Genomic DNA, 60,769 nt, shown 5'->3' with positions numbered 1-60,769 from the left:
GCACCCGCACGTCACGTATCCATGTTGAGGAAGTGTGTGGGAGACCTATCGTTGGTTGTTCCTACTGGAACTATCACGGTTAAGGATGGCCTAACTTATGAAGAGATTCTTATGGCTATTCTTGATCGCCAAGTTTGTAAATTAGGGTCTAAGGAAGTTGCTTCAGTAAAAGTACTATGGAGAAGTCAAAATTCGAAAAGGCTACATGGAGAGCTGAAAAGGACATGAAGTCAAAATATTTGTATTTGTTTGATGACCTAGTAGTGAACCTGCAAGGTAAACTATCTCTGCACTCATGTTTCATGCCCTAACAGTTATGTTTCCACGTACATATGTTTCATGTCATAATACCCATATTTCCATGTTAACCGTGACTGCGATTTCTTTCCAAGTCCTACATATAGAATTCATGTACGCTTTCACCATGATAGATGAGACTGGTATTCACGCAAGGTTCATGTCAAGCGAGTTAAGTTTGACTATGAGAACCATGAGTCATCATTTGAGGACGAATGATCCCAAGGGGTATATAATGTAACATCCCGTACATTCGAGCTAAGGTTTGATACGTAATATGTGAGTATAATGAACCCAACATGAGGAGTGTAAGAAGGTTTTTAAAATCTAATCAAGGCATAAGAAGAGTCTTAGGACAAAGTAAATTCGGAAGCTACTCTACGGAGCATGATTTCAAGTGAGTTTTCACTGGGCCTCACTTCAAGCTAGAATAACCCCCTTACTAATTGGTAACTTGGGAAAACTCTCTCAATGAAAGTTGTAGCCCTTTGAAATACATTTTCATCGATATAAGATGCAGGTCAAATGGATGTTTGTACAAAAAGTTATGATCGTTTTACTAAAGGGTCGCGGAGCAGTCCGCTGAACACAGGTATACGACGCCAAACGCTTTCTGCGATGGATTTCCCAATGTATTTTGGGCCAAATTTTCGTCTCGAAGTTCATTTTTTTGCGCGGAGTGCCCTTCTTTTGGGGTGGTCTTTAAATTTTGCCCCTCATATTTGTGGTCTTTAAATTATGCCCCTCATATTGCTGGTCTTTAAATTTTGCCCTTCGCATTGCAACTTTGAGCTTTCGCGCCGAAATCATGAGGTTCTGAGTTCGAACCCCCGCTCAAGCATAAATTAAAAAAAAAAAAATCGCAAGACAAGGTTTGGTTCGCGTGTATGCCGGACCCGGCATACTTGTTAAGGAATTACAAATTTTATGCCGGACCCGGCATACTCATGCCTTATGGGCAGACTTGGCATAAGTATGCCGGGTGATACGCTCAAATTACACCTATTAATGGTATAACGCGGACGTTGTCAAATATAGTAACCCAACAAGGTTGGGGTCGAATCCCACAGAGAACAATATGTAGGCAATTGAAGCAGGTTAGGAATTATCACTAACAATAGCTAGACCGAACGCATCAATGGTGGTTTTTGATAAGGTTTTGAGAAAATATGGAAATATAAATTTTAATCTAGAAAACAAGTAAATTGATCAATGGCCACAAGTAAGGAATTAAGGAATCTATTTCTCAAGTAACGATCCAATCTATTTCACGAATTATAAATAATAGCAAGTTTATGTTAATTAGCCTCGGATAATGACTCTAAATTAACTTCTCCCGAAGATTAACTAGACTACCCAATTGAAGATCCCTCAAGCAATTAGGAGCATTAAGAACACCCGAATATGGCTACAAGTGGTATCGCCTATTCCTAGGTCAATTTCCATTAGATGAGGGTTAGCGCCCCAAATTCATGTTAATTATTCTATCCCAACCCCGTTCTTCCTCTTCCGAGTTTCAAACAAAGTAAATGGGCAAGTCCTAGGGTTAGCTACTCCCTTGAGAAACGTTGAAAAATAAGAATAATTAAAATAACAAGAACTTACTTGATTAAAAATAATGTCGATGAATAAATAAGCATAACAAGAGTATCAATCTTAATTGTCACCAAGAAATTCCCATAAACAAGGATTAAATAAAAGAAAGAAAATATACATAGGAACCCTAGCCTCCACACCTGTGTTTTATGCCAAAGATGTCTAGGAATTGTGGCTTATGAAATATTTATAGGTGTAGGAAAAAACCCAAATAAAATAACTGAGTCCAAAACAAAAAGGGAATAATTTTAATTCCAGAAGTATGGCTCGCTGTTGGGATCGCTGAAGGAGAAAACAAATTAACTGAAGCCAATAATCTTGTATGCTTATTTGCTGCCACGTAGAATGACTTAAATTCAATTTGCATATTGTGAATTTGAAATATTCTTGAGCCAATCATTACCTCAATCACGATGTCCCTTTCTTGTCTCCTCTCTTTTTCTCTTTCCAGTAACATTGTCATCCAAATTTGCTCCCTGTTTTGCTAGTAATTAGGCTTTCCTTATTTTTTTTCTCTTGCTTCAAAGGCTCTAAACATAATTCTTGAAGTAAGCCTTCCCACGTAAATTCTTTTCTCTTCTCAATCTCACGTCTTTTATCCAATTTTCTTTAGATTTCATCTCCAATGTACCTACAAAGTACAAATATACTATTAAGCACAAATCACTATATTTAGTACCCAAATGACTATTAAAAGTATTAAAACGTGAGGCAAATAATGAGTAAATATATGCATTTTTGGCCGAACATCACCAGGTCCGGCATAACTTTGATAATTCCTTCACAAAGTTATGCCGGTGGCAGTTACTTTTAATGGGCAAACTTTCTTGGGACCGGCATAACTTTGTCGAAGGAATTATCAAAGTTATCTTGGGACCCGCATACTTATGCCAAGTCCGCCCTTATAAGGCATAAGTATCGGTTCCGCATAACTTTGGTAATTCCTTCACAAAGTTATCTTCGGTGGGGGCATACTTTAACGGGCAAACTTTTATGCGGATCCGCATAAACTTGTGAAGGAATTATCAAAGTTATCTTGGGACCGGCATACTTATGCCAAGTCGCCCATAAGGCATAAGTATGCGGGTCCGCATAACTTTGGTAATTCCTTCACAAGTGTATGCGTTGGGGGCATAGCGAAATTTAAACTCGCTTGCGAATTTTTTTTTTAAAATTTTGATTTCGCGCGTGGGTTCGAACACGGAACATGGGTTTAGCGAAGGCAAAATTTAAAGATTTCAAATATGAGGGGCAAAATTTAAAGACCACCCCAAAAGAAGGGCAATTCGCAAGTTTCCAACATTCTATCTAGAATTTAGTCAAAAGAAAAGTATTTATAAGTTGTAAGACCATAAGGGGTGACTAACTTATGACTTTTGATTGATTTTGACTTATAAACACTTTTTTGTGTTTAAGACATATAAATAAGTCACAAAATATTTATAAACTAATTTGACCAACTTATAACCTTCTAAACACCCTCTTATTCCTTTTCCTCCAGAAAAAGTAATTCATATGGCAGATGAAATGGTCCAAGAATCGGTGAGACAAAATATCCAAGTAATTGACATTGAGGTGTTTACAATTGAGGTGCTTGATTCATGAATGATTAGAGAAGCTAGATTGGGAAGTGGGCTATTCCATGAAAAACACATCGACCTCAAATTTTCACTTAAATAGCTAACTTAAATTGAAGAGTAAAGTTTTGCTTTTCTACCGTGACTGAACTAATGAGGGTTTTTTATGGGGATATTTGCATTTATGGATCAACAGTGTAATATATTTTGTTGTCTCTAGACAAAGCTTTACAAATGTATGAAGCTATCAAGACAATAATCAGAGAAAACTAGATAGGAAACTGTTAGTAGTAAACTATTACACTATAATCTACTAGTTGCAACAGGGGAGTTCCTGTTTTGAAACAAGTTGCGAAGTTGTTTCAAAATCCCTTACATGGGCCTACATTTGTTATTTGCATCATCAGTTACCAACTCACCCATCCATTTCTGTCAAAACAAAATTCGCTCACATCATCAGCATGCATTTCTTGGATATCTAAGGAAAGCAGCCGCGAATTACAAAAAAGTCCCATGACTTTCAGCAAGGCCCAGTGAGACCCACCTGCAGTCAGCTGATCTGAAGATATTTTTAGATGAAATACAAACATATTATATTATGATTGAGCACTTATTTACGAGATTTAAGGCCTTTTTTTCTTTACGGAAGCGGATCGTTTGTAGTAACAATGACTTGAATTATTGGCCCTTGAGAATCCTCATGAGGATGAATCCCCTATTTTCACAGCCTAAAGATCCCTCTAATGGATACAAAGAATAAAACCTAATTGTAACTGTTTTTCAAGTTATTGGTGCTCGTCGGAGTTAGAAACGGTTAGACTACAAGATGGGGATGTGTAGACTGCTGGAATAGGGTTAGGTGTAGAGAGATTAAAATGTTAGCCTGTATTTAATGGATCCCCAATTTCAAAAGTGTTGTTATAATGAGTAATTAGGATAGAATTTTAAAAATCATTAATTAGGGGTCCTTTCTTATTATATAGTTAAAATTCTCTAAAAATAATGGGCATCAGGTAACCAAGTATAAATTTCATTTATAAACAATTTATGGGTCAAAATTACATATTCATAGCCCATATTTTAAATTACAAATTTACAACTCAATATTTATTTAATTTTCAATATTCACCTTTATACAACAATATACGGCTTTTACGCACTATGTAGACAATGTATATCACTCAGTATAAAAGAGTATAATAATGTATAAGACTAGTATACAATATTATACAAACTTATACAAGTTTATACATAATGTATAAAGGGTATTTATACACACTTCTACATTGTATAAAAGTGTATAATAGTGTATACAAGTGTATAATAGTATATGAGGTGTTTAAACACTTACCGAAACCCTAGATCTGGCAACGGCGCAACCACCATCGACGAGAGATATGGTGGTAGATGAAGAAGACAAACTTCTCCGGTGGAGATCCGGCACCGTACAATGAAGACGACGCCGACGGCGACCTCTCCGGCGACTTCTCTAGCAGCGTCAAACACAGCATCAAACGTCACAAAAGTGACTTCATCGAGGTTCAAATCATCAGCCAATCTGGCTATATCCGAGCTATACGGCGACGGCGCAACCACCGACGACGGCAACGGGGTGTTGACGAGAAGGTGAAGATGATGACCGGTGGGTTAGGGGTTTATGGGTCTGTTTATACATTCCTATGATGGCTCTATGGTGTTTAAAGGTGGTTGGGACAGTGAGATGGTGGTGGTGAAAGGGTGGGTTGCTGGTGGCTGCTTGGATGGGAAACAGTAGGAGACGGTGGTCAAGGGCAATGATAGGGGTGAAGAAGATGCGAGTTCCAGTGAGGACGCAGCCGGTGGATCAAAGGCTATAGCGTGTAAAAAAAAACAAATATGGGCTAAAACGGGTAATTATTTTACCCAAATTGACATACAATGTTATTTTCCCTTCTTTTTATGGGGCTGGATACGCTATTGGAATTGCCATTGTCCCAACATTTTTCAAGTGGATTTCAGTTCTGGAATTTGATTCCAAACAAGTCCAAATCACCTTCAATTGTTCGAGTTTTGTATGTAGTCTTATTCGAGTTTTTCCAACAAATCCCAACCACAAACAGACAAAAAGTAGAGACAATCCGAACAAAAAATTCATTTTTTCTAGCTACAAAAGAACCTTGAAATTTTAACGTGTATAGAAGGGTTATTTAGTGAAATCAGGGTAAGAATATTCAGAACCTGGTATGTTTTTCGTCTGTTCCGTAAAATCTGGCTATTAGCTGCCTTTTCCTTTTTTTTTTTTTTTTTTTTTTTTTTTTTTTGAGCTTCCATTCAAATGCTTAATCATGGCTAAACGGGCGCTAATAGTTGTTATAGCTGATATATATGTCAACTTTGCTTCATTCCCAATTCATAGATGTGAATTCAATAAAATGGAAACTAAAACTACACAGAATAAACACTTGAAAATGCAAGCAGAAAGCATAAAACACGCTAAAAATAGGTGACACGGTCCAAATAGCACTACGTCAGGCTTCATTCTTCTCTAAATCATAAACATTACACTCCAATCTAAATGGGCATACCACTCGTCACCACTCTAACAATGGCACATGATGAATCATCAATGTACAAGAACCACTACTACAACGCCTCAATTTCTGTTATATCGAGATTTCAGAGAATGAATTAAAATAAAATTCTAAAGAAATGAGGACTGAAAAGCACCTCGTATAAGATGTACCTCATTGGTTCCAGCACAGTACGTATTGAAGTTGCAAGTGAAATAAAAGAGCTGACTATAATCTTCCCAAGTGCTCCTCAACATTGAATAATCTTTTCCTGCCTAGAAAAGAAAAAGAAAAAAAAAAAAAAAACGAAAAAAGACAAACGTACAGGATGTGTGGAGACATCTGTCCACTAGATATTTTGATATGTATAAAAATATTCAGTCACTTTAATATTCAATCACTTTCCTCTTCAGAACTGGGCAACTACAGTTCCCAACAAATTAGGCTCGAAATCAATATCTAGTTGATAAAAATGTTTACGGAGAGATTTTACAGGATGATAAAATCTATATAGAATTAATCTGCATATTGTTAATTGCATCAATAGTCTTTTTATCAACTCTTTCTCTCACAGTCTGACAATGATGAATGAAACTTGGTTGATTAGTAGAGGCAAGAAGTCGTGCCCACATCCTGCCAGCTATGTTCACGGTGTTTGTAGTCTCAGTGACACGCTGCAATCAAACATCAGGGCATTGACATTAGATCTTCATGGAGACACAGTTCACCAGAATAAAACATTACACTGGCAAACCTCTCAAAAGCATGAAATTTAGTCAAAATATTTATATGGGAATAACAACTCTTAAATGTCCACAAGCAAACTCAACTGCAAATGATCTGCACACAACCTTCAGAATGCCTCATTAATTCCACATGCAACTACAGCTAAATATCTAACTCCTTTACAAAGGATGATAATTATCCGCCTACCATAAAGGGGGTTATATACTGTACATCTCATTAAGTTGGTGAAAAAGCTTCACTGGTTTTGATTGACAAGTAATATGATCCATTTTAGAAGTATAGATTATTCAATGAGAAGAATCCGTGAAAGGAAAACAACTAGGATAACAAATTTCCTCGACCAGCTGAAGCAGAATACTTATGATATATGTTGCCTAACAGCATAGTTTTTCAGTAGGACAATGTACATCAATTAACTTGTACCAATCAAATATGTCTGAGTCATAAATTAGTTGGTGTCTGTCAATAAATGAATCCTCTTTATCCATTCAATTCCGATCAATTAACTTCAATCAGTGTTATCAAAAGCAAAAAGCGCAAAAAAGCTCTAAGGTCAGCTAGGGCTTTAAGCGCAAAGTGCAAATAAAGCGTGGGCTTTAATGAAAAAAGGCGCAATGGTGCAAAAATAAAAATATATACATGTTTAGCCCAAGACTAATTATAATAAGCGTGAATAACAAATATATGGACAAACAAATTGTAAAAACATATCGATAAAGTGAAATAACGATTATCTAGGGTCATCTCTTCAAGAGAGGCTCATTGGCAAGGAAAAGTATGTCTTAGAGCCTTGATGATGACACTGAAGCGCACATAAAGCGAGGCGAAGCGCTCAACGTGTTTTGAGCCTCGCTTCAGGGCTTAAGTGCGCTTTAAGCGCGCCTTTGACAACACTGACTTCAATTCAGAAAATCATGCACAAATAGGCTTACATTAATTGGAATATAAGCTTGTCTGCTGTTTACAGGTCCAACCGTGAAGCCTGTGAATCCAGCCATCGCTCCATGGACAGCACTTTGTGCAAGAAGTGTGCAGTAGATGTTATCTGATGCATTGCTTGGAATTGCTCGAATCATGTAAGTAGGGTCTGCGATAACAAATGAGTGCAGAACATAATATGAATTTAAACAAGTCACATAAAAATTGATTGGCGTTAAGGAATCATATAGCTTTTAGACTTTCAAAGATATAATGCAATAACAACAAATTGTGCGCACAAACAAATTAATGAAACCTCTAATACTCTCATTACTAGTTTTGATATTTCAACCTCAGAATACTACCGCGAAAGAAAAGCCTGAAAATAAAACACTTTCATGCTTCAATTTTCTAACACTTCCACAGAAAATAACCAAACACCTAGTAAAAGTATCAATCAACAAAAGTATCTTAAAACTGTAGCACAACTAATAAATTTAACAAAGGTTGAACATACAGGCAACATTATTAAGACTCATCTTCTGCTTATTATGTAATTGTTTGATCATCAAGCTGAAGACGGAAATTCTGTGTATCAACCACAGAAGGTTTAGCAATGAATTTGTCAGACACAATTCCTCTTCAATGTTCATATTGCTGTTTTACCAAATAACTTCTTTTGAAAATTTTCAAACAATCGTATTTCCCTCTATGCTCTCATTTTTTGTTCCCAAACTGACAGAGGAACCGTCTCAAGGGGAAGAACCCAAAAAGGTTATGAGTTAACAACTAGCGCAATATTTTGGTCTCTCATTTTTCCTTCTTTTTTCTCTCCCTGTTTTTTTCAATTCTCCGAACTACTTAACAAGCAGAGTAATACACGTCCCTAGGGAAAACTTCCTGTGTCAAACAGACTGTCACACTCGCTTTTCTGTCTGTTCCAAAATGATAATCACTTTCGTCAAATGAAAATATTTTCCTCAATTTATTAATATTATACTACCAGAGGCGAATCCAGCATTTGAAGGTTACGGGTGCCACTATAATTGACACAAACCCACCACTAGTGACTGAGGTAGAATTTAGGGAGTGGAGTACATTCGGTCAGTTCAATCCGTTTTGGGTTAATCCGGTTCAGTTTACACAATTTTTGGTTCACAAATAAGCCACGTGATCACCAAATAAAAATAAGTTTGATCCAACTCGAGCTAGCTCTCTTGATTCAAATTCGATTGAATAAAATGAAAAGAAACATAAAAAGGGAAAATAACATTTCGAAATAGGCAATTACACCACTTCAATCAGACATAATGTACTCAATACATAGTCACAAGCAAATTGCGACCTATAGATAATTCTTTAAGAAACATAGGGTGAAGCAACTTCAGTAAGGAATACACCCTTTTTATCAACACAAGCAAAGAGTAATACATCGATTACTAGGATTCATACCTCAATGAACAAATTTTAATCATAACATATAGAGTTTTCGAACTATAAGAGGAACAGTAATCATACTGAAAATAGAAAAAGAACTAGCATGAAGTTATACAAATTACACGTATTCCTTCTCAAAAGAAAATGAACTAGCATGAATAAGGCTGTGCCATGTTGCTGACCGATTTTCAATTATTGCGAAAAATAATTAGATTCAACAGACATTCCATATGATTTATAAACAATGCATTACATAGAGGAGGGATTGCAAATGTCAATGCAAGCTAGATATTCCATATGATATGTTTAGGGTTGTGCGTGCGTGTGTGTGTGTGTGTGTGGAGAATATGTGAACTGATTAAAGTTGGAGGAATAGTTTGATTTTTGAAGCAAAGTAGGTAGGAGGGGTGAAAATGATTTTCATCCAATTTAAATAAATGAAAAGAAAACTGAGGCTGAATGAGCAGAGAAAGATGGATATGAAGATAGAGAATATAAAAAAAAATTAAGATAGAAGAAAAACAGAAAAGGAAAAAGGACAACCAATATGTAGCTGGGATATGAAGAAAAACTAAATGCAAATTAGTCCCATGGTTATTTGGGGAGATTCAAACACTGGTCAATCGGGTGGAACCCGCATGCTTAACCATCGCAGCTACAATATCCACATCCATTCTTTACATCTGAATTTTTAGGAAAATATTCAAGAAATTTTAGCCAAGTGTCGGGGTGCTAGTGCACCCCCACCCTTCTACATCACTACATGGATCTGTCCTACCTACTGCTATTCCTCAACTTCTCAAAGTCATCAAAGAGTTCCTTGAATTCTAGTTTTCACCTTGCTCACAGTTTCTGCCTATTCTGAAATCCATCCCAAATCAATTTAAAGTAATAAATTTGGGATATTGGAGGAACTAACATTTCGACAATAAGCAAATAGGGGATGCATAACAATAAAATACTTAACCAGCATACATCATATGCCCCACGAGACAACATCCAAAGAAGCAGGTTGAGTACCTATGTATTTCATATTTACTGTCAACTTCCGGACATCCGTGAAATGATCCTGTAACATCAAAAAAAAAATGGTGTTTGAAGAGTAAGTAATCAAGAAAAGGAAACGAAACTAGATAAAGTGTTTCGTGTCTCTAATCACAGGTCTCGTACACTAAGTTACACGGACTCGCCATTTAGGGTGTCGTCCCCGTCCGGGATACAGTCGGGTGCGGGTGTGGGGACGGCAAACGTCGGGGATACGGTCAATTACATACGGATACTTTGACCGGAGTCCATCGACAAATTTGGGGGAAAAATTTGAGATTTTGATTTCTCAAAATTAAAAATAAAACAGATTTAAGCTAAGTTACACGGACTCGCCATTTTGGGTGCTGTCCCCGTCCCGGATACGGACGGGTGCGGGTGCGGGAATGGCAAACGTTCCGGATACGGTCAATCACATACGGATACTTTGACCCGAGTCCGTCAACAAATTTGGGGGAAAATTTTGAGATTTTGATTTCTCAAAATTAAAAATAAAATAGATTTAAGATAAGGAAAATGACATACCTTCAATATTATAGTACTTTTATCTCATGTTTGCTGCTTCATGGTTTAGATAAACCAAAAATACAAGGTTGTGTTGACTTCGGATGGCAGAGAGAAGCAGTGATATAGATGGAGGGTTTGTTTTCGGCCTTGAATGGCTTTCTCTTTCTATCTTTAGGAAAGAATGAAAGACTGTGAAAGAGACGACCTAGAGGCTTGAAAACTTTGCTCTGTAAAAGCTTGAAAAGGAAATTTGGAGAATATGAAGAAGACGACTGCTTACAGCTGGAGGAGACATGTAGTCGTGTACAAGCTGAATTAGGACTCTTAAAAGTCTTAATTGTATTAACGTACAAAAATGACCCCTTTATTCTTCATATGTGCTATTTTTATCCCCTTTATTTTCCATTATATGCTACTTGTGACACAAAATTGAAAGGCACCTAATTATGCTATTTATAAATGTTTCTCTCTTATACAATATAGGGATCATTTTAAAATTAATTATTAGCATGTCAATTTTTTGATAATTAATTTATATTTTTAATCGCACAAAAGCACGAACATATTTACTGGTTGAACATAATAAAATTGACCCCTTTGTACGACGGATTATTCTTGGAATGTATTTTTTCATATGCCTCTTATATTTTTTCATATTTACAGCCGAATCCCCGCACCTGTATCCATAACTGGATACACACCCCGGAATCCTAAAATTTAGATTTTGCCGAATCCGTACCCGTATCGGATACCCGCACCCGAGTCCGTGTAACTTAGCTCGTACATAAGGTAACATTAGATGAAGCGACAATTCACCAAAGAAAAAGTGTCCTCGTCATGGACAGTTCAATATTCAACTGTATTGTTGTAAACAATCAATTGGGTCACTCATCTAGCAATCTACATATTTCCTTTGAGCTTAACTGATCTCATAAATTCAAAGTGATTTAATCCAAGTAGAGTAACAAACTGCACAAGACATACAATCAGAGTAACGGCTCTACTGCAAGAGTGGGGAACGAGGAAGAAGATTCACTACCAAAATTTGTTTCGGGTCTTAAAGTGTACATCCTGATAAAACGATCTATATAAATGGGAGTCTGTTCATGGTGTTTATAAGGCATAAGTAGTTCAACATTAAGCTGGATGTGACGTATGCACATGCAATTGGGCTGGTAATCTTAAAAACCAAGTGGTATGAAATACTTGAACCATCTTACAAATCCACGACCAGAAAGAATAAAACCAAGAAAAATAATATGAAGACAAACACCAAGATTCAAGGTATTAGCAGAATTCTCAGATGGATCTATGGAGGAAGAGACTTGGACTATACCTTAATATGTTGTGTTAACCAAAGACCGACATCTGAGAGTAGCCTGTTTCCTGATGCATCTTTCTCTTGAAATGCTTGCATACGTTGAGCAACATATTCCTGCCCAGCACCTTCTGCTAATACAATTAGCACATGCCTATTTTCTTTGAGCTTCTCTTCCACATATTCATAGACCCCGCCTGGACCTTCTAAGTAAAATGGGGACTCTGGGATCAAGCAACAGTCCTGACATAATAAAGGCATTATTAAATGGATACAATCAAGTGCTACGTAAAGTGAGAATCACATAAGAAATTTCCCCTTAGATTCCACTTTTTAAAATAAGTACGCTACCCTTAGATTTCAATTTAACAAAGATAACTGTGAACTGCATAGCATATGCTACGAACATGTACAAACTGATAAAAGATGGACATAATTGAACATGATGTTTATTATGTGATCCACAATGTCGCTGCTGGTTCAAGTCTCTACATATATTATCTAATTTCTTATTCAGCCGAAGCACATTCTATCTATGCCCTTGCGTTGCAGTAACATTTGAACAAGCTCCCCTCCTCCTCCAATAGAAATAGACAAGTCGGTTTTCCAGTAAAGTCGCAGGAAAGACTTCTCTATTCTGTGTTGATTACCATACTGTTAAGAATGTCAAATATTAGGAAATAGTAACTATGGCAAGAATTCGTACCTTGTGAATGTAGCCAAGGTTTAGAGTCCCTGCAATTGTGTAATTAGGCATAGGAATTACTATCTTTTCCTTTTTCTTGGATTACTTCTAAACGCTATTTAGATCCCAACATGCTTTTGGAAATAACCAAACAATTAATTCCCAAATCTCTTTTTTCCTCTTTTCTTTACATAGTATCAGAGCCAGGGTATCAAGTCCTTCTCTTAAACATTTTTTTTAGTTCCGCATTATTTAATTCTTTTATAACCGTGTTTCCCGCGCCAACTTGTGCACACTTCGACTAATTCTACGAGATACCTGTTATCTCCCACCAGCACAAGTACCGGGTAACTCTGTCCACCAAGGCTTGGAGCCTTGGACAGATGGGAAGAAATTACCTAGTATTTTGCCTCCGCTGAAATTTGAACTTGAGACATCATGGATCTCAATCCACTTCATTCAGGATGATTCTAGTTCTTCGTTTTTCTTAAGAAATAGAAAATTTAGGGAATGCAACCCTAAGTCGACAACTTTGCTCCGATTATGCAGAGATTGAATACCGAGCAATGGTTTTGGTTACATGTATATTTTTTTTTTATAAGGTAAAGGTGGTTACATGTGTGCATATATGGCTAAAGTAGGTTCTCAAAGAGTTATTTAGGAGATGCATTAATGCAATTGATCTGTGACAACCAAGTTGCAATGCAAATCGCTTCAAAACCCAATAATTTATGAAAGAATGAACGATATAGGAGTATATAGTCATTTTCTTATTGGAGTATTGTCATTGCATTCGAAGAAAGAATGAGTTGGGTGGATTGCAATAGCTTTTGTCAACTTGAAATCATACTTGACTCTAGAATTGATGTTATTTGTGGCAAGATAGGAGCATACAATATGTAAGTTCCAACTTATAGAGTGTTTTAATTGGGATTTTCCAGACCAAGGTATCCATATTCTCTAAATTTTTAGCTTTAAAGTTTTTAAGCTGGTCACACTAGCTTATAAGCACTTTTTGGCTTATCTAGCATTTGGTAAACACCAAAAGTGCTATAAACACCAAAGTGCTATAAGCTAAATGTTTATAAGCCAAAAGCCATAGTTGATCACCCCCAACTTATGATTTTGCAGCTTATAAGTACTTTTACTTTGACCAAGCCTTTCACGATTTTGATCCCTAATATTTTTTGTAATTTCCGAAATACTCTTCCTTCTGTTGGTTGTCATAGGGTTATGCAGTCAAAGTTGGCCCGGACGGTCATATTGATCGGCTTAAGGCCCTCCTTCTTGCCAAAGGATATTCTCAGATACTTGGGCTTGCTGACAATAATAGTTTCTCTCCCGTAGCTAAAATAGCAAATGTCGGTCTCTTTCTGTCACGGTGGTTGTTCGTCATTGGCCTCTTTATCAGTTGGACTTTAAGAATGTTTTTCTCCATGGTGACCTTGAGGATGAAGTTTCTATGAAGCAACCACCTGATTTTGTTGCTCACGTGGAGTCTAGTGGCCTTGTATGTCGATTGCGTCAGTCGCTCTATGATCTGCTTGAAACAGTCTACTTAAGCCTGATTTGCTAAGTTCAGCATAGTTATTCGAGAGTTTGTCATGACTAGTAGTGAAGCTGATCACTCAGCATTCTGCTCCAAATTGTGTATTTATTTGTTGATTTATTTTGACAATATTGTTACTACCGAAAATGTCAGGATGGTATTACTAATTTGAAGGAACATAACTTTCAACACTTCAAGACTAAAGATCTCAACAAACTGAAGTATTTTCTAGGTAGTGAGGTCGCTCAGTCTAATACAGTAGAGGATGAATCTCAATAATATCTTTCCTGTGTCTTTACATCTCACAGTTGCATGTTGTGATTCATTTGATATCTGCTACTCACTCTCAAGCAGCAATTGATCGCTCTGGCATGAGAAAAGTAGGTTTTGTGTAACAAGTTGTGAGATTCAAGACCCCTTTACTCTTGATAGTAAAATAAAGGCAGTTGATCCCAATTTTTTGTCGTTCGCCTGGCTGGACTGTTGTTAGAGTAAGTTGGATGTGCTAATTCGATCTTCTAAACCACAAAAGCTTGAGAAAGAGAATCCCTCTCAAGAGACACTAATGATGTTGATTGTCTCATTTCCTCACCCTAGTCTTAATTAGATAATCCTATCACCAATTTCTCTTTACTTCTACAACTTTATTCTTTAAGTCTTGGTTGTGCAATGATGTCAACTCCATCTACATTATCTAATCCACAATACCCCAATTCATAACTTATGCCGACAGTCGTTCTGGCGTTTTCCCATGTCCACTTAGCCTTTTGACGACACGCGATATCAGCTAGCATATGCCTATCGAATTTGAAAAATAAAAACACTAAGCCTCCATTGCCAAGGACTTACCACATCACGATTACCCAAAGTTGCAAGCATTGCAATAAAACCTGAAGAACCCAAAGAGCAGATGTAAAACAGAGATGTTACAGAGATACATAAGAGTTCAAGATGGAAAGAAATGTGGGTGCAAGGAACATCGCCTAATACATCAATCAAGCTACTTACCGCTGTATCTTCCCATAAGCTTTACTATACCAACTCCATTCTCCATGCTTTCTGCCTCTACATGGGCAGCATTAATGGCCCTCTGAGCTTCCTCCACAGCAGTATCAAAGCCAAAAGATTTGTCTATGACCTACACGACATTGTAAGAACAGCAAATTGGACAAAATCGTGCTAAAATGCATAAGAGAAGTTTAATATGAGAGGTCAATGTGGAAAGTCACAGTGATTTGATATTTTTAAGAGTGTCCTTTAGGTTCTTTCATGTGTTGAAGCGTTTTAAAAATCCCCAGCTACGATAGATTATTTTTAAATGCACATAAAGTAACTATCTTTTCATGCAGACCATGAGACTACCATCTACTTGAAGGGGAAAATTAGTAGGAAGCTGCTTCAGGAAGCTTTGAGATAGATCCCCCAAACATAATCTGGGCAACATAAAAATAACACTCCACGTAAAGTCTGAAGTCTGCTTGTAAAGTGGGATAAGAGAAAATGTCAATTAGCCGTGCGTAGTAAATTCTTATTGTCAAACTTTCGTATTCACACAATCTCTTAAACAGTTACATTTTTCTTTGAATTTTTATTCACGGAAAGCACATCTGTTAATTCACCAAATCATCCACATCAGGAAAAGACACAGCGAAAACATTTAGCAATGAACAACATAGAATAATTTGTAGGTTTTCTTATCATCATATTAAACAAAGGAGATATCTAGCACAGGCAGCTGACAAAAATCATGTCTACATCTGTTTTCATGCCCTTTTTATGTTTCCAAACATGTATCAAGAAATCATTTAAAACATGCGTATCAATGTTGTCAGTTGTGTTCCATTTATGCTTCGAGGTTAAATATATGAACTTCCATGTAAGAGAATTTTAGGAACTTGCACTCATTAAAAAGGATATTTTAGAAGCATGTCAACAAATTTTACTGGAAATTCTCTTGAGATATATCAACTCGATTCTACTATTTATTACTCAGCAAGTCTTCCTTTGATTTGATTGGCTCTTGGACAAACAAAGAGGTAAACAAAGAGGGAAATACAAAAGAATTGTAGATGCATCAATCTGAATGAAGTCATTCCGTGTCGAACAGAAACTAAGCTCCAGTTCACATATGGTACAAGTAGTTGAGCAGAACTTTTGTTTCTTTAAGTTTTTCCCTTGTTTCCTCAGTGTATGGCATAAATCATAATGACTTAAAATTATAAGACAAAACAGATCACCCAGGCAACAAGCAGCACAACTTAAATACTACTATCATTTTAGCAAACAGAAATTATACAAGATAAACGTCACGCTTTTGTTGGCATTACTTACCGCGATATCATTATCAATTGTCTTGGGAATCCCAGCAACAGCTACTTTAATACCACGTTTTTCAACTTCCTTGACAAACATATAGATGCAATCATAGAGCTTTTTAAGAATAACAGTTTCAACAGTTAGGAATTAATTGAGAAAGAGAAAATATCATAGTACAAACACCTTGTAGATTGCAGCAGCCCCTTTTTGAGTTCCATCCCCTCCAATTATGTATACCTAGAACTCAAAAATGAAGAAAGCAACTAAACACTGTCAGATTGTACTAACTTCTAGGTTAGACGTTACAGATGGTACAATAGACCTGATCTTTTTTTTCTTTTTTTTTTTTTGGGAGGATAAGTAACAAAATACCTGATTTATTCCACGGTCTTGAATGTTGTCAACAATCTTTTTAGTATCATGACCTCCTCTAGATGTTTGAAGAAAAGTTCCACCACGTTTATGAATATCATTGACGACTTTTGTGGTCAAGTTCAGGGTATTTTTTGAGTAAAAGCCACTGTAACCTCCCTGGAAATATTGAAACAGGATTACAGCCTCTAGGCGCAGAAACTACGACATACATGTAGAAATACAAGATATTGACGGTAGGATCACTGATAGTCTGCTGCAGCAGAAACAGACAATTTGATAAGATTAACAAAGCTTACATCAAAACCTAATTTTTCTAAAATTTCAGATTACCAAATAAAGATTTCGTATTTCGTTCACCATCACCAAAGGCGAAAGAGGCACAAGAAAAGAGCAATAAATTGGACAAGCACATGAAAACCAAACAGACTTCTTCTTTTAATAAAGTAAATAAATTTCACTAATGTTTAAGCCAAAATGCACCCATACCAAAAAAGTAGAGAACCTACTAAAATTGATGCACAAGAGTGATCTCGAATGGAATTAGTTAGTCTAGGAGGTTATAGCTCGAAGAAGATGGCTGCTAGTTCAGGGATTCAACCGAGAATTAAGCTAGAAGAGAGAATAGAATATAGAGAGAAGAAGAAAGTAACTTGTATAATTATCATGAATGAATTACATGTAAAATCACATTGTGTATATATCAACACAGAATCAAAATAAGGCTGAATCCTAACTGCTACTGCTAGCTGTCAATTAACAGACTTAACAGCTTGTACCTAACTCTGACAGTTGTAACTAACTTCTGGAATCAGCTAACTAACTTTGTGAAGTGAACTAATTTGAACTGCAACTGTTTTGCTTCTTCAATTCAACTCAATCTTGCATCAATACCCCCTATTTGAAGAACACCCTTGTCCTCAAGGGTGAAATGAAGGAAACCTATACTGCAACTCAGTAAGATATTCCCAAATCCCAAGTAGCTTGGCTAGTGTCAATTCCTGTCCATTGAACTAACACTTGACAAACAGCCTTATTACCCTTCTTGACCATCCTCCTATCTAAAATGGACTCAGGTAGGGGACAATATGGACTAGAAATGTTTACAGCTGGAACTTCATAACATCTCTTAAGTTGTGAAACATGAAATGTGTGACGAGTAAGAACATCAGATGGCAGTAATAACTTGTAAGCAACAGCACCAATCCTGCTAAGCACCATATAAGGACCAAAGTATTTTGCTGATAGCTTGTTAAAAGGCCTAACAGCAACAGATATTTGTCTATAAGGCTGCAACTTCAAATACACCCAATCACCAATGTCATCAGACCTGTGTTTATTGGCCATGTCCTACATTCTTTGCTGAGCTCTAGCTAAATGAAATTTCAGGAGTTCAATACAGCTTCCCTTGCATCCAAAGATCTGTCCACCATATCAGAACTTGCTTCACCAGCCAAGTAAGGTAGATGAATAGGAGGCTTTTGACCATACAAAACCTCATAAGGTGAACACTTGATTGCTGAATGATGAATGGTATTGTACCACCACTCAGCAAGGGGTAGGTAAGTAACCCATTCTAGTGGATTGTCAGAACAAAAGCACCTAAGATAAGTCTCTAAAGTCCTGTTCAGCACCTCAGTTTGACGACCATCTGTCGTGAGGGTGATATGCAGTGGACTTATGCAATTGAACACCTTGTAATGTGAACAACAAAAAAAAAAAAAAAAAACTTAAGAAGATGGGATCCCTATCACTGACCATTGTAGAAGGCATTCCATGTAGTTTAAACACATTATCCAAGAAACATTGTGCTACAGACTGAGCAGTATAAGGGTGTTGTAAACACATGAAGTGACCATACTTGCTACACCTGTGAACTACTACCAAAATAACATCCTTTCCCTTTGATTTAGGCAAGCCTTCTATAAAATCCAAGCTGATATCAGTCCATGGTCCATACTCCCTCAGGAATAGGAAGAGGTTGTATCAATCCAGGATAAGCTACAGCATCATACTTGTGCCTCTGACAAATATCACATTTGTGAATATAATCCCTAATATCCTGAACCATAGAATTCCAGAAAGAAAAAAAAAGAGATTGTAACCTCTTAAATGTAGCATCCATGCCAGAATGCCCACCTTGAGGTGTAGCATGCCACAATTGAATGATATGAGTCCTTAACTGAGAATCAGACCCTACACCAATCTGCCCTTCCATCTGAGTTGAGAATGAATCCAAGTGAAGGATTTGTAAGGTTGTACTTGCAGCTTGGTAATTATAGCTTGTAAACCAGTATCATTAACCAAAGATTGTTGAATTTGACTGAGTAGGGGAACATGAGGAGTAAGTAAAGACTTTGACAATGCATCAGCATCCTTGTTGTCAAGACCTTGCTTATACTCAATAGAGAAATTAAAAGCCATAAGCTTTGAGATTCCAGCAACTTGGAATTCAATGTGTATATTCTGTTCAAGAAAATGTTTTAAGGCTTTTTGATCAGTCCTCACCATAAAATGCCTTCCCAACAAGTAACGAGACTATTTAGTGACAGCAAAGATTAAGGCCAACTGGTGCCTTGGTACTAATGATTTACTAATATATGCAATTGGATGACCCTGTTGCATCAACACAGCACCAATACCCAATCCACTTACATCAGTCTCAATTATGAAAGGCTTATCATAATCTAGCATTGCAAGTACAGGTGCAGTGACTAAAGCCTCTTTAAGTCTAAGAAAAGCTGTAGTAGCAGCATCATTCCATACAAAATTATCCTTCTTAAGTAACTCATTTAATGGTTTGCATATAGCTACAAAACCTTTGATGAACCTTCTATAATAGCCTGCTAATCCAATAAAACCCCTCAACCATTTGATAGTCTTAGGCATTTCCCAAGCTTCAACTGCTGAAATCTTCTTGGGATCAGTAGCAACTCCTTTTGCACTAATATAATGGCCTAAATACTCTACCTTCGGAACACCAAATGCACATTTAGAAGCTTTTGCATACAGTTGATGTTGCTTCATCAATTCAAACACAGCCCTCAAATGATTCATATGTGCAGATAAATCCTTACTGTAAACCAGTATATCATCAAAGAAAACCAACACTGATTTCCTAAGTAAAGGCTTGAAAACTGAGTTCATAAGGCTTTGAAATGAGGATGGTTCAGTAGTCAAACCAAATGGCATAACAAGAAACTCATAGTGGCCTTCATGAGTTTTAGAAGCTATTTTATGAGTATCAGCTTCATCCATTCTATTGGTGATATTCAGTTCTAAGGTCAATCTTAGAAAACACCACAGATCCTCCCAATTCATCTAGCAAATCTTCAATAATAAGAATAGGAAACTTGTCTTTTACAACCAAATGGTTCAATCCCTATAATCTACACATAATCTCCAACTACCATCTTTTTTTCCAACCAAAACAACTGGTGAAGCATATGGACTGGTACTATGTTGGATTACTCCTTGGTCCAACATTTCTTGGACAAGTTTCTCAATTATATCCTTCTTCACTCCTGGATATCTATAAGAGCTCTTGCTAACAGGTGTTACAGAAGCTCTGAGTGGGATTCTATGGTCAAAAGGACCTCCGTGGGGTGGTAGTGTAGTTGGGATATCAAAAATGCATTTATACTGATCCATCAATGAAGATAATGCAGATGGAATATTAGGACCTTGAGCAGCATGAATATTGTTGCATTCAGCCTCCACAAATGTGATGAGGGATAACATGAAGAACTGAACTTGATCTTCAGGTTTCTTGTTCAACGCCTTAGCTTTAGCAGATTTAAGTTGTCAACTGGCTTCTCTGAGAACATGTTTCTTGCCCTGGTGAACAAATTCAATGGTCCTGTTACTGAAATCAAATAGTATCTTCCCAATGTACTTAACCACTGCACACCCAAAACTATATCCACATTTTCTAATGGTAGAAGTAGGAAATCAGAAGTGAATGTAGTTCCCTGCAACAACCATTGAAGACCTTTACAAACTGAAGCAGTTTTGTACTTTTCTCCCATCTGCTACACTCACAGACTGCTCTACAATAGGTTTAGCTTTACAACATAACTTTCTTGTCACTCCCTCATCAATGAAATTATTTTTTTTTGAAACTGGTAACTATATTGTATTCCACATGAACAAAACAGTACATAGGTTGTACTGAAACCATATCTACAAAAGTACTCCAATACTCTACTATTCTAATCCTATATTGAATCTAATACATCAATAATGGAAATAGTATCATCTGAGTAAGCTTTGATTACACCAAAAACAAAGCAATAAAATACAATTCAACTTGACCTTCTGCACTCCATTCTCTATACTCTCAAAACATCTGGAGTTTCTCTCCTTCCATATTGCCCACCATATGCTGGCAGGGACAATTCTCCATCTATTTCTGTTCTTTGCCTGCAATCCTGCCTCTTCCCAACTCTTTAGAGCCTCTGAAACCTTGCTAGGCATGGTCCAGGCTATACCTTTGAGATTTAAAAATATTCTCCAAAGCTGTTGTGTAAACTTACAGTGTAGAAACAGATGGTTAACTGTCTCTGCTGTTTCTCCACACAGGAAACATCTAGAGCATAAAATTATCCCCCTTTTCATCAAATTATCCTGTGTAAGAACTGCTTCTTTAGCTAAAAGCCACACAAAGCAACTAACTTTATGTGGGACTTTGGATCTCCAAATGTGTTTCCAGGGCCAGTTGGTAATCTGTTGAATTGATTGATTCATCATCCTGTAGGCTGAACTAACTTTGAACACTCCTTTTTATTCCCCAGCCACCAAAAAACATCCTCTCCTACCTGAAGTCCCTTAAATTGTTGCAATATGTTAAGAAAATCAGCCACTCTTTGTATCTCCCAATCATTGATTTGCCTTCTGAAAGTGAAATTCCATCCTTGAGGTGTCCACAAATCAGCCACAGTCCTTTGATGATCTAAGACAATGTTGTATATATCTGGAAATAGTGTTTCCAGATGACCAGCCTCAAGCCAATTATCCTTCCAGAATCTGGTTTTGACCCCATTCACTACTTTGATCTTGGAGTTGCACTTAACTTCATTCCATAAGGCTCTTATGGATCTCCACAGACTAACCCCATATGGTGTGGTAACCTCCTTTGTCATCCAGCTATCTTCCTCTTCATATTTTGCATTGATAACTTTCCTCCATAAAAGTTGATTTTCATTGGCATACTTCCATAGCCATTTCATTCTGAGTGCTTTGCTCTGCATTTTCATATCTTTTATTCCCAATCCCCCACTCTTCTTGCCAGTGATCACTACTTTCCACTTCACCAAGTGAAATCCTTTTTTTTCTTTATTTCCTTGCCACAGGAATTTCCTCTGATGCTATCCAACCTCTTGATAATCGCTGCTGGAATTGAGAACAGAGACATCATATATGTTGGTAGGGCATCAAGGACTGAGTTGATGAGTGTCACTCTACCCCCCAAGGACAAATATTGGCTCTTCCATCTGGCTAGTTTCCTCTCACATTTTTCAATCATATTGTTCCAAATCTCTGTTGAATTAGATTTGGCTCCCAGAGGCATTCCCATATAGATAGTTGGCAGAGTACCAACTTCACCACCTAGATTTGCAGCCAACAAGTTCATGTTTGGGACTTCATTGATAGGATACAAAAAACTCTTCCTCCAATTAATGTGCAGCCCAGAGATTCCTTCAAATAGGACTAGTATCATCCTTAAAAACCTTAGTTGCTCCTCTTGACATCACAAAAGATCAGTGTGTCATCTGCATATTGGAGGTGTGTCACCTCCAGACTTTCATTACCAGCTCTAGCCACCTCAAACCATTTATCCATCCATTCACCTTTGCTGTCTTGATCATATTGTTTAGACCTTCCATTGCAATCAAAAATAGGAAAGGTGACAAGGGGTCACCTTGCCTGAGACCTCTTTGTGCTTTAAAAAAAAAAAAAACCTGCTGGGGAACCATTAATCAGAACTGAGAAACTAGCAGTTGATATGCAGAATTTGATCCATTGGATCCATTTCTGTCCAAAACCCATAATCTCCAAAACCTGGAGTAAGTACCTCCAGTTTACATGATCATATGCTTTTTCAATATCTAACTTGCAAAGGATTCAGGTTTCTTCTGTTTAAACCTGAATCTACTGCTTCATTAGCTATTAGCACAGCATCCATAATCTGTCTGCCCTTAATGAAGGCCATCTGCTGGGAGTCCACTAGTTTTGCAATGACCCCTTTCATTCTTTCAGTCAACACTTTGGAAAAGATTTTATAAATACTACCTATCAAGGCGATAGGCTGAAGTCCCTTAGTTCCTTAGCACCTTTCTTCTTAGGAATGAGAGTAATGAAAGTTGCATTAAAACTTTTCTCAAAAACTCCTTGCTCATGGAAGTTGTGAAAAGTGTTCATTATGTCATGCTTCACTACTTCCCAACATTTGATGAAGAAACCATAGTGAATCCATCAAGGCCTGGGGCTTTGTCAACGCACACAATTTTAGACATCTCAATACTTCATTTTCTTCAAAATTGCCTTGTAAAGACTCCTTTTCCTCCTCTGATATAGTAGGGCAATTTGTAAAGTTACAGGCTGGCCTCCATTGTGTGGTCTCAGAATACAGCTTTTGATAGTAATCAATTATCTCTTCTTCAATTCTAGCTGGCTCCTCAATTGTTTCTCCCTGAATCATAAGCTGATCAATATTGTTATATCTTCTGTGAGCATTTGCCATTTTGTGAAAGAACTTAGTGTTCTTGTCCCCCTTCTTTTAACCAGATTGATCTTGATTTGCCTCAAGATATTTCTTCATTCTTGACCAACTCCTCATACTCCATAAGCAAAGTTGCCTTCTTGATTGATTCCTCTTCGTTAGGCTCTTTCTTCCAGCACTACATCCATTTCAGTCATCTGTCCTAGCAAACTTCTTCTTTTAGAGCCCAAGTTTCCATCCTCACTTCTACTCCAAGTCTTAAGATTAGACTTTAGAGCTTTTAATTTACAAGCAAGTATGTAGTCTGGTTTGCCTGTGAAGTTAAAAGAATCCCACCAACCCCTAACTCTATCCACAAAACCCTCGGAACCTAGCCACCAGTTTTCAAATTTAAAATAACTTTTACTCCTATTCCATGAACCACCTTGTAAAGCAACAGGAATATGGTCTGAAACCAGTCTTTGGAGAGGAATCTGTTTCAAATTGTTGAAACTATCATCAAACTCTTTTGAGATTAATATCCTGTCAATTCTAGAAGCTATCTCTAGATTGTCACCTTTGAACCAAGTATAAGTAGCATCCTCAAGCTGTAGGTCAATTAGGTTCATGTCTTCAATGAAATCAGAAAATTCCTTCATCCCCCTGGTTCTTTGAGTACAGTTTTTCTTCTCTGAGATAAACCTAGTGACATTATAATCTCCACAAACAGCCCATGGCCCTTCCATTAAGCCTCTCACAGAACCTAATTCTTCCCATACCAGTCTCCTTTCTTTATAAGAGTTTGGAGCATACACTCCTGTGATATGGCATGAGAAGTTTTGTAATTGTGCTTCAAACTTGCAGGTTAGAGTGTAAGCACCTATTTCAAGAATATCCCCCCTCCATACTCTTTTATCCCACATCAACAGAATCCCCCCTCTTGTTCCACTAGCTTCCAAACAAGCAAAATTAATCCATCTTCCCCCCCATATTTGTTTCACCAGATCTGTAATGTCACCCTCAGTTTTAGTTTCCTGGAAACAGATGATATCTGCTCTCCAGTCAAAAACTAAACTGCTCACCAGTCTCCTTTTGTCCCTATTGTTTAATCCCCTAACATTCCATGTTACTAGTTTGAACTGCATTAAGAAACAGGGATGATACTTCTCCCCTTGTACCTATTCCCATTGCTCTTGTATTTAACATCAAAAGAAACAAGACCTTTCAGCTCTTGTGCACCTTTAAACCTTGTTTTTCTGCATTCAGAATCCTGCACCATTCTTCTTGCTTGTCTACTGCTGTCAATTTGTAGTAATAGTTCCATAGCCTCTTCCTCGTGCCCCTGGAAATCTACCCCAAAAATTTTGTTGAATTTACTCATATTTTGTTGTACCCATACCGAAGCTTCTTGCTCTTTATCCATGATTGTTTGTTGTTGCTGAATTTGGATAGGCTCTGCCTCCTCAACTTCCCAGTTTTCAATAGCATTGAAAGGATTCAGATCTGCTATCTCAGATAGGTCCTCTGCCACCCTCTTTCCACCACTTCCCCAGCCACCATCTGCCAATCATCTTTTTCCACCACTTTTGAAGTTTCCCCAATCACCTCCCTAGACAAGTTCATCACCACTTCTGCAAAAGTGTTCACTTCCTTTGCAGTTTGTGTGCATGCATGCTTTTCTTTTTGTTTTGAGAGCTCAGCCATGGTCATGCAGTGCCAATTGTTGTTGTACGATGTTGAGGGCAAGTAATAATCACAAGTTAAGTCATTAAAGATAACTTGTCCAGCAAAGTCAGGCCCATTTATCACTTTCAGAGGTTTCTTAGGTGTGGGCTCACATACCTGGCCCAATCCTGAAATTTCATTTAAATTGTTCACTTGCTCATCACATGATACCTCTGATGTGAAGTCAACCACTGTATCTGACAGTCCCATGTGATGCATATCTCTAGAATCCCTAGGAGGATGGGATTCTTGTACTTCTTTGCAGAGGTTATCTCCTTTTACCCAGCATGCAATAGCTTTACCTGGATCTTTCACAGCAGCATCTACAGCAGCATCTCTGATGGTTCTTCCTTCCTTTTCCGGTGTGATTTCGAATCTTGTTTTACTTTCCACCCAGATTGGGAAGTAATACGTGATTCCATTACGATTGATCGACACCTCCCTTGGAATAAATCTACCATCATTGGACACCAAGATTCTTGCCCATTTCATATGGTTCTTGAGTTCTGTCTCCTCCTCTGTAGCCACCCATCCCCCAATGAGAACCAGTAATGGTTGCTTCTCACGATATCCAATTACTCTAATAGTTTGATAGCCAATGACACCAGTAAATGCTTGTAATGAGATGGTTATACACTCATCAGGATCATCAACTCCTCCACTCTCATCAGGAAGTTAAATTATTTCCCTGATCTGTTAACTATTTTCTGATTCTTCTCCTTCATTTACTTCTACCAGGAACAACTGCTTCTTGGCTTTACATACATGACCATGTACATATTTTTCATCACAACATAACCCTTTTGCTCTTTTCTCATCCATCTCTGCTGCAGTTAACAATTTTCTCCCGGAATTATTACTGTTAAATCTGTTGGATCTTTGGTTATAAGGTTTAAAAGGTTTCTTGAAAGAATTGTTGTTTGTTACTGGTTTCTACTGGAAAGTTTGGTATTTTGGAATGGTGGGATTTGGTAGTATGGGATTCTAGTTTTTACCAAAAGGTCTAATTCCAGAAGATTGTGCTTGAGCATCAAAAACCTCTTCTTGTAATCTAGCAATCTTTTAAGCCTGCATTAATGTTCTTGAAGTTTGAATCCTGACTGATTTGTTTATTTCAGGTTTCAAACCACCTAAGAAACAACTTATGGCATTTTCATTTGATAGAGTCACCCCAGTCAACAATCTATCAAATTCAGCTTGATAACTCTTCACACTACCAGTTTGCTGTAAATTTTTAATAGCCTCCATTGCATCCTCAAACCCATCCCCAAATCTTTCATTCAATGCCACTACATACTCAGTCCAAGTAGGATCACTTGCTACATTTCTAGATTTTATGTAGGATCTACGTCATTCTCAAAAAAAAAAAAAAAGATTTTAAGTAGGATTTATGCCAAACAATTGCTTCACCATCTAGTAGAATAGATGCTACTTTTACTCTTTGATTAAAAGCAATTTCATCCATAGAAAAAAACTGATCTACTTTATACAACCATGTCCTCAAATCGTGCCCAGAAAATCTTGGAAAATCCAATTTAGAATACCTAGTGAATTAGTTACCATTTGTTTCTCCTTCTTGTTCCTTTGTTGGATTCCTTTGTCTTGATTCTCTTGAGCAGTCTCCTCCAATTGAAGATTCACTTCTGCACTGTTCCATATCCTTGCCCTTGTTGTTCATTCCACCTAGGGTTTGTTTGATTTCCATTAATTTTTTTACCAGTTTGTATGTTCCTGTCATTCATACTAACCATTCCTTCCATTAATTTCTTCAACTGCTCTTGAATATAGGTCAATTGGTCTTCCATGTCTTCAGGTCTGTCTCGGACTCTTGGTTTTTCCTCCGAGTTAGTGTCATAATGTGCCGAGGATCAAGGGCTCTGATACCAATTGATGCACAAGAATGATCTCGAATGAAATTAGTTAGTCTAGGAGCTTATAGCTCGAAGAAGATGGCTGCTAATTCAAGGATTCAACCGAGAATTAAGCTAGAAGAGAGAATAGAATATAGAAAGAAGAGGAAAGTAACTTGTATTATTATCATGAATGAATTACATGTACAATCACATTGTGTATATATCAAAACAGAATCAAAATAAGGCTGAATCCTAACTGCTACTGCTAGCTGTTGATTAACAGACTTAACAGCTTGTAACTAACTCTGACAGTTTTAAATAACTTCTGGAATCAGCTAAATAATTGAACTGTAACTGTTTTGCTTCTTCAATTCAACTCAATCTTGCATCAAAAATACATGGCCTTTTTTACAAAAGACACCCAGTCTTCTATACAACAAGGAACTTCATGGGTGCATCAAGAGAAAACAAGGGATAGAAGACTACTCTTCAAACTTAATAAAATTCATCTCTACCCCACCCCTCAAAAGTCTCCTATTTCTTTCTCTCCAAATAACCCACATGAGTGCTAGTGGCGCAATATTTCATCCATGAGCCTTGTCCTCCTCCCACAATTCCAACTGAACATTAACTCTTTTATGGTGCTTGGCATCACATGGTATACCAAATCAATTAAGTGTATCCCACCATAACCTCAAGGCAAAAAGACAAGAAGGAGATGATCAACACCTTCACCCACCTCCATGCACATGAAGCACCAACCAACACAAATGACATGCCGCTTCCTGACATCCTCTGATATCAGTATCACCCGCTAGCTGCTAATCACGTGAAAAAACACACCTTCTTCGGCACCTTTGGAATCTAAATCGAGCTATACAAAAATGCAACCTCCTCCCTACACAAATGCTTTTCATAGAATGACTTAAAGAGAAAGCTCTATTATTTCCCAACCACCACCGTCAAACATAATGGCTATCATGAAGCTCTATTATTTCCCCAACCCCCACCTCCAAACATAATGGCTATCTAGTGACATACATTGTTTGTAAAGCAACTCTAGTAACATTGAGTTAATCATTGCTCCTTGGTATACTTATCAAAGGTTAGAGTCATAGTGCTCAATCATATTCCACACTTCTACCATTTCCAACAACAACAACATACCCAATGTAATCCCATAAGTGGGGTCTGGGGTGGGTAGGATGTAAGCAGACCCTACCCCTACCTTTTGAGGGGTAGAGAGGTTGTTTCCGATAGACCCTCGGCACAACAACGCATTTCCAAAACACGCTAGAAAGACGACAGCAAAGTGACGCGAACAATAAAACGAAATAAAAGACACTACACATGTACTAAATAGTGTTACCACTACTAATAAAGAGAAAAGAAGAAGAGGAGACTAGCCCCCTGTCCCTCCCACATAAAGGCGCTACAACACTCTGCCACTTACTAACCTTCCACCTAATCCTCGACCTTCAAACCTTCCTATCTAGGGTCATGTCCTCAATAAGATGAAGGTGTGTCATGTCAAACCAAATCACCTCCCCCTAGTTGTTTTTCGACCTACATACCTCTCCTAACACCCACTATGGCCAACCCCTCATTACCTCCTCACTGGTGCATCCATGCTCCTCCACTGCACATGCCCAAACCATCTTAGCCTAACTTCCCTACTTCGACCATTTCCAAGTGCCTCAATATCTTCGAGATATCTGAACATCCTGATCATTTTTTGCATTTGCCTTTGCGTTTTGGATGTATTTCAAAGACAAAAATCCTCCATTGATTAGCACATAAACTGCCCAAGGTAAATTGTGATTGGATAGGCATATGTTTGGTAAAAAAATTTGGTACTTGATTCACAAACTTTAACTAAAATTTGGTACTATTTGTGGAAACCTAACAGCCAGCAGCCAATATCAGTTGATGGTTCCCTAACCACTAGAAACCAGAGAAGAATCAATTTCTTCAATGAAGAGTTTAACTTTTACCATTTCAAAAAAAAAAAAAATCAATGAAGCATTTCAAAGAGGACAATCAATATCATGCTTTTTATCTTTGTTTTTTTCTTTTTCTTGGGAACGAATGACCAAAAGAGAAACCATTTTATACCTTGAATGAAAACACGAAAGTTGTGTTCCCGTCATACTAACCTGAATTCCAAGTACATCATCAACTCCATACATATTCTTTAAGCCACATACAATTTCACGAATCACTGTATTGATTCCTGGGCATAAACCACCACATGTCACAATACAAGCACGGACTTCTTCCGGTGTGAAGAAAACCTAAAACCAAAAATGTTTTTAGAATGAAACTATTTGAAAACACCAGTATTCTAGGTTAGCATCCGAAGTCAGACCTTTTCTCGAGGTCCTGCACGCCGAAAATGTATTCCCCTGGGGCTGTCCTTCTGAACAATGATCTAAAACCAAGCATGCGTACTGGTGATTAAACTAAAGAAGGCATAATAGGCATAAAGGAAACAGCTCAATAGATAAAAGGGCCACATACATCCTTTGCCACCATATCTTCTGGACTAACAAAAGTTTTCCTGTGTCAAGATAAACCATCTGTAATTTTAAGCAGCAATAATCTCGAATAAAGGTACACACAGAACAGCGAAGATTTTCTAAGTTTACCAAAAAAAAAAAAATACTTACTTGACAATAGCATAAGCATGGCTCCTTTTCAATGGATTTGGATATGACTGAAATAAAAATGGTGGATTAGTAATAACCAAGACAATTCTAATCCTAGTTGTTTGGTAACTCAACCAAACACCCATCCATCTTGTTACCACCTCTTGCAATTGTTTAAGCATAACCTCTACAAGCATAATAGTTCTCAAAGATGCAGGTAGACACTAGAAAAGCTGGCAACAACTAAAACCATAAAAAGAAAAACAGATAAATTTTCATAGTGACATGCACATTACTAGATAATTGAGATAGCACATGGATAAATCATACTCCCCCCGTTTCAAAAATAGTCTCTTTCAATTTTTTTGGCAACTCGTTAGTTCCAACTTTCCAGATGGCATGTTTAAGACCATAAGATTGAAAGTACTCTTTTGTTTCTTAAACTCCGTGTCAAGTGAAAAATTCACAAGTACTACCCTTTTTTAACATCTGGCACTAAGCCAAAAGTGCCATTAGAATTAAACTTCCAGGGCAGAAAAACAATTGATTTAAACTTAAAGATTCAAAATTTGATGTTTAGAAAGAAAAAAAATCAAACTGAAGGATATTAGGGAAACAGTCCATCGAAATACAACTCTGTAAATCGGGAAACATGGGTTTCGAGTAGCTGCAATTTTAAAGTAGTGCAAGTTATAAATTACCGGTAAATCGGGAAGAAAATGGGTTAAGTGAGGAACATCCTCTATAATAAAATCGTCATCGCCACTAGCATTGCTCTCGTTAGCGCTTTGAGCTCTGAGTCTAACTAAATGAGGTTGGCGCCAAATCAATGGCCTAAATAGAGAATTGGATTTCGATGCTAATTTTTTGTTTGAAAAAGTATGAAAAGATGCAGGTATTGAACATTTATGGAGTGGAAGGAAATCATTTTGAGGAAAAGGTAGTGAATAAGCGTTGGATAAAGAGAGCTCCATAGCTGCTCTGTGGAATTGAAGCAGCCAACACAACAATGAAATGAAATGTGGGAAAGTGCGTGTTGTGGTTTGACTTGATCAGCGATGCGGACAATTTCGCTAACCGGTTCAAAATACGAAAGAAGTAAATACGCCAAAACAAGTATAATCTATCCCTATATCTATATCTATATCTATATCTACTAGCGTCTTTGGCCCGGGCTTACTAAGAGTAAACGTAAATGTAATTACATTATTTCCCACTCTTGTGACATTAACTTATTGAAAAATTAGTTCGACCTTCTGCAAGTTCCTAAAAACTATAGGCTCTCCGAGAAATTAAGTTGCACAAAAATATTTAAAAATTGAACAAAGATTTTTTTTATCTGTACTTTAGACTTACTTTTTACCTTCAAGCAAATACATGACATACAATCTCTTATTTATTATTTATTTATTGGATTTATTTAGAGCTAGACTTTGATAATTCTTGAAATCAAACTTAGTTGTAACATAAGTGTGATTAACAACATCCGTTATGAATGATAATATTTTCTTCCAAAAAGAAGAAAAAGAATTGGGTTCAAGAGACATTAATTATATATGCTACATTTATTGTTTTGCAAAAATGTTAGTAAATGTTACTTTCATTTAATTTATAAATACATTGAAATACAACAATAACAACACATACCCAATGAAATTTCACAAATTGAAGTCTGAGAAGGGTAGAGTGTACTGCATTTATCTACCCACACCTTGGAGGTAGAGAGGTTGTTTTCCGTGGCCTTAGCACAAGGACAAGGACTTTTCTTATTATAATTAAATTTTCCTTTTGCTTTCCGAAAATTTATGTGACGACGAAATGATATTATTCATTTTGTTTGTTTATAAGTGGAACATTATTTTATAAAATGGATATTCAAGCGCATATTTTTTTAAACACTATATGTATGTAGTTGTGTTTGAATAGTGATTATGGGGTTATAATTTTTTTTTTTTGTTTCACTATTTTTATGAAATATATATATATTTTTAAATCCCCCCCCCCCCTCCCCCAATTAATATAACGTTGTAGTTTGTCTCGTGGGAAAACAAATTATATTAGTGTTTGCTTTGTTACAACTTTTTTTTTTTAACATTATATTTTTTTTAATATGGGGTTCAATTTTTTTTTTGATATTCGATTTTGTTAAAATAGGCTTTTTTTTTTAATTGGAGATACACATTTTTAAGTCTTTTTTTTTTTTAATTGCTCGGTGTTATTTAGTATGCCCCCCCCCCCCCCCTTTTTTTTTTAAGGGACAACGGACGTGAAAATTAAGCACGTCTTTATATAGTTTTTTGGTTTTTTTTTAATAATGTTGTTTAGTATGAGAATACACACAAAAAGTATTTTTGGAATTATTATTTATTTTTATGCATAAATATATATACATAATGTTGAAAACGATTAATATAATATTGTAGTTTGTGCTCAATGTAACAAATCTTTATTATATTCATATGTACAAATACAAAGTTTGGCTTTTTTTTTAACATTATATTTTTAATATATTTTTTTTTTTTTCTATATTTGATTTTGTTAATATGGGAAGCTTTTTTTATGGAGTTTGGAGATGGTGTGAAGATTCAGTTTTTTGATTTCTTTTTGTAGTTTGCAAAAAATATTTTATTATATTAGTGTTTGCTACGAATACAAAGTACGCCTTTTATTTTTTTTACATTGTTTATTTTTTAATAATTCGCTTTTTTTATATTGCTTGATTTGTTAATACGGGGTCCACTTTTTTTCAAACCATAGTGGGTTCCACTTTGTTTTTAAATATAAAACTTGACCCATATTAATTTTATAAAAAAAAGACCCACTGTTGTTTTTGACATTATTTGTTTTTTAATATGGGGTTCATTTTTTTTTATTGCTTGATTTTGTTAATATGGGGGATTATTTCTAAAGAGTTTGGAGATGGTGGGTTTCACTTTTTTTTACTTTTTTTTTTAATATTGGTTGGTGTTTTTCATTTTTTTTTAATATTGGTTGGTGTTTAATTGATGTTGTATTTTTTAGAAAAGCATGGGTGTAAACCATGCTTCTATGTATTAATTTTGTTAATATGGATATTTTTTCTCAAGTCAGTTTGGAGATTGTGGGTTGGGAATGTTTTGATAGTTTTCACAACTTGTGGGGTTATTATATTAGTGTTTGCTACGAATACGAATGACTTAAGATTTTGACATTGTTTGTTTTTAATATGGGGTTCATTTTTTTTATATTCATGATTTTGTTAATATGTCCACTTTAATATAACTTCAAAAGTGAAAAGTGAGTTGGACTTTTTTTTTTAATATTGGTTGGTGTTTAATAAGTTATTTTTTTTTTTGAAATACAGTGAGTTTGGAGATTGGATTTGAAATTTTCTTGATCAAAAACTTTTTCATATTAGTGTTTGTTACGAAAAAAATGCACTTTGTTTTGACATTGTTTATTTATTTTAATATGGGATTCACTTTTTTTTTATTGAGCTTGATTTTGTTAATAACAATTTTAAGTAGGAGTTTGGAGATGGTGGATTTGAAAGTTTTTTACTTTTTTTTTAAAAATATTGGTTGGTGTTTTTTTTAATATTATTTGTTGTTTAATATGGGGACGTATATTACTAAAAGAGGCTTCTATATAGTTAGATCTTGATTTTTTTAAAACGGGGTTGATAAACCCGTGCTTCTATATAAATAGAAAATGGATAATTCTAATCATTTTTTAAACACAAAAGTAGTTCAATGCTTAGATTCATCCAAATCATGTTGGGACTATAATAAAGAAAAATCGTCCCATTCCCCTTAAAACATATACTCAAAAAAACAAAAAAAATCTCCCTTTTGTTACAATTTGTTTGACATTATTATTGCTCGGAAACTAAAAACTATGTAATATTTTAAGTACACATGCATAAAATAGGCCATTTCCTTTAACTATACACATAAGTCATAATTGAAGCAATTATGAGGTTTTACTTATTCATAATGCGCAAAATTTTCAGCGACATATTTTAAGTATTTTAACTTCCATTTTATGTAATTATTGAGAATACACACAAAAAGTATTCTTAAAATTTAAACTAAAAATGTCTAATAGGAATTTGACATTATAACTTATGTTCCAAGTCTTTGAAGTTATTTAGAACAAATCATAATTCATATGTCTAAGTAGGCGTTTTAAGACATTGATACAAATATTTTTCACTTTGTTGGAATTTATGGCTCTCTGGAGTTGGTGTTGAAGATGGAGTTGTGTTTGATTATACTTTTTGCAAAAAATATTTGGAACAATGTTCATGCTTGAATGTACTTAAGTAGGCATTTGGACATGCGGTTTGAAACCATGAAATCAAAGAACGTAAAAAATTTGGAGGTTCGATAGCTTTTGAAAAGTAGACTTTAAAAACAAAAACAAAAAAATTGACATAAATAAATAAGATTGACCTAAAAGTAATTAATTAAAAAGTTTTAAAAAAGTTGGTAAATATTTTTAACAATTACTACAAAAGTCCTCATTAACTTCGATACTTTTGAAAACCTTTGTTTAAAAACAAAAAACAAAAAAAGGACTTATATTAAAAATTAGTTATAAAAGTAATTCATGAAAATTTTCATTTTTATTGAAATAAAGTTTGAGGACTACAATTGATGTTGTCCTTTTTATATATAATACTAGTAGCGTATTAATTTTGTTATAACTATGACTTGCCCATTTGGTAAGATTATATAAAATTGGTATATTTTGATAGTTTTCACAACTTGTGGGGTTTTTATAACAACAACAACAACCATATACCCATTGTAGTCCTACTTAAGTAGTTATATCCAAATTTTCATTCCAAATATGGTTTTAATATTTTAACCATGTCCATTTTGATGAAACTCCTTAATATAACTTCAAAAGTGAAAAGTGAGTTGGAAAGAAATGACATTATAACTTATTTTCTAATTTTGAAATTATTTAATTCTAAATAAATTTTCTTGACATAGTTAATAAAGTTTTAAAAAAATAAAAAATAATTTTTATGACCAAACGGGTGTTTTAAAAAATAGGGGATTATGGGTTAAAACAATATATATGGAAAAAAATCTTTGGAGGCATATGAAAGTTGTAGTACATTTGAATGTACACGGATTAAAAAAGTACAAGTGTCTGGAAAAGTTAGCCAATCGGCGTATATTACTGAAAAAAGAGGCTTGCAAGTGTCTTGATTTTGAAAAACAGACTTTTTAAATGATAAAAACAAAATAAGGGTGAATTTAAGATTAGGACCTAAAATTAATTAATTAAAAAAGTTTTAAAAAATTGAAAATTATTGTAAGGACTACAAAAGACGATACAAAATAGACTTTAAAAATAAAAAAAAACAAAAAAATTGATTAAATATAATATATAAGGATATAAAAGTAATTAATGAAAAAGTTTTTAAAAATTTGGGAAATTATTGTGAGGACTACAAAAGTCTCACATTCCCTCTTATATATAATAGTAATATAATATATAAAAGGAGAGTATTTTATTTATTGGATTTTAAAAAGAATTATTAATTGCAGTTAAACTATTACCATATGAAGAATCATGTCATATAATTTAAAAAAATATTCATCTAACATTATTCCTTATATGGATTTTAGAATATTTGCAATTAAAAAAAATTACCATATAAGGAATAATATTATATGACAAAAAATGTGCAGACTATATTTTTCTTTTTAGGGAAATTAGAAAATTTTCAATTCAAATACTAGGATATTATCAGCACATAATAATAATAATAATAATAATAATAATAATAATCTATATTATAATAAAAGGAGGGTAGTCTAGCTTAATATTAAGTCAAAGAGCGTAGTGTTGTAAAATTGGTTATCGATGTTATAGGTAAAATGATTGCATGTGAAATATAAATTTAAATGGAATTCTTTGTCAATTTCAATCCAAATATTGCATTACCAAAATTGTTTCCTAGATTTCTACCATTTATGTTCGAATGTAATTCTGCCTATCTTACTTTTTTCCCCACATTTAGATGTGATATATTGACCTACATTGAATATTTTTTGAAGAGAAAATTTTATCCTTATTTTATTGAATTAGAATTATCTATACCTATATCTTATGAAAATTTTATTTGTATTAATAATCGCTTTAATTTGGTTATAAGATTCTGATTTTTGCATTTGGGTTATTATTTAAGGAAAAAAGGATTTAATTTTGGGTTAGTAACAGAAAATTGCCAACCCATATGATTTGCCATTAAAAGCTCCATTAAAAATGTGTGAGTCATTAGATAAGGAAAAAAAACTGTAGTCTTGATTTACTTTCCACATTTAGAAAAAGATTTGGTTGTTCTAGACTTCCAATAATATAGTGAGATTGTTCTAAATTTAACATAGCACAATAAAATAAATTTTCTCCATCTATAACTTGCCAAATTTATCATATAACAATTAAAATAGATTAATACTGCATATTACAGTTGTGTTACTAATAAATTAGAATATATATAGTTCAAATTTTAACATATAAAAAAGTAATATTATGATCTGCATATTATTTAATTTATTGCATTTATTTCTTTTACTCTGTTTAGATTTTGAAGACAAATATTAATTTTGACTATGAAAATGAATAATTGATTAACAAACAAGCAACATATATGGTAAAATAATATTGTGAGCAAGAGCCTTTTCAAAAAAAAAAAAATCTATGGGGATTAGTACATATTCAGATTCTAACCACTAGGACAATACGAATCTTCAGCGTATACATCATATGGAAAAAAAGAACTAGGTTGAGGTCATTACTTTCTTCAAAGAAACGACTTCGAAAACTAATTTTATCTGTGAGATATCGATATATATGACAAATAAGTCTAGCCTAGGATTATGGTAAGTTGCCGCGTAGTGTAGGAGAAAGACAAGTGGTAGTTTTAGAACAAATTAGTTAGGTTAGACAATAATTAGTTACTGTTTTTGAATTATAATTTAAGAATAATAAATAAATATAAATAAATCTGAAATTAATCAAGAACAATACAATTTCTACTTTATATATATTTTAAATAATTGTTTTTTAGGGGGAAAACTACCGCTACCGTATTTAGTCCGAAAAACCATCTCTAAAATTATGGAGGTAATAAAGTAATCAATTAAATATAATCAATTCCGAGATTTAAGGGGAAGTTAACTAAGAGAGATTTGAGGTAGTTACAAAGAAGAAGAGAGTGATAAACCTCTCAGTCACTATTTTTCTGCCATCAACCGATTCTCCAAACATCCCTACTTGCTTTTGCTTTTCATTGCTCAATTTTCAGGATTATAACTTAAGAACTCTCTACACATCCATCTACAGTTCCTTCATTATATATTATTTTGGGGTCTTGCATTATTACGAAGGTGATTGACTTTCTTGATCTTTTTTTTTTTTTTAATATTTTGATATCAGGTTTTAGCAGAGTAAGAGACCAAGCATGTAGATGAATGTTATTACTAATTCAAAATGAGAGTTCAGTAAGAAGAAACATATGAGGAGGTTGAACATTGTATCCACAACATAGGTTTGGAATAAGAATATTATTTGCGAAATGATATTAATTATCCGCATTATTTTCCTTTCTTGAGAAAAAATAAGCTGTTAAGTTTGTTAATTTCTTTATTCAAATACAAAAATAATTTAGTAAGTCAGTAGCTTCTATTAGAATAGAGATGGATAATATTTTCGTGCCATGAATATTTAAATTAGTTGAAAAATATAGCTATTTGATAGTCTTCAATTTCAAAATTAAAGATCGATAAAAAAGAGACGAAAGACAAGCAAACAAAAAGGAGACAAGACGAGCAATGAAGAAGGTGGTTTTTATATAGCATTTTTATCAAGTGATTGTGTTATCTTTTATTTGAGATTAGTAGGAAAGCAAAGAACGCTACTCGAACGGTAAATAATAAGACATATTGTACTCAAACACATACTTTCAATTGTACGAAGTACATTTTTATATAAATCATAAGTTTTTTTGTATGACTTGCTGTCTTTACCTTTAAATGTATAAGATTTTTTAAATGATTCAATTTTAAATTATAATAACCGCGCATTGCGCGGGTACGTATACTAGTATATATAATAGAGCCCGTTTGGATTGGCTTATAAGTTGCTTATAAGCTGTTTTCAGCTTTTTTGAGTGTTTGGCTGGCTAGCTTATAAGTCATTTTGTGCTAAAATAAGCCAAAAAAAAAAAAAATTTGGCCCGTTAGGCTTAGCTTATCTAAAGCAGCTTATAAGCCAAAAAAAAAAAATAAGTTGGGCTACACTAACTTTTTTTTTTTTTTACTTATAAGTTGTTTTCAGCTTATAAGTAGCTTTTTTTAAGCCCATCCAAACAGGCATATACGTAAAGGATAATTTTAATCATGTATAAATAGTATAATTGCTGAAGGGTTCAAATGAACCCTAGGCTCTTCTTGGCTCCGCCTCTGGATGCGGGTATGACTCCAGAACAAAGTATAAAATTCTATAAGAAATAATATTAAAAATACACGACAAAAAGAAATATATTCAAATAAGCCGGGGGAGAGATTTATTGCTCTTTCAATTGATTTACAAATGAACTGAATTGACTTTCTATTTATAAAAAAATAAAAAATAAAATAAAAACCGTTGTGAGGCTTTTCCGGAAGCTACTGGTAAGCTGCCTGCTTGAGCTTTCTGCAAGCTGTCTGCTTGCTTGCAAGCCTGAGGAAGCTGCTACAAGGCTTTTCAGGAAGCTGCTGGCAAGCTGCCTACCTAGGCTACTTACAAGCTATCTGCTTGATTGTAAGCTTATCCAGTTGTGGTGTATTTGAATGGACATCCATAATATGGTGTATTTATAACACTCACCCTTGGATGTTCATTAATAGATTTGTGTCTCGTTAAAATCTTACTAAGAAAAACCCAGTGAGAAAAATCCCAGTAAAGGAAAAAGAGTAGCTGTCATATCTTGAGGTTGGCAGAGCCTTTGTGATCAGATCTGGTAAAGGACCATTTGACAAACTGCTTGATCATCTGCATCTTCATTCCTTAGATAGAGTTGCATCATCGCCATTTATGTCACGACCCATTTTCACTAAGTCGTGCAGGCACCTACTTTTTTCACCTCGGTAAGCGAACCGTTATCCCAACATTCATAAAAAAAAATGGCAGAAGATAGAATAACGTAAGTCTTACGATAATAATATAAGAAAATGCGAAAGTAAATGAAATACACCCCAGTATCTGGTCTGTTCATACAAGAGCATCTAACTAAATACTACAAGTCTGAATACTAGTAATACATAAATAGTCTCAAAATCATGTCTCAGGATGGAAATAAAGACATAATAGAAGGAAGAGTCTTCGGGCAGCGAAGTCCTCATGCTCACCCTGAAAGACTCGCATCAGCAGTCCTCGAATATCAGACACGAGAAGTAGAGGTCGATCCCACCCGATACTCTGCATTCATAAAAGAATGCGACGAAGTGCGAGTCGGTACAAACAACAAGTACGGTAGGTATCATAGGCCGACTAAGACTAGCTAACGTATATAAAGACAACAAAGCAAGATAAACACATAAACCAACAAGTACAAGTCAACACGAATCCATATCCACAGAACAAGTCATCACCTATGTTATAGCATATAAACCCAACTATGCCAAGTCTCAGCTAATCAATCCGAACCAGTATGGCACGATAGTATCACAACAAGTCACCAGAAGCCAGAAGGTACAATGCAATGCAATAATGTATGAATGATGAATGCAATGCATATGTACCTTTCTACAAAATGTCCCGGACGGAATAACTCCACGTCTCGGCGATCATGACCCATGGGGGACCCGCGAAGTCCATATACCGCTCGCTCTGAAAAATGACCTCGAATGACGAGCACTCTCTCGATCCCGGCAAGAAACCTCGGGCATCGTCACTCATTCGTTCCCGGCAAGAAACCTCGGGCAACGTACACTCATCTCTCTTTTACACTCTACGGCAAAGACCTCGGAGGCTACACTCTCTCACTTGACATTATCAGTATCATAATCATGCATATATCAATGTATAATGGAAATGATTATGAATACGATGCAATGCAATATCAACGACCAATTTAATCCCGAACAGTACCGCACATGGCACACAAATAATATCAATAATAAGGCTACACCATAAGCAACAATGCATCATAATCCCATCTCAATATCAATTAAGTAAAGTACCGAAATATCATAGTCATAGTATGTCACTAGTCACAAATACCCAATGTCTCACGTGGCAACAAGCCAATAAGTAAATAGATCAAGATAAGTCAATCAACACAATGGAGGTGGCTAGCCCCCAATTCACACAACAAGGCCCAACCTAAGACAATATTCAACCCAACTTCATACCCGAAGGTTTACATGCATTCTCCGACAATATCATCTAAACATACGCTTCGCTAATCGAAGTCTCACCATAAGGTAAACCATAACCTATCTGAAGAGTCGAACTTCAAAGTCTCCAATAATCAAACCTTAGTCTTTCCCTTCCTTTGAGCCTCGAGATAATGGAAGTCTAAACATATCTGAATCATGAAATAGAATCAAGAAGAAATATCATTCAAACCTTACTTCTATTCAAGACCCAAATCCCAACCTATGGAATGAGGTTTATGAATTAGAAAGACGGAATACGGAATCTATAGGTCTCAACATGAAATTAATGTTCTAGGCAATCAATTCCCATCAATTATAAGCTAGGAGAACTAACAAATCACTTAAATTTGGATTCTGGGCAAAATCCCAAATTTGGGTATGAACCCTAACTTCCAATCCCATAAATTAGCCACTAATTAGGAAGAAATCATGCAATAATGTAATTAAACATCAATTCTATGCTTAATGAAGCTAACCCAATCAATAAATCAAGATTTAATAGCCTAAAATGAAGAACCCATTGAACCCTCTTTTAATTCTTAAGCTCTTAATGAAACTAGCATGATAATGGATTCCTAAGGTGATAATGTAATCATGTAATGGAAAGGAAAGTAAAGGGACTTACCACAATGATTTCCCCCCAAGAATTTCCTTGAAATGCTCCCAATAGCTCAGTTTTCGGAATGGTAATGAATGAGGAACTTAGGGCTTTTAACACTCATTTAATGAATCTAATTGCCCGGCACCGCTTCCTTCCGCGCACTCTTGCTTAGCGAATCTTCTAAGTAGAATTTAAACAATGACCGCGCAATAAATGTCTTGCCCAATTCATGTTTGGCACTGACGCCGGAGTAATAGATCGCGGGTGCCCGAATCATAGGTTGGATTAGCTTGAGTTTGGGCCATAGCGGGCACCAAAATCCCCCAAGTTTCACAATCTCAACCCGAAATCCCGACTATCACCTGAGGCCATCTGCTCACATACCATATATGCAGAGATACATAAAAATATGCTACAAACGCGCTCATGGTCTCGGGATTCCCAACGGAGGTCTCGTTGACCGAGTCAACCCACGATACCTCAAATCCAACTTCCCAACCCAAGTCCCAAAATCACCCAAGTGCATTGGGAATCGAACCGAATATACGCACAAGTTCTAAAAGACCATCCGGCCCTCTCGAAATCGACGAATTCCCAAAAAAGGTCCGATTACCCAATAGTCAACTTTGAGTCGACTCTTTTTTGCTTTAAGCCCAAATTTCCCAAAAAGTCACCCAAATCATATCCAAATACCTCAAAAAGCGTGTCAACGGTCCCCTCGGGTCAAATGTGAGCTAAAAAAGCTCGGGGAAGGGTCAAAAATATCGAAAAGACTATAAAGACCAAACGTGTCATTACAATTTAGTATTCCCACAGTCACGCCAAGTTCATTCTTGACTTGCTTTATAAACTGTTGTTATCTTTTTATGATTTGACTGTCAGTAAAATAATATAGTATGACAGTAATCCTTCATGGAAATAGATAACATATCTAAGTCGAACTCTTATGTCGCTCATATGAATGCCTTGTATATCCAAAAAACTTGACAATTTTTGTTAGGATAAACACATTCATGTCAAGGATTTCATTTGCAATATGCAATTGATCCTATTTCAACATCTCTATATAAGAGAGAGATTCTATCATGCTTATAGTTACAGTAAGATAGATAAACACAGTAATTGCACAAATATAGGGTATTTCAAGATCAATCTAATTTCTCATTTCAACTTCTTTTAGCAGCTAATCTACTGCTTTTGGAAACTCTTCAAGAGCTCCAATAATATTCAAGTCATCAAGTTGCATAATAATATGAAAGGTTTAGATTATCATAAAGAGACAAGGGTAAACATGATCATCTTTGTTCCGATCATCAATGAATATTCACTAAGGAAGGTGATTAACTCACATTCACCTTACCTTATTTAATCCATATAAGGATTATGAACAAGTTCCCCAAGAACTTGTAATGTCTAGACTGCAGGTCCAATAAAGTTTACGCTTACCAAGTTTACTCAATGATATCGTGGACGAGATATCAGTTTGTATCTGTTCGTAATTCGACATAACTCACTGAGATATCATCACTTCATTATTTTCAAGTACCTGAACCTCTCATAAGGTTCCATGAAGTGTTATGTCTTAGGCTCTTCAAGATCACATTGCCTCCTTATTATGATCATTTTCATTTGCTCCTCTCTTTTTTCGAGGATTGTTACACTTGGAACCGACTGGTCTACCATTCTCCATGCATGCCGTAGACTCTGTCCTTCAGGGACATTAGGAGCGTTTTGCAGATGAAACATGAAATAGTTGGGTCAACAAATGCTTCCAGCATTTGACTTGAATTGTCTGAGGATCGTACTGATGATAATTCACAACATATTTCTTAGCTACATATTCTCTCCCTCTTATGTTAGAAAAACTAGCACACATCCCCATTTATTTGGAGAAATACATCTGCGTGCATCATGGTATATCCATTAATCATATATCGCACATCAAAAGCTATAAGATGGAAATCTCTAGTTCCTGACCTTGAACCAATTATGAGGGGAGAATTTATCATAATTCATTAGTCTGAAGCATACAAGTGTCGTTGTACTCAACATATCATATCTCAGACCAATATCTGAACCTCTATTCTCATAAGTAATGGTTTAGCTATATTATGGAGGCATCCAATGCCAAACCAGCTTAGATATAAACCAGTATTATGAAGATGAATTGTCTTGATTAGATATTCTGAAAATTATGCTTCCAACTCAATTATTTTAAGCAAGCAACTTCGTAAATGTCAAACTGCCAGTTGACAATAAACATACATGTGACCATCTCATATATGCATCTATTTAAAACATCACATTATAGGTGAACGGGCCCATATTTACTTTTTATATTTTTCAGAATTTAGGGGATTCAGTCCCAACATTAGCTTGTGTAAGCACATATCATGAGAACAAGCAACACAAAAGAAATCTTCCAATTCTTCAATATATTCCTAATACACAATTAGCACATCAGATTTGAATCACGACGACCAAAACGTCATGTCAAAAATTATCTGTACTAGTAAACTTCAAGTTTACCATGACGAGTGCTATTTGTTTTAGTAAATTTCTAGTTTACTATTGCATGAGATTTTATGTCATAAACTTCTGGTTTATTGTGACATGTGATCCCCTAATAGCTTGGAGATATTCAATCTTCCAATCATTTGTAGTCTCAATATGATAACATTTTTATTGCTAGTAAACTTCAGGTTTACTACAATTTATATTCCGATCGTAACAATTACGATCTAGGATGAATGGTGCTATCATATGTAACCTCTTCGAGAGACTTCAATTTTAGATATCTACTACTTCAGGAGTAGATTTCAAGAGCTTTACTACTTCAGAGTAGAGTACAGAGTCTTACTACTTCGAGAGTAAGTTGCAGCGTTTTATTACTTACGAAGTAAAATGCGCACAAGTATTTACTACTTCAGGAGTAAATTTCACAACCTTACTATTTCGGGAGTAAAGCATAAAATATTTAGAATATTTCTTCTCAAATATTTTACCTCTTCGGGAGGTGGGTCGTGATATCTTCACAACCAAGTGCACGTCTGTATTGATAATCTTTACTAAATATTATCACATTCACTTCAAGGAATGAATCTATATTTATAACTTTTATCAAAAGTTCTCTGTCAGGCCCCGAACCATGGCCTGGGCGTAACACGACACTCAGTGTCTTACTGCATGTGACCGAGTGAACCACATGGCTTGCTGAATCAACATGGGGATATCGACGCGGAATATAATATAACATGCAAAGAGAGAATGAAGCATAGTTTAAGTGATCATAAGTCCGAGATTAAATGATAAATGTTGATTTCAATACGCTATATGACTCGAATATCCTTACATGACATAACCGAACTAGTCTAGTGTGTGAAACCTGCATCTGAGTCCGACATCGAATATGTTAACCGTTTAACGGACAAGGCCCCCGGCATACCTTTACTGCATAACTGACAATAAATAAATAAATAAATAAATAAATAAATAAATAAATAAAGATAAACCCCCAAATGAGATGGGGCTCACCAATAGCTGGTACATGCAAAGTCCTAACAAACTGATCGGTCGTCTGTAAATCTGCATCGTGAGATGCAGGCTCCTAGGTAAATAAAAAGGGATGTCAATACATTCGAATTGTACTGTTATGTAAAGCAACTGAATGAAATAAGCATGACACATGAAATAACAGAACTGAAACTGCAACTGTATCTGTAAGCTGAATATGAACATGAATATCATCTGACATGAATATGTATAACATGAATAAGATATTTTAAGTCTGTAAAGATATATGTGGGAGAGCATTAGTATAACCGACATGTAACCACCACGTAAGCACGTGGAGTCTGATCTCTGCCCGATCAGCTAAGCCATCTTATACCTTGTTGGGGTACAAGACATAAACATGACATGAATGGATCCAATAACTGGCAATGGGTAAACATGAAGGAATTGTCCTAACTGGGTAGAGCAATCCTTATCCTACGCTGGCATACGTAGTTTCAGGTATTAAACCTTCTCGGTAATCTTGTAACTCCCAAAACATAAACATGGATATAATTGGCTTAGTAGTCCATGAATTATATAAACATGATTGTAAACATGATTCGTGATTGTATTGTAACATGATGATACATATACAGTATAATTTGTATGAAAATATGGAAGCACGTAGAAATTCATGAAAATAAACATAAAAGTTCATATCTTGCATTTAAGAACCCATGGAATGCAAAGTATGGGTTTTCATGGATTACAGACAAATTCTCAATAACCAAAAGGGAATATTAAGAACACAATAACAAACTATTAAAGCAAACATGGTATATCATGGTACATGTACTTAGGGTTATCATAAACATGTCTAGAACCCTAGTTTTGGATAAAACTCGTATAATCATGGAAGAACATGGCGTGGGGAAGAACAATGATGTTCCCACACATAGGTAGAAACCCTACATACCTGTAACGCTCCAAAACTTGTAACAATGGTCTGAACTTGGAGAAGAATCCAAAAGTCTTAGTCTTGAATCCTTGTGATGAGTTTTCTTGAAAACTCTAGGTTAGCAACAATGGATTCTTGTTTAGAAATCATGGATACATGTTAGAATTCACTTGAAAGGCTTGGAATAGGCTTACCTTAGTGTATCTTGATGGTAGGGAGGAGGAGAACTTCGTCTTGAATCTTGAGAATATGAAAAGTGGATTAAAAACTGAAGTCCCGAATTTATACTATTTGCCGAAGCGTGGAAAGTACGGGCACAATGTACACCCGTACAATATTGTACGTCCCGTACAATCTGGGCGTACCTCATGTGTCAAATTCCAGAAACCACAATTTTTAGTCTGTGAGGTACGTGATGAAAAGTATGGCCCGTACTTTAAAGTACGTCCCGTATAAATTGTACGGCCAAGAAGTACGACCAGTACAATAATGTACGGCTCGTACAATAATGTACGGCCCGTACATTCAGGCCGTACCTGGAATGCCAAATTCTAGTGGTTCTGTTTTCTCCCATGTGAGGTACGTCCAAGAAGTACGGCCCGTACATTTTGACGTAAAATGTACTTTTATAGTTCCAAGGGAAATTTTAATCCAACCACTTCCCGTCTTGGTTTCTAAGTCTCGAGTCATGAACGTAACTTAGCTAGGAGGTACGAGATGTTACATTCTTATTCTCTAGGAATAAAACACAATCATCTGAACGTGCCTTAAGCATATCAAATCATGATAGCTTAAAAACTCTTTTTGAGATATTGCTACTTCAGCAACAAATCGAGGCATACATATGATGTAGAGAATTCTTCTCTGACACATCTTTAATTGTAGCCACAATAATGCATAAGAAATATTGTCACTTCTGGTGATCATATATCTCTTGCGCACTCTCATTTAGCCATTAAGGGATATGAAATTAACATCATAAATCCCTCTTAACAATATTGTTCTTCAGGAACAAATTTGAGGCATAAATGATCTAGAACCAATTAAGTTCCCTCAGAACCAATTAAGTTCCCTCAGATCCAATCAAAATGTGCTTGTGGAAGAATGATCATCTTCAAGTAGTCATATCTATCTTTCAAATTGTTCTACGGCATAAGAGGATCTTTAACCAACATCCGGCTGCGCTATTCATAAGCAACTGGTGAGCTATCGCAGCATGCCTCGCCAAACCAAAGAGGAAATATAAACCAAGCGCTTTTGAAGATGAATTCGCTACTGATTAGATATTCGAAAATTGTGCTTCCAACTCAATTATTCAACTTCGATTTAAAGTTTATCCAGTTGACTGTGTATTTGAATGGACATCCATAATACGGCGTATTTATAACAATAATGCATTTATTTGGCTGCCATTTCATTTTTAGGTGTCTGTGATTTGACTACCATTTTTAATCTCTCCACGTTAGTAATAATCGCATAACTTATGTAAGAGAGGTATTCAAAAGTACTCGAGTAAAGTGCAATTTAAATTGGAGTAAGAAAGGAGCATTATATAAGGTACTTACTCTGCGGTAAGAACTCAACAATTTTCAAGAATATGGCCAAATGCATAGACAACCCCTAAAGTTGACACTATTTTCATTTGGACACTTTAACTAACCCTTATTTCTATTAGACACTCCAACTTTCACTAAAATGTATCAATTCAACACCTGAGTCATAGCCTTTGCAAAAGAAGGAGCGCGTGATATCTACTCTCTGCTTATATGAAAAATAGACCAATCATTGGACGACACGTGTATAAAACAACAAAAAGAGAAAAGAAAAAGAAAAAAAAGCAAAAGGCGTTTAAGCCAAAAAAGAAAAACTTTTTGTTTTGATAATCCCCTTCCCCTCAGTTCGTCGTCTTAACCCCCTCCCCCTCTGTTTATCGTCTTCATCATTCTTTTTCTTCTCCATTTTTTTTTTGTTGCTTTTCTTTGTTTCTTCTTCTTCAGCATCTATCTTCTGTTGAAATAAACATGTAGTAGTCTAGTCTAGTATAATAAAAGACACCTTAAATATCGAAATATTAGATCTTGCCGACCTTTTCCTCTTCAAAGCCGCCGAGAAATATAAACAGAAACAGAACAGGTAGTATGATGATTCATGTGACGTACTGCAATTTGTAATTGTGGAATCATGATAATCTTTATGGCGTCGATTTTCTTCTTATAAGGAACAGAAAGAAAACTCTGCAACAACCAGACTTCGATGGATGTAAACGAGCACCATGAAAAAATTACCGAAAATCCGGACACTCATCATTTCGGGTGGCCCGAATTCAGAATCTGTCTGAGAAAAAGTGATGAAATTTTTTTATTTAAGAAAAAAGTCGATGGATATCAAGAGTAAGAAAGAAATTAGTAGTATGATGGTGACAAAAATGGCGGAACTGAGATGAGAGGAAAGGAGCAAGAAGACCAATGAACAAGATGTGTTAGAAAGAGGAGAATTTAGTAATTTTATTTAGCAATTGTCAGCAAAATGTAAGGGTTCACGCGAAATGGAGCATTATATTTGTGTTTAAAGGTACATTTTAGGGAGAGTTGGAGTGTAAACATGATTGTAAACATGATTCGTGGTTAGTTAAAGTGTCTACAACATGTGTTTAGCCAATATTTTAGTTACTTTTACATTTATGCGTGTGAGCTTGTGTGTATACTAATTATTAAAGCTAAATTTTAATAATTAAAATATCTATATCATTATTTATCATAAATCATAATATTAACTATTTTTGGAACCCAAGCGCCCCTAATTATTACATCACAAATGCACCACTCCATTTTGCTCAACTTTAGAAGAAACACTCCAAAATCTTACGTTTAACTAACCCTTATTTCTATTAGAATACACTAGCGTGGCGCACGCCTTTAAAAATGCGCGTGGATTAAAAACTCACGTATGATGCGAGTAGATAAAATTTGAACTCCCTCCATTTTTATGCTACTTTATCTTCATCTTCATCTTCACCCTATTTAATATCCATCCCCATTTTGTTGTCAAAAAATAATATCCATTATAAACGAAAATCTCAGAAGAAAATCCACATATGATTCCGAACAACTTGTTAAAGAACAACTTTCCACCATAAACGAAAATGCGAAGAAAAAAATGAAAAATCAAGAAAGAAAAAATCGGAAAAAAAAATAAGAGATGAAAAATCATCTTGTTAAAGAAAACACAAGTTCTCTTAAGCATATCAAATTGTTGCTTGGTTCATATTTAAGCACTAATTCTTTGAGTTGATTTGGGAGAAAATTAAACTCAATGCATAAGAATTTGGAGAGCTATTAAGAACACCAAATGGTTTCTCTAAATTCTTGATTGTTTAATCAAATTAATGGATGAACTTTGTTCTATTTGGTGTTAGGAATCATTTCACATTTGGGTTTGTTTGGATTAGATTTGAGCAAGTTGGTGTGATTTTTTTTTTCAACTCTTGATATGATGAAAATGAAGATAGAATTGGGTATGGGTTTTCAGATCCAATAAAAATGGAGTATGGAAAATTGAGAGATTTTTTTTTTTTTGAAGAAGAAGAAGAGTAGATGGATGGAGGAAGAAATTAATAAAAAATGATCGGCAAAATTAAACACGTGGCACGTGTGGTGAATTTAATCTTTGGGGGTGCATAACGAGCTAACTCGAAAAAATTTGTCGTGCATTATATCGGTGTGTAGTTGGCTATTTGTCAAAGAACTAAACAATATTTTGACTATTATCTCAAATCTTGAAGTTTCCTTTTATCCTCTTTTTACTTTTTTAGAGAACATGATTTTTCTCAAGTTTAAAAACCCATCCCAATGTTTGCAATGTGGTAAGTGTAACATCTCACCTCAATTACATTTATATACTAAATTCAACTAAGGAGCAATATTCTCGAACTGGGAAAATTTTGTTTGTATTCTTTTTTCATACTTTTTTGGTTAAACAAGGGAACTGACTATCTTTTGTGTGTCGCAAATCTCACTAGGTTTAAAGCAAATCCCGTGCGACGAGCTCAATCGGAAAAACATGCAGGAAGTTTCGAACTTGAAAATCCTCATTTGGGAGATCACCTACTCAACCAAATCGACTATTATCGCGGGACAAAATAAAATTAGATAACCACTCGATGGTGTAATCTTAATATGTTATGAACATTACGCGTTGACTAAAATTGGCTTCAAATAACTTCCGATTATCATCATGAAACTATACATACCGATGTAGGTGTTGACTCTACCTAATGGTGAAGGGCTACACCAGAGTGCCCCCATGAGAGGTTACTAGTATATTGTGCTATAATAGCATGGTCGAATGGATTCATACGACACTATGATAAGACAACCTGAACAAATAGGATATATGATATTTATCGCTATGTTGATCACCTAGTTGATCTTGGATCTTGTCTTTGTGTTTATATAATACTCTAGTGAAAAATATAAATATTGGAAAATATTTAAGCGTAGGGGCTAAAAGTGATTTTGATGATTCAGTTCAATTGAAAGGAAATTTAATGAATTATTTAAATCATTCTGTGAACGACTTGTGCATTTATCATTGAAATTTTACAACGTAGAGTTAAAATGAATTTACACTTATATTTTCATTTCAAATGTTAAAAATTGTGATTTGATATTATGATTTATATCAAAAAATATTTACATTGATTTTCTAATAAAATCTTGTTCGAGATTTTCTAATAAAATCTTGTTCGAGCTTTAAGTAAGAGAGAGTCAATTGATACTAAGAGCCTGTTTGGATGGGCTTATTTTAAGCAGTTTATAAGCTAAAAAAAAAATAAGTTGGCAACTTATTTTTTTGGCTTATAATCTGCTTTACTTATGTTCTTTAGATAAATTTAAACAACGGACCCAATTATTTTTTTTGAGCTTATTTTAAGACAAAATAACTTTTTTACACCCAAACGCTCAAAAAAATCAAAATGCTTTAAGCAACTTATAAGCCAATCCAAACAGGCTCTAAGTAGGTATTGCGACGGTGTACTCTTTAAACCCCCTTTTTCTTTCATATTTCAGAATGTGACAGATGATAAGTGAAAGGGGCTAGGATAATTCACTTGTCAAGGTATATATTGAAACACCACTTCTATGCCGTGGGGGTTAATATGTTATTCTCATTTTCTTTAGCCAGGAATTGTCCCACGAGTTCGGTATTATTCTTTGTTATAGAGGCTCCATAAATGGTCGGACAGGGTTGTATTTATGAAATTATACACGATATACATGAAAGGACATAAATTTTATTTGAGAATCATTATTATTATGACATGTTTCATGTATGGTTTCGTATTAAAAAAGGTTTCAGGAAATGCAAATGTACATAATTTTCAATTAGTTGCTGCGGTTATTATGGTTTTCATGCATATTATGGTCGGGTGCATCATAAGAGTTCGGTTCACCGGGTCGGATAGTGTGTCGGGTGTCGGTCACATGGAATGAGGACGTGACATGCGTACCCACTCTTAAAGAGAAAATAAGACACGTTCTTGGAGAAGAGGATAGTCAGAAAGGTAATGAGATCCGAAGGATTACGAATTATCCTCATAGCAACCTGCACTAGATCACTCGCCAAGCTTACATTTATGATTAGTGCTTGAAACTACATAGTAACCTTTTCTTTTCGTTACTTAGTTTTTCTCGTGTCTAAGATCTCCTTGGTCTTTTCATAAGATACATATTCTACTCCCACCCGTCTTACCGCTTTCTCACTCAGCTCCTTTGGTAACTTGGACTGGTTGAAGGCAAGGATCATTTTAACCTGGGCTATCCCTCGTCCTTCAAGGACCTACGAAATGTTCAGTACAAAACAAAACAAAAAACTACTAACGACTCAAGCTCGAACAACTCAATGAACATAACCCGCTCTTTAGGAGGGGAGCAACATCTGATAAAGGTAGCTAATAACCAAGTTAAGAGGCGACAACAAGCCAGGTCAATTTCATAAAATGATAAACTAATTCTATTGGGGATGCTGCCGTTGCCTTTATGATTGTATGCTCTATTACCATTTTCTCACGTAGATACTGGTGTGGCTGCTTCAGTCCTGGCCACCTTTCCCTCGATACACTATTATCATTGAGTTTAGTGAGAACTAATATAAATCGAGGCCAAACTAATATAAATCGAGGCCAAAATACGAAAAGCTAAAAAAAAAAAAAAAGGAAAAGAATGTGCAAACTCCCCAGCTTTTCTTCGTTGTGCACGTGAAAATCTAAGTTGTACCCCTATACAATTTTGTATCTCCCGATTCGTCCAGGCCTACTCTAATAAAGTAGCAGGAGGAGAGGAAAACGGTTTGGAGCATGATATCCACAGCAAAGTAAAAAACTCTTTTAACATGGAAAAATAATGCCTTCTCATTGAGACTGAAACAGGTTTAAGGTACACTAGGACAAAATTTCTTACTATAAAGATCATGAATGAGGTAATCGCGAGGAACTAGTACAATTCCGACCTGCAACCAAGTAATCAAAACAAATCACACAACCTATACTAGAGCTCCTATGCAAAACATCTAAAGCTTTTGAAAGAAAAAGAAACACGTCTGTAGACGCAGCTAAGATACCTCAGTATTCACCGCCAATATACAATATTCTTCAGATTTGATCGACTTCTATAGAAGAAAATTATCAATCATATGCTGGATAACATCAGCACCTTCTGCATGCATGTATTGATCTTTCACCTATAAGAAATAGGACGAGCATTATACATTACTGACCTTAAAGCTTCAAGTAATACAGCAATCATTAAAAACTTTAACTTAATAAGCATGAAGAATATACATACGTTTTTAAGTCTTTTAATATGCGACATCATTGGCAACAGAAGGATCTCAATTTTGAAACAGGCACATAAATCCGAGGAATATACATACGTTTTTAAGTCTGAATTCTATCTCAAACATTATAGGCATAGAATATAAAACTCCAAGAATTGTATTAGGAATTTTTTTTTTTGATGAGGAATTGTATTAGGAAATTTAAAATGTCAAGCAATACGACAAATCCAAAGCTTGCTCTTCCCTAACACCTATATTCATTCTCCAAGTGCCTCCTCTTCTTTTTAAAAGCCATTCAGTTACAGGATTTATTAAGTAAATGACATGCTCAACCCCATGATAAGCAACACCGATGACCTAAGATCAGCATTACTAACGAACACCAGATTCAGTCACCATCGAATACTAACAAATACCAGATTCAGTCAACATAGAACACATCTTTGTCCCAACTGCATTCAGACATCAACTAATATAGTTGTGATACTGTGTTAGTGCCTTTTGCATAGCTGGTTATTAACTTCCAAAAATATGAACCATGGGGTAGCTTGCAGAAGAGGATTCACTACCACGTTACAAGGGTGTCATCTTACACAAGCTCTTCCCATCATGACCACTCTCCAGGTCAACAAATTACCAATGCAAATCTAATTAGTCAGCAATCTGTGCACAAATGCCCTTGATGCTGTATAGTACCTAATAGGCATAAAAGTAGCTCACTTATGAAGATCTAAAGGCCATGAAAATTCATCACTAAGTTGTTCCTACCACCATCAGTCTCCACGCCTATAAAGTACCCTATTAGTTATAAAGCTAACTTGCAGAAGTACAAACATATTTATGCACAAATGCAACTGATACGATGTAGTCCCAAATAAACGTAAAAGTAGCCAAATTCTGAAGATTTACACACTTTCAGGTTCTTCAGCTCAACTCTGATTAACATTATATTCTAGACAACAAGAGAGAACACCTTAAAAAAATAAACCTGATTAATATGCCTAGTTTACGCAGGACAACTAATGAATGCTTTTGCTATCTATAATCAAGGTAACAAGTAACATCCAGGACAAAAATAGGAGTTACAGACAGATTTTTTATCTTAATATGCAAGCGATAAAATGAGAACGTGATTCAGATTCATCAACACAAATTAAATGTGACTGAATGCGGTTCCAGGAGAACCAAAACAAAAATATCAAAAAAATGCTCCGGCATTAACGATATTGTCTGTGTTAGGGCGAGAGATAGATGTGAGACCTGAATAACACTGTGTGCAGCAAATCTGAGCCTGCTGCTGTGAAAGCTGACATCTATTTTCTCCCAAGACACCCGAGATAAACCAGTCACCAATTCCTCTGGATAATTGGTCAAAGCATTAGCACTATAATATTTTCTTGATAAGTCAGTAAGAATTAGTTCTACAATATTAAGAAGCCAACACAAAAACAACCTTTTCTTCCTTTTCCTTCTTCAAGATAGGTATTGTATCAAATAAAAAAGAACAAACACTTCAACTAAAGAACCCCAGCAAGCACTAAAACTTGCTATGTGAAAAAGCTTGAAGGGCCAAATATACTCTGATTTAGAAACAAAATTGCATAGTCCTTTAGGAAAAGCAGATTGATTATTTGTATTGGTGTTAAGCACTAGATAACAGAAGAGTGGAAGTCAATCATGCATACATTGTGAACATATAGCATCACCAAAAGCTCGGAGGGGCAGCAATAGAAAATGCATCTGAGAGACTGAGACCTAGCTGGGGGGGAAGAAAGGGATCAAAAGAAAGAACTAAGGGTTGTTTAGCTGCTCGTTAGAGTTATGCAGGTATTAATAATGCATGACTTTGTTATACAGAGATTATAATGCATGAATTATTTCTTTGGATGTTTGATTTGTTGAATTAGAAATCAACATACATTATATAATTTTTAAAATAAAATGTTTGTTTACAATATACCCTTGGAATTACGAAAGAAATAATTTCAATTCATTGATTTTGTCTCTAATAGATCGAGAAGAAGAAGAAGCGTCTAACAGTGAGCAACATCAACATCTCCATTCTTGCTCTCCAGAGGGTAAATTCATCATTTCAGTATTTTTATCAATGTATTAGTTACTCCATCTTCTACCCCGCATAAAATAATATATAAATTGGCTCATAACATATACTCCTTCCATCCCAATTTATGTGAAGGTGTTTGACTGGCACAAAGTTTAGGAGAAAAAGACAAACTTTTAAAACTTGTAATCTAAAACAAGCCATAAAAATTTATGTGGCCATAAATAATTTCATTACGGGTAAATGGGAAGTTTGAAGTTCAATTGTTACTAAATATGGAAAAATATCATTCTTTTTGGGACTGACTAAAAAGGAAATTTGGGATAGAGGGAGTACCTGTTATATTTATGTGGGATTGCAAAATGATAACCAAACACCATAGTTGGTGTCTGAATTTTATACAAAAGCAACTAAAAAGCTACCAAACATGGTAATAGTTATGCTAGTTTTAATAAATGAATAACCCCCTTCCTAACCAGCAACCAAACGACCCCTAACAGGGAATAATTAGCAAAAAACCTAACTTCTTTTCATAAGAAGAGAGTTACTAACCTTCTAGCTTGTCAAAACAATCATCTTCCTTTACAACAGACTCACCCTGCTCACTATCACACGCCTTGCAATGTTCTTCATGCACAATATGAGGATACTTCTCATTTAGGGAATCCTCCCACTGCAAGCACAAATTGTTATGATATAGCACATACGATTTAATTGGTATCCACTAACGAGTATTGTACAATATGAGGATACTTCTCATTTAGGGAATCCTCCCTCTGCAAGCACAAATTGTTATGATATAGCACATATGATTTAATTGGTATCCACTAACGAATACTATACCTTGGGAAGTTCATTATTACGTCTAATTGACGATGTTCTCCAACCTACAATATCTAAAGAACGTTTGTTAAGAAAAATAGTCTCTAATCTTTTGAAGTTTGGATAATAGAGGCGAGTTGCCTGATTCAACAATACAAATAGGATACGATCATAACCAACATTTGAGTATGCGACCCTTCGCTTGAATGAACCCAATGCAGACCTGTATGCAAGAATTTTGCAACAAATTAGCATCAATATACTATACTTCTTAACGCAGATCCTCATAAGAGGGATCATGCTGTCCAATGCATGTCATAAATAGATCTTATAACGTACATAAAGCGTAATTCAACATCATCTTCCACCATCCGTCTCAGTAATGGAGGCTTCCCTTCATCTTCATTAAGAAAAAGGTGTCGACCCGTTTTCTTGAATATCCAATGAACACAAAGACCAGCAGCTCTCTCAAAGGCAGTTACACCAAAAAGAAATGGCACCTGACAATTAGCTCAAAAAGTGAATATTGCAAAAAGTTCAACAGTGACAAAGCAGATCTTGTTAAAAAAACAAAACAGATCTTGTAAGATCAGGAAAGAGAAAACTCACAATCTTAGTAATGCATAAATAGAGTTCAGAAGAAGAGGAATACTTGCTCATTTCTTAAGATCTAGACAACTGAAGAAGCATGGAAAAAGTTTTGCTTCTTGATCCTTCTGTCAGATAACAGAGCATTTCCTTTTCACAGTTCACAACATAAAATAGGGATCAATATCTATTACTACTAAAGAGGATTCCTCCAGAATACTAACAACATTCTAGGCTAGTAGATAATATAATATCATACTATGATCCAAACCTGTGATTAACTTGATAGTTTTAGAAGCCGGTGTGCTGTGCAGAAGAACGTAGTTTACAAGAAAATCTCGAGGTTAATCAAAGAGATTGCTTGCCTTCACATTTCAGGAACTTTGAGGTCCTCCTATCAAAAGAAGGAATCACACACAGGAAAATCCTGATGCAACTTCTAGGTTACTGAACATTTAAAGCTATCATTAGATCTAAGGGGTTGTTAACTAGATAGATTAGAATTAGAATAAGATAAGTTAAATATAATCCCGCTTTGATAGATTCCCTTGGACAACTTATCAAGTTGGAGGGAGAAAAAACTGTCTGGAGATGAGGAATACTTCCTGTTATTTTCCAGTTCTTATAGCTGTACAACTTCGCATCTTGAAGTAAGGTTATCCAGGTCCTTCTTGCTGTAGATTATAAGGTTATCCAGGTCCTTCTTGCTGTAGATTATTTTCCCAAAACTTAGATGTATCTTTCCTTTGTTTTTCTCCTTCATGCAGTGCATTCCTTGATTTTCTATTTACTTTACCATCCCTGTGTTGTTAGAGCCGGTGCTATATATCCTTTGTCAAACCAGTGAATTTATCGATTATTTTTCAAGTTTTTTGTTGAATTTGTCTCAACACTTGCTAGTTGCTACTTTACCAATTAAGGATGGAGATGATACTCTAAGATGAGGAATCCATCATTTAAAAAGTTAGTGATAGTTTTGAGATTAGCAGAAAAACTAAAATTTGTATAATGGGTGCTTTATGATTAACCTTTTTTTTTTTTTTTCCTGATGAGGGAGTGCTTTGTGATTAAACTATTATATGTTTTACACCAAGCACTAGACTTGACAAGATGAAAGATGGTCTATCGGATATCAGCCCGGTAATCAAATACATCATGTGTGAAATAATGAATAGCACCACCCATAATCCTGTGATTAACATTCATTACAAAGTGATTGCAAAACAATGATATTGGTGCGCCAAGTGACCCGTAAGCACAAACTAAATTTCACTGTCAACAGTCTCAAAACACCAAGAGATAAAACACCTCTCATCCAAGAGTAAGCTTCACCAACTTAAAAGACATAAGGTAAAGGCATCGATGCAAAAATTGTTCTTCCTCAGAGAGACATGATGAGGCCACTTTTTATCCAACATTAAAATATTTGTAAGATTGTAAGTGACAAAATAAATTCATACCTGCTTGTTACCCCTAGAACCCAGATGAGGTGAGGCCACAGTGATAAAATTTACTGGTTCCAGGCCAGCTATTGTGCCTTTTGACCCTTCTTCACTGGCGTTGGCCGAGAATTTCTCTATTTTCTCCGTTCGTGGAGGTCTATATAATTTCCCAATTGCATATCTTGCCACTACTCCTCCAACAGAATGTGCAACAAAAGAAATTTTCTTCAAACCTGGCTTTCTTTTGATGACATCAAGAACCTAACGTCCATTTCCATATCATTACCATCAGATGTGGTATATAAATGATGTTTTAGAGAAAATATTAGTAAAAGGAATGGGACAAAGCAAAAGAAAATCAAATCACATTAGAAGAAATCAACCTCCTCAGCTAATCGCTCGCCCATTACATCCACACCATCCAGCGTTAGTCTAGCCATATTACGTTCACTGCCTGCCAAGAAGATCATGTTCATCATTCATCAAAAAAGAAAATAATGTTCATCAAGACTGTGCAAAACATGCTAGTGGTTGGCCATTATGAAGAAGGTAAAACAGAGACATCGATACAGATGATAAGTTCCACATGTCAGCCAAGGAAAGGAAATCTCTTTTTACAGAACAATTTTTCTACCTATTCAATACAAGTACGCTCAAATTATAAAAGGGACTAATGATGTTGGGAATCACAAACAGAGCAGACTATAACTTTAGTTTGCAATGCATGTGGAATTGAAGATGACGCAGCATAAGAGGGAATGCGGGAGGAACAAAAAAAGAAGATTAGGTGCCTGTCCACAGAAACAGAAGATAAAGTAAGTGAAGCCTACTTACTTTGTCAATCAACATAGCAAGCAAGAAAAAAGGAATAGTTTTGATTAATAGTAATAGACCAAACATTAAGAGGTGAGGATTAGAGGGTGGAAATACGCAACATACAGAAACAAAGTGCTGAAACACAAACAGGTATCAGTCAGAAATGCCACTCAATATATATACTTACAATGAACAAAAACTTTGTCTGGAAGATTCCGAACAAACTGCTCCGCACCAAACTTCCAATCCGAAGCACTGTCGTAATAAAAAACAATAAATCCAGCAATAAATAGAATTTTTTAAAACCAATAACAGAAAAGCACCAATTTATTTATAAGAATTCATCATTACTCCACAAACAAATTGTTCTGTGGTGGACGTTGACTTCAAACTGAATTGACAACCCTACATAGGAAACAGGATTGGCTAGTAAGCATTTAGAGTGTGTTTGGTATGACGGAAGATATATGAAGTCATTTTGTGGTGTTTGGTTACCAGGAGGTATTTACGAGGAAAACATTTTCCATGAAAAAGGGAAAAATGTCTTCTCTCAGTTATGAGCGAAATCATTTTCCTTCACATTTATCTCATATCTTGCTCCATATCACTTGCTCCAACTAACTGTTAGATATCTGAAATTTTTTATCAAAACTTCAATGCAGAACACTGTCCAATTTGTTGACATTATTATTAATATTTAAAGAATTTGCAGGAAATATTTTTCATTCACCAGTCAAAGAAAACATTGCCCTTCATGCCAAACATCTTAATTGAATTATGGAAGAGGTCAGAAGCAGCTTTTTCTCTATGTTAGTAACATTAGATTTATGATTTACACTTTCGTATAGCCAGGAAAGGGAAATTCTTGTGATGTTGCTAGCGTGCAACAGTATAGACAAAGGAGTCTATATCGGTTGCTCAAAATAGCTCCGAGAAATCCCATAGAATGAAGCAATTAGAACAGCTCCAAATTCAGGAGCTTAAAATGCTACAGCAACTTGAAAAATTAAAAAATATACTCCTCCATCCCAATTTAAGTCTCTTGCTTTCCTTTTTGGTTTGTCCTAAAAAGAGTGTTTTTTTCTATATTTAGTAAGTTGACAATTCAAACATCCTACATGACAAGTTTATAACCACAAGATTCAAAGGACATTTTAGTGCATTGTACACATCTTTAATTTAGGACCACAAGATTCAAAAGCCTTTCTTTATTACTCCCTCCGATCCAACTTATGTGACACACTTTCCTTTTTAGTCTGTCTCGAAAAGAATGTCAAACAATTTTTTTTTTGAGAAGGAGAATGTCAAACAATTTAACTTTATGAGACGATTTACAATCACACAAATATCTAAGACTTATTTTGAACCACAAATTTAAAAGTCTTCCTTTCTTTCTTAAATTTCGTGCTAGTCAAATGGTGATAAATTGGGACGGAGGGAGTTATAAACTCCATGCCTAGTCAAACTTAAATTGGGACGGATACCAAAATTTGTATCTTTAGTAAGGATGGAAAGAAAAAAGTAGTTGGATACTGCAAGTAAACAAGCAAAAACCTCTAAAACAGCAAATGTTAACAGTGTCATCCATTTAAAGAGCAGCCAAAAAAAAAAAAAATCTAAACTAGGAAATAGTCAATTTTAAAATGATAAATCATCATGTAACAGGAGCAATGACTAAAAACTTGATTTTTCAACAAACTAGATGAAAATTGTCCAATTATGTTATATGCGCATTACACATTAATAATTATGGAGTTACCTTCCGAGAATACCGTGGACCATCATAACAAGATGATCGGCTGTGGAAGCATCTGATTCTTTAGAACTATATACATCTTCTCCACCGTTCAATGTTTCCCACGACGAAACTCCTCCCTTCTCCATTTCCATTCTCTATTCTTATTTCTACTAGTATATTCTATTACTTAAACTCGGAAACAGATGAAATAGTTACAGTTGGATTGATCAGAATTTCGAAATAAATAATAACTACAGTTTAGGTCGGCTCTGGAGAGAGAAAGGCTTGTGAGAGACTCAAGGATGAAGGAAGCTGACAACGTAATTAAAAAATCAGATTTGAGCAAAAACAGGAAAAAGTTGGTGACGTTAAAAAATCTTTTTAACTTTAAAAATAAGGCACTATTTAAAGAACATGACAGATACCATAAATTACTCCATGCCTTTCATTTTTACTTGTTTTGTATTTTAAAAATACATTTTTATTTTTAATTGTCACTTTTAAAGCCCGTTCGGATTAGCTTATTTTAAGCTAAAATAATTTTTAAGCACTTTCATGGTGTTTGAGTAAAATAAAAAAAATATTTTTAAGTCAAAACAATAAAAATAAGTCAAAAGTCATAAGTTAAAAATTTTAACTTATGAATTTTAGCTTATAACTCAAAAACTAATACCATCCAAACCCAAATTTTCTTTTAATATAAAGAAAACAGGGAAAAAAATTTATTTTACCCATAATATTAATTATTCATTTTAAATCCATTAAAAATATGAATAAATTAATATGAATATCATGATAAATTATACATTTGATTTTTTTTAAGGGGTGTGAAAAGTTCATAGTGACTAAGTAAAAATAAACGGAGGGAGTAAAAAGTTTAAACCTAAGATTTTCACTTTAAAGGTGCAAACAAATGTTAATGCTAGTTGACGACAATATGCCTTTTTTACGCGGTTAAGTCTCTTTCCATTTGAATTTTTAAAATTAAATAATGCTTAAAACATTATTTAGATATATATGCTTCAGCTTTACTTCATAGTTCATACCAATCATTTCTTAAAATATTTTATTAGTTCGTTAATTTGTTTAAAGTTTTCTGTAGTTACGTTTTGAACCGTAATCCCGCTTATTACGGGTTTTTACCCCGAAACTGT

At 35.2% G+C, this 60,769-nt stretch overlaps 2 protein-coding genes across 6 annotated transcripts; both read right to left on the bottom strand.

The window, feature by feature from the left end:
- Positions 1-6,344: 6,344 nt before the first annotated feature.
- Positions 6,345-30,928, bottom strand: LOC132056719 (ATP-dependent 6-phosphofructokinase 4, chloroplastic-like). 2 transcript variants are annotated; one of them, XM_059449034.1, is made up of 14 exons: positions 30,540-30,927; positions 29,860-29,906; positions 29,711-29,750; positions 29,559-29,621; positions 29,347-29,484; positions 16,913-17,071; positions 16,724-16,777; positions 16,556-16,624; positions 15,233-15,362; positions 15,074-15,114; positions 12,009-12,233; positions 10,142-10,190; positions 7,699-7,853; positions 6,345-6,693 (listed from the first exon to the last, which is right to left on the bottom strand). In XM_059449034.1, exons 1-14 carry the CDS (start codon positions 30,810-30,812, stop codon positions 6,526-6,528), a joined length of 1,611 nt encoding a protein of 536 aa, XP_059305017.1. In that variant the 5' UTR covers positions 30,813-30,927; the 3' UTR covers positions 6,345-6,525. The 2 variants fall into 2 exon arrangements, 1 of the variants encoding a protein (XP_059305017.1); XR_009414919.1 differs by lacking the exon at positions 6,345-6,693 and adding an exon at positions 9,137-9,201 and having other exon boundaries at positions 7,726-7,853; positions 30,540-30,928.
- Positions 30,929-51,199: 20,271 nt separating this feature from the next.
- Positions 51,200-59,988, bottom strand: LOC132056718 (putative lipase ROG1). Of its 4 annotated transcripts, XR_009414918.1 has the most exons (11): positions 59,637-59,986; positions 58,065-58,132; positions 57,445-57,515; positions 57,080-57,322; positions 55,371-55,531; positions 55,199-55,254; positions 55,053-55,105; positions 54,762-54,882; positions 53,408-53,505; positions 51,772-52,051; positions 51,200-51,432 (listed from the first exon to the last, which is right to left on the bottom strand). XR_009414918.1 is itself a non-coding variant. In XM_059449030.1 (10 exons), the coding sequence occupies exons 1-10, from the start codon at positions 59,765-59,767 to the stop codon at positions 51,980-51,982; spliced, it is 1,074 nt and encodes a 357-aa protein (XP_059305013.1). In that variant the 5' UTR covers positions 59,768-59,986; the 3' UTR covers positions 51,705-51,979. The 4 variants fall into 4 exon arrangements, 3 of the variants coding, with proteins under 3 accessions (XP_059305013.1, XP_059305014.1, XP_059305015.1); XM_059449030.1 differs by lacking the exon at positions 51,200-51,432 and having other exon boundaries at positions 51,705-52,051; XM_059449031.1 differs by lacking the exons at positions 51,200-51,432; positions 51,772-52,051 and adding an exon at positions 52,116-52,843 and having other exon boundaries at positions 59,637-59,988.
- Between the last annotated feature and the right edge of the window lie 781 nt (positions 59,989-60,769).

Source organism: Lycium ferocissimum, chromosome 5 (genome assembly GCF_029784015.1).
Source record: "Lycium ferocissimum isolate CSIRO_LF1 chromosome 5, AGI_CSIRO_Lferr_CH_V1, whole genome shotgun sequence".
Lineage (NCBI taxonomy): Eukaryota > Viridiplantae > Streptophyta > Magnoliopsida > Solanales > Solanaceae > Lycium > Lycium ferocissimum.
This window is presented reverse-complemented; position numbering and strand designations above follow the sequence as displayed.

Excerpts from the sequence above, each read along its gene's own strand:
- LOC132056719 (XM_059449034.1), bottom strand. The coding sequence starts at position 30,812 with ATGGAGCTCTCTTTATCCAACGCTTATTCACTACCTTTTCCTCAAAAT. Across the intron at positions 29,751-29,859 it reads CATGCTTATGCTATTGTCAA|GAAAACTTTTGTTAGTCCAG; the intron begins GTAAGTATTTTT and ends ATCTTGACACAG. Across the intron at positions 29,485-29,558 it reads GTGCAGGACCTCGAGAAAAG|GTTTTCTTCACACCGGAAGA; the intron begins GTCTGACTTCGG and ends TTTTGGTTTTAG.
- LOC132056718 (XM_059449030.1), bottom strand. The coding sequence starts at position 59,767 with ATGGAAATGGAGAAGGGAGGAGTTTCGTCGTGGGAAACATTGAACGGT. Across the intron at positions 58,133-59,636 it reads GTCCACGGTATTCTCGGAAG|TGCTTCGGATTGGAAGTTTG; the intron begins GTAACTCCATAA and ends TTATTACGACAG. Across the intron at positions 57,323-57,444 it reads GCGAGCGATTAGCTGAGGAG|GTTCTTGATGTCATCAAAAG; the intron begins GTTGATTTCTTC and ends AATGGACGTTAG.